The following is a 72,089-nucleotide window of genomic DNA, read 5'->3' on the forward strand; positions in this document are numbered from 1 at the left end:
TTCTATGTTCTAAGGAGATCAATGAGGGGGAAGGTGGGTCTGCTGCCACTTTGCCTGAGATCAATGAAGTGAAGAGAGGTCCATTGCCACTCTGCCTGAGATCAATGAGGGGGAAGGTGGGTCTGCTGCCACTTTGCCTGAGATCAATGAAGTGAAGAGAGGTCCATTGCCACTCTGCCTGAGATCAATGAGAGGGAAGGTGGGTCCGCTGCCATTCTGCCTGAGATCATTGGGGGGAAGAGAGGTCCATTGCCACTCTGCCTGAAATCAGTGAGGGGGAAGGGGGGTTCTGCTGCCACTCTGCCTGGAATTGGTGGGGGGAAGGGAGGTGGGGCCTGTGATTGATCTGGGAGGTGGGGGGATAGGGGATAAGGGGATCAGTAATATTATGGGGGTGGGGCAATGTCTGTGGAGGCCAGGGAGAGGCATTATCTGGCCTGGGAATGATGTGGCAGAGCCGCTGCAATCTATCTTTTTTTCCTGTGCATGGAGGCACCGATCAGAGCTGCAGGGTTTCAGACACGTTAAGCCCTGCCCACAGGCTTCTGCAGCCCAATTCAGAATTGCTGATATTTTTTCAGGCAGAGTGTGTATGGGGGCTCCTGAGAATGGGTCAAAAATTGGTCCTAAAATACTCTGAGTTTCAACTCTGCCCAGCACTTAGAATCAAAATGGTAAAATAGGGCCCTAAGTGTTAATTTAACATGGCCAATCAACCTAACCGGCACATCTTTGGACTGTGGAGGAAACCAGAACATCCAGAAGAAACGCACAGAGACACAGGGCGAATATGCAAACTCCACACAATAGTGTAGAGTTGTGAGGGAGGCAATCTTTTTGCAAACCACAAATCACTTTTCCTGTCCATTCCAAAGATGTCAGTCAGAATTCTCCGATCTTGTTCACCCTGCCACCGCTGTCAGTGAGGACAGAGAATCTTGCGCTCGATAAAACCCCATCCATTGTAGCAGGACTGGAGAATCCCAGCCACAGGCGAGGATGGAAAATTCCAGCCATAGCTGTCATGGAACATGGAACACATTGAGCATGGACTCAACGAGTTGAGTGAACTTCCACACTATAATAATGACTCTACGGCTTGAAGGCTGTAACCTATTTACAATAACCTGTAGATAGAAAGCAAGGTTATCATTTGGAATTTTAATGTGTCCCACGTGGAGATAATTCAGGCCACACGTGTTAACTGGTAGCAATCTTATATTTCAGTCACAGCTTCTTCACACCGGTAAATATTTCTAATGAATGGTGTTAAACATGTTTTTTTTTCTTATTAATGCTCATTATACAGTAATTAAAATGGAACATGCAGAATTTAATTCCTTCCTGCTGTGTTAATTTATTTCACTGAATGCTGGTGTTAATTCACCAAAAGAGCTGATAGAGTTCACAGTGAGCAGGGAAGATTTTGGGCGAAGGAGGAGCGCATGAGGGAATGCTAAAGCTTGGAAGCTCCGTCAAGCCAAATGGTGCTGCAGGAAGGCACACAACGGCAGCACATTGACAGTTCAGGAGGCTTGGAATGCAAGGAGGATGACTTACAGCACTCACCACTACTGCAGTGGGAGCAGGAAAGTAAAATCATTTCATTTGATTTGATTTATTATTGTCACATGTACTGGGATAAAGTGAAAAGTATTATTTCTTGTGCACTATACAGACAAAGCATACCGTTCATAGAGTAAACACCGCTAGAAGTGGTTAGAATAAAAGGGGCCATGAAGGCCCCTCCCAGGAAGTTGGAGGTAAGGGTGGGGTATCCCCTGCACATTGCCAGCCTGGCAGTGCCAGCCTTGTCTCCTGACACTGCCCAAGGGGCACCTTGGCAATGCCCATTGGCATCAGTAGAGGGGATAAGTCTTGGTATAGCTCAGTAGTATCGTGCTGTTCTAAAGAGTGTACAGGGAGAAAGGGACTTGGGAGTTTCTGTGCAGGTGGCAGGACATACTCAGAGGATAATTAACAAAGCATCTGGTCTTCATAAGTACAGGTATTGAGTACAAAAGGAAAGCTGCAGTGAGTCTTAATAAAGCCCTGGTTAGGCCACAATAAAGTGTTGTGTCCAGTTCTGGTCACAGGAAATGTATGAAAATCCTTGAGAGGATTTACCAGAATGATGTGGTATTGGCTGATGCTGTCCTTCTTGGAGCCAAGGACATTTAGGGGAGGATTTGTACAACATAATGATAGTTTTGGATAATGTAAACAAAGAAAATTCATTCTCATTAGCGATGAACTTGATGACAAGGTTTGTAACAAGAGATAAGGGTAGGGGCGAGGCAAGGGGAAGTGAGGAGCAACTTTTTTTTATGCGCAGAGTCTTAATCACTTGAAACACATGACTATGAGAGTGGTGGAAGCAGGGATCGTAGAATCCCTACAGTGCCGAAGGAGACCATTCAGCCTATCGAGTCTGCGCCGATAACAATCCCCCCTGGGCCCTATGCCCATAACCCCACATATTTACCCCACTAATCCCTTTAACCTACACATCCCGGGACACTAAGGGATTTAGCGTGGCCAATGCATCTAATCTGCAAGTCTTTGGGACAGTGGGAGGAAACCAGAGCACCCGGAAGAAACTCACAAAGCCATGGGGAGAACATGCAAATTTCACACAGAGAGTGACCCAAGGTGGGAATCGAACTCAAGTCCCTGGAGTTGTGAGGCAGCAGTGCTAATCATGATGCCACTGATCAATGATTTCAAAAGGGAATTTTCTGGGTGCTCGAGGGAAGTAAATTAATAGCGCTTTAGGGGTAGAATAGGCTCTCAAGGTGGTGTGGGAGTATGGGCGAGTTGTTCCCAGCATACCCTTGAATTCTATCTTTGATTCTCATTCAATGCTTTTAAAACTCTACACTAACTACATTCTGTGGTCTTTTCTTTCCTTTTCGATGAATGGTATGCTTTGCAATAAGAACATAAGAACATAAGAAATAGGAGCAGGAGTAGGCCATCTAGCCCCTCGAGCCTGCCCCGCCATTCAATAAGATCATGGCTGATCTGAAGTGGCTCAGTTCCACTTTCCCGCTTTCTCCCCATAACCCTTAATCCCCTTGCCTACCAAAAACCTATCTACCCGCGTGTTAAATATATTTAGCGAGGTAGCCTCCACCACTTCAATGGGCAGAGAATTCCAGAGATTCACCACCCTTTGAGTGAAGAAGTTCCTCCTCAACTCTGTTCTAAACTGCTCCCCCCCCCCTTATCTTGAGACTGTGCCCTCTCGTCCTGCTGTCCTTTCTGAGCGGGAAGAACTTCTCCACCTCTACCCTATCCATCCCCTTCATCATCTTATATGTCTCAATAAGATCCCCCCTCATCCTTCTAAACTCCAACGAGTACAAGCCTGGTCTATTCAGCCTCTCTTCATAGCTCAACCCCCTCAACTCCGGTATCAGCTTAGTGAACCTCCTCTGCACTCCCTCCAAGGTCAAAATATTCTCGCGCAAGTGTGGCGACCAAAACTGCACACAGTACTCCGGCTGCAGCCTCACCAGTGCCTGTACAGTTGCAGCAAGACCTCCCTACTTTTATATTCAATCCCCCTCTCTATGAAGGCCAGCATCCCATTTGCCTTCCTGACCACCTGCTGCACCTGTAGGCTGGGTTTTTGTGACTCATGCAGAAGGACCCCGAGGTCCCTCTGCACCGTAGCATACTGCAGCTTTTCGCCCTTTAAATAGTAATCCCTCCTACTACTATTCCTGCCAAAGTGGATAACCTCACACTTGCCAACATTGTATTCCATCTGCCAGGTCCTCGCCCACTCGCTCAGCCTATCTAGATCCCTCTGCAGACTTTCTACACCCTCCGCACAATTTGCTTTTCCACTTATCTTTGTGTCATCAGCAAATTTCGACACTCTACACTCAGCTCCCTTCTTTTGCAAGAAGTAATACTTTTCATTTTATACCAATACGTGTGACAATAATAAATCAAATCAATTCAAATCAAGTGGTTTAGTGTTACTGAAAGATATCTCATCATGTAAATGATATTCAAACTTAGGCTAATGCAAATATCCAGTTAATACAGCTGAAAAATTAACACTTCATCCCCCAGAAAGTGTCCGTACACAATGAAATCAAAGACTTACCAAGTGGCAATGCAAAATATCCACCAAGGTCATGTTTCCTGCTTTTTTTAAGAAGTTTTAATGGGCTTTATTGTAGCTATCCAGAGCTGCCATGTTATTCACTACAAAGTCATTTTTCATTTGCCCTTTTCACTGCAGAATTAAAAATGCACAGCTGCCAAAAGGATTGTCATTTTACGTCTGGGAGGTTTAATTTTACATTTTGACTCGGGATTAGTAAGTGTATTGCGCAGAAGGAGCTGTCACCTTATTTGTGGAGCAGCATTCATACAAAAGCTAGTACATGACAGAGTCAAGTCAGTGTTGTTGATGCATCTATGGGTGGAGAAGGGCAGCAGATAGAATAAGACAGAAGCTCCAGAGTAAATTCTAATGAGAATGGGGGTAAGGTCCAGTAAATTTTGTTAGTGGACAACATGATTGTACGGCATGGATTCCCATGGACCATGGAAACATCATGCACTGCACGTTGGCACAGTGGTTAGCACTGTTGCATCACAGCACCAGGGGCCTCGGTTCAGTTCCCAGCTCGGGTCACTGTCTGTGTGGAGTTTGCACATTCTCCCTGTGTTTCTCCAGGTGCTCATGATGTGGAGATGCCAGTGTTGGACTGGAGTAAACACAGTAAGAAATGGGTGTTGTGAGACTTCTTACTGTGTTTCTCCAGGTGCTCCAGTTTCCTCCCACAATTTCAAAAGACGTGCTGGTTAGGTGCATTGGCCATGCTGAATTGTCCCTCAATGCACTCAAACAGGTGCCGGGGAATGGTGACTAGGGGATTTTTACAATAACTTCATTGCAGCGTTAATGTAAGTCTACTTGTGCCACGAATAAATAAATTTGAAAATTTTAACATCTCTATTCCCTTCGATTTTCATTAATTTCAGTTTATTGAAGAATAAATTTCTTCAAGGTTCTTATTTCAGACCTATCCGTCAGTGAGAAGAGAGTGCAAACACCAGGGGCAAGATTTTACTGCCTCGCTCGACCTGAGACCAGAACATCCTACCTGAGGTCAACAGACATTTCCATTGTCTGTCCCTCACCTGCTCCAATTCTGTGGCGGGCAGGGCAGTAGACATCCTGCAAAGATCTTTCCAAACTGCTAGCTTCATGAAATAAACTAAAGTGAGACAGCCTGTGAATAAGGAATACAAAGTCATGTATGACAAAGTTGCCTGGAGTTTGAAGGCTAAATTCCTATGTTGGGACCCACAAGTTCCCCATGGGCTGCTACTTGAGCACTCAGAATAACCATTAATGTTCAATTATCAGAGTGTTTAACCTTTAAATCACTGCTGCACAGGGTTTTACCATCTTACCCAAGTTTCCTCTTTTAATTAAACAGAAGTCATGAAAGTCAGACTAATACGTATTGGTATTCAGAGACGTGTGGAAGTCCTTGTAAATGAAAGCCGCAAATTAAATAAAGTTAACCATCCTGTACATGTATATATCAAAACATATAGAGCCTTAAATTCCAAGTTCCCCAGAGGAGGATTGTGGCGATATCCTAAAGAATCCCCTTCGGAGATTCCCAGGCAATTATCCGGGAACACAAACTTCTCTGGGCAATTGCCCTGTGCCAGGAACAATCCAAAAATGTGGTCTGAATCACAAACTTTGGATGGTACCAACTGGTTACATCATTAGTTACCCAGAAGATGCTAGAAGGATTAAAACCACTTCTAACCTCTGGGTAACCATGCACGGATCCAGACCAACCCCCACATGAGACTCTGCTTCCACCCCATGACCCCCAGAAGTCTCCCATTACCTCTTTCAATGGAATCCCAGCCCCCACACAGGATTTCTTCCCCTTACCCTCCCATCCATGCCAATGCATCCCCCACCCTTGTTGTTAACCTAGGCTTGGCCAAATCCAACAGGAAGCCCAACATTCTTCCTTGACCTCCTCACAGCCCAACCCAACCTGATCCAATGCCCTTAAATGCCCCCAACCCAAAGGCCTGACATAAACCACCCTGCCTCGGGACTCAACACCGCACCACCCCTCTTAGAGCTCCGATCCCCTCATCCCCACAGGAATGACCCGAGGCCCGATTCTCCTGACCTCCTACCCCCGCCCCCTCCACACCTCTGTACCCCCCCCCAAACCTACAACCTACCCTGACATCAGACCCTCTCCTGATAATTGACCCACTATCCCCCTGAGGCCCCAATGCCCCTCCATCCCAAGGCCTATCTTGATCTGAGGTTTGACTCCCCCTCGCCGACCTCCAAGCCGTCTGAGCCCTGATCTCTATCCAACATCCAATTCCCACTTCTTTCAATCCTATATTCTTAACTTAGACACTTACCTACTCCTTGGCCTTGTCAAGGACCTTTACATTTTACAGGGCCTTTAAACATACCTGTTTGACAGCAGTTAGTGCCATAAAAGGCAGGTGTGGCCTCCTTCACTTTGACTCTTCTGCAGACTGGACCCTGGGATCACACTGTATTTTCTGGATCTCGCATGGTCTGAGGCAGAAGGCTGGGTGGGAGAGGATCAAAGAAAATTTGATCTAAGCGATTGGGCACGGAATGGCAATCCAATTTTGATTGACACTGCACAGAACTTCAGGTATTGAATTTGTAATGTTCAAAAATAACACACTAGGGCTTTCTATTAGTCTCCATTTGCAGTTCCCTGATGATCATATCCATTTTACACTATTTTCTTGCCGGGTTCCGCCTTTCATCCCTCCTTCACCCAGTGCCGCTAAGCAGCCTCCTCCACCAACACCAACACAGCTCCAAGTTTGGACACTGGTTCACTGCAGACCTCATTCCACTACTGTCAATGACAAAATAACTTTGTGTTCAGTGAAATGGGTTTTGGAAAAGATATCAATCACATAACATTCCTATGAATGGTGGAGAATTTTTGAAATTCTTCTTAAAGGCGCCTGCTCTCCCTACCATTCTCAGGGTTCCTTTTCCAACCACACTTTCGCATTCAATGAATCGCTTTCATAAGTAGGTAATGAAGTATTTTTTGAGAAGATGAGAGACTAGTAAGTGCTGACATTTGGGGAGATTCATATATGAATCACAGGAGGTTAGCAGGCAGGTCTGACGAGCAATTAGGGAAAGCAAATGGCATGTTTCATTGCAAGGAGATTGGAATAAAAGTAAGTAAGTCCTACTGCAATTATGTTGGGCTCTAGTGAGACCACCCAAGAAATCCTGCATACAGTTTTCATCTCCTTAATTAAGGGAGGGAGATAAGGGCTTCCACTCGACTGCAAGAAAATGTACACGACAGTAATGACAACGAAAGAAGATATTCCACTGCACAACGTCACAGTCAATTGAAGCAAGTAAGAACACTTCATTTAATTGAACCACTGACACAGCACAGTAACATCTAATGTCAAAACAACAGTGAAGTCCGAGAAAGCATTGGACAAGCCAAAAGTACTTTTACAAAACTGAGCCACATTCTAAGATTGGGGATTTTCACAGTAACTTCATTGCAGTGTTAACGTATGCCTACACTAAAGATAAATAAACTGAAATTTAGAATCTGTGTACTAAAATGTTATGTCCGGCCAATAATATTTTAAGGTGAGAGAGAAATCGTTTTAAAAGGGACTTGAAGGGGCAAACTTCTTCACGCAGAAGTTGGTGTTTATATGGTGCCAGAGAACAAAGAACAGTTCAGCACTGGAACAGGCTCTTCAGTCCTCCAAGCTGATCGTTGTCCTAAATAGACCAGTCGCTTTATCCCTTTATTCCGCATTTGTTCATATGCATATCAAAATAAGTCTTATATCTAACTAATGTAACTGCCGCAATCACCTCAACTGGCAGTGCATTCCAGTCCCCACCATTCTCTGTGTAAAGAACTTTCCCCACACATCTCCACTGAGCCTCCCTCACCCCTACCCCCCGCCTTATCTTGAACTTGTGCTCCCTTGTAATTGTCATTTCTGCCCTTAGAGAAAGCTTCTAAGAGTTCATCCTATCTATTCCTCTCATAATTTTATAAATTTCTATCAGGTCACCCCTCAGCCTCCGTCTTTCCAGGGAAAGCCATCCCAGTTTACTTAGTCTTTCATAGAAGATCATAGAACCCTACAGTGCAGAAAGAGGCCCTTCAGCCCACCCAGTCTGCACCGAACACGATCCCACCCAGGCCCTACCCCCATATCTTTACATATTGTACCCACTAATCCCTCTAACCTACACATCCCTGGACACTAAAGGGCAATTTTTTTTTAGCATAGCCAATCAACCTAACCTGCACATCTTTGGACTGTGGAAGGAAACCGGAGTACCCGGAGGAAACCCACGCAGACACAAGGAGAATGTGCAAACTCCACGCAGACAGTGACCCGAGCCAGGAATCGAACCCAGGACCCTAGAGCTGTGAAGCAGCAGTGTTAACCACTGTGCTACCGTGCCGCCCTCATAGTTAATTTCCTCATAGCTAATTTCCTCATAGCTAATACCCTCCTTACCAGGCAACATCCTGGTAAATCTTTTCTGTACTCTCTCCAAAGCCTCCTTGCCCTTCTGGTGGTGTGGTGACCAGAATTGGACACAGTATTCCAAATGTGGCCTAACCAACGTTTTATTCAACTGTAACATAATTTGCCAACTTTTATACTCAATGCCCAGTCTGATGAAGGCAAGCATGCCAGCACCTTTTCCATCTGTGCTGCCACTTTTAAGGATCTGTGGACCTGCACTTCCAGATCTCTGTGTGCGTCTATGCTCCTGATGGTTCTGTCATTTATTTTAGAAGTGGTTGAGGCAGGTCCAATAGCAACATTTAAAAAGCATTTGGATAAATACAGGATTAGAGCGATATGGGTTAAACATGGGCAATTGGGACTAGCTGAGAGAGCACCAAGGTCGGCATAGAGTGGTTGGGCTGAAATGCTTGTTTTTGTTCTGTATTGCTGTATGACTCTATGGGATTTTGCAGTTGCGCTGGTCCCAAGGACAGAAAACTCCACCCGAGATCAACGGACCTTTGCATGGTCTGTGTCGGCCTTGTGACTGTAAGAATGAATTAGGATGTGAAGCTTGGAGCATTGGCAAAGATGAAGAAAAGAAAATCAACGGCTTCAAAATGTGGTGCTTAAAAGGATTCCTAAAGGTAGGCTGGGTGGAGAAAAGAACAAATGAGGAAGAGGCAAAAGGAGAAGAGAACTCTTTAAATAATATCAAAAGAAAAATTGAGTTTTTCAGAAATGCTAAGGGTTGTATTATGTCTGAAGAAGAACAAACTACTTTCACCCAAATCTTCTCCCTATGAGTCAACCAGGAGATGAATAGTTGTACGTTCTGTAATCAATACCCACAATACTAGGAGTTCCTACTGACTCCTGGAGTGCTGGTCGGATATTCGGAGAGAAACAGAACTTCTGACATATTGGATTCCTTCCAGCTGTGCTGCAAAGGATAAGAGAAAGGTACATCTTTCTAATGCCCCTCTGTACATGTACTCAAAACCTGTGGTGATCAGAATTTGGTACTCCCTGTATGCCTAACTCTGTGGATATGAAAGGTGATGTCACCCCTCGTGGGCAGGGTCCCCGTGAACTGTTTCAAAATGACTTTTTTGACTATTACAAGATCCCTATAAATTCCAGACGATTGATTAGCCACTCACAGGTGTATCTTCACACAGCTTCAAGGCCTCTCACTCCCTTGACCACAATGATGACTGCATGAAATCGGAAGAAGCTTCAAGATTTCTTTAATGAGGCCCATTTCGTTAATGTCTTGCCAATCATTAGCATTGAAATGCCTGCGATATAAAATGACCTTATAATTAGATGTTCTTGGTAATTTGATGGCCTATATACTACTTTAAGAAGGCATTTCTGTTTAAGTGCTGGCCTACACTGGTGAACTGACTATTTTTCATTCATGTAACCATTGTGTTCCCACAAAGGTCAAGCCAGCAAATTCAAAAGTGGCCAATTTTATTTAGTCCCATTATGTCTTATGTACACGCTCACAGCAGAAACAGACATTAGCAGCTGAAAGTTAATCAGTTGCATTCACATGCATATCACAGAAGCATTTAAAAATCTTGGAAAATTTGACGAGGTAGATATTGAAATGTTATTTCCTTTGGCTGCAGAGAGTCATAGAGTCATAAAAGTTTACAGCTTGGAAATAGGCCCTTTGGCCCAACATGTCTATGCTGCCCCTTTTTTAACCCCTAAGCCAGTCCCAATTGCCCGCATTTGGCCCATATCCCTCGATACCCATCTTACCCATGTAACAGTCTAAATGCTTTTTAAAAGACAAAATTGTACTTGCCTCTACTACAACTTGTGGCAGCTTGTTCCAGACACTCACCACCCTCTGTATGAAAAAATTGCCCCTCTGGACTCTTTTGTATCTCTCCCCTCTCACATTAAACCTATGCCCTTTAGTTTATACTCTCCTACCTTTGGGAAAAGATATTTACTATCTAGCTGATCTATGCCCCTCATTATTTTATAGGCCTTTATAAGATCACCCCTAAGCCTCCTACAACTCAAATCATGAAATCCCAATAGCTGAGAAGCTGGATAGACTGGGACTTTTTTTCTTTGCAGCGTAGAAGACTGAGGGATGACCTTATAGAGATCTATGAAATAATGAGAGGCACAGATCAACTAGATAGTCAATTTATTTTCTCAAACATAGGAGAGTCTAAAACAAGAGGGCATAGATTTAAGGTGAGAGGGGAGAGATACAAAAGTGTCCAGAGGGGCAATTTTTTCACACAGAGGGTGGTGAGTGTCTGTAACAAGCTGCCAGAGGTAGTAGTAGATACAATTTTGTCTTTTAAATAGCATTTAGGTAGTTACATGAGTACGATTGTATAGAGGGATATGGGCCAAATGCAAGCAATTGGGATTAGCTTAGGAGTTTTAAAAAAATAAGGGCGACATGAACAAGTTGGGCCAAATGACCTGTTTCCATGCTGTAAACCTGTATGACTCTATGAGTGCATTATAAACTAAAGTCCCCCAGTCCTGGTTATCATGCCAACAAAACTCTAATTGCTTCCTTACACTTGACACTCTCCCTAAATTTGGATAGCTCCATATTGCGTGCAGTGTTTAAATTGTGGTCCAGCCAGTAAATTATATAGGCTGAGTAAAACCTTTTTCCTGTGGCAGGAAATTATATTAATTAGATCATGGCTGAGCAAGTATCAGATTCATTAAGAAAAATGAAGTACTCCAAACCAAAGAAATGATTCATGATTAAGTACATTATTTCAGTCTTATGAAAATCTTTCCCTCATTTAGATATAGATGTTTACACAGTATAAAGTGCCCATGATGTGAGCAATAAAATAGAAAATCTATAGCCCATTATATCACTCAGTTTTCTCTTACAAAATAACATTTGTATTCATTACAGCTCCAATTTACTGATGGACTTACATTTCACCATTGTCCTTTTACAGTCAATTATAATTAAAAGGCTATTGCATTTTCTCTATTTGTTCCTTTTCGTTCGGTGCTAATGACATTGAAGATCTGATCTTTACTTGAACATTTCAAGTGTTCCAATTTATCCTCATAAATGCCTCATAAATCCAACGTGAATTCCAAAAGGAGATCTTGCATAGTGCATCTAAAGGTCAGTTACGCTGAAGCATGGCCCAATAATGCGTAATTCCGTTCACTTTAATGGACGCATCCGTCTGAATGCAGTGGCTGTCATCAGATGGGGTTTTCCAGCCCTGTCTATCACCGGGATCATCCAGTCTCACCGAAAGCCGATGGACTTTTGGCTGGGCCACCAGATCTCTCACGTTGGGTCCTGCCGCAATGGGGCTGGAAAATCCCAACCATCATGCTGGATTAGACCAAAGGCAAAAGAAATTAGAAATCGAAAATAAAAACAGAAAATGCTGCAAAGACTCAGCAGGTCACAAGCCAACTAAGGAAAGAAAAACAGGGTTGAATTTCCAGGTTTGTGACCTTTCAGCGGAACCATCATTTCTACGCATGCACTGGCAGCAATGTACACTTTGGGTACCATATTGAACTAGGTACCGTTATGGGGCACCCTAGTCTTGCTGAAGGCAATTACAATTCCAACTCTCTTCCTACATCCGGTGGTGCACTAAGACAGATTTTCATCTGTTTCCATTGCTAGTGACTCCCAAAATTGGTCACCCTTCAATCACCAGGGGTTTGTGGCTTGAGGAACACCACTTCACATCAAGTTTGGCTGACCATGCTTACCACCAGCCATTGGCATGTCTGTAAGGAATTGATACACTCAGCCTGTTTGTAAATGCATTTTCTTTGACCATCGAGTCCTGAGAGTCATAGAATCACAGCATCCTACAGTGCAGAAGGAGGCCATTTGGCTCATTGAGTCTGCACCAACCACAATCCCAACCAGGCTTTATACCCATAACCACATGCGTTTACCCTAGTCGCCTGATACTAAGGGACATTTAGCATGGCCAATCCACCTAACCTGCATATCTTTGAACTGTGGGAGGAAACCAGAACACTGGAAGAAACCTATCCAGACATAGAGAGAACGTGAAAACTCCACACAGGCAGTGATCCAAACCTGGGTCCTTGGTTCTGTGAGACAGCAGTGCTAACCACTGTGCCACCCCTGAAGTGGGACTCAAAACCAGACTTAGAGGCAGGGACACTACACGAGTGTCACAAGACCACAAGTGCCACAGGGCTGCTTTAACCGTGTGTGGACAATTTGACCCAGAACACCGCAGCTACATTCACAAAAGTACAAGGAGACAAGATCATGGGAGTAGACAATCCTGATAAGACCAAATAACTCAAACCAGTGATGCTGTGCAAATGTAGCTGACGTGCCAAACCATTCTCATTGAAAAAGATTCAGAAATCACTGGGGTGTAAAGGAGATGATTGACACAAAAATTGCATTGCACCCTTACTGATCTTTGGACTCAGATCTGATCCACACTGAGAGAAAATTCTTCTGCTAACTAGAAAGGCTTAAATAAAATTAAGTTTGGCATTCTCAAAGATTCCTAGTGGATACGAAGCTTTAGCCAAAAATGCTCAGGAATTGATAATAATTTGCAGTAATTTGCAATAATTATCAAGAGAAGCAGCATGAATGGATGCTATTATTGACTATACAAGGGCCTTTATGCCAAAATTAAGCCCACTCCATGTCTGACCTTGCCACATCAATCCTGTAATAATTAGAAAAAACTGTGAGTGAGTCACATTCTCCAGCAATTAAATCTTTCAATCTTAATGAGTCTGGAATTCATCTAGAAAAATTGAATGATCAAATCAAATAAATTGCCAAATCACAGATGCCAGATCTCTTTTCCAAAACAATGGTATGTCATCAAGTTATGCACTTATCTGCAATATTTTAACATACCAGGTACATTTCCTCAGGCTAAACCTGTGCATTTGCTGGTTCTCCAGTTCTGTATACAATATAATAGGGATGGCACAGTGTTTGGCACTGCTGCTTCACAGCACCAGGGACTCAGCTTCCACTCCTGGCTTGAGTCACTGTCTGTGTGGAGTTTGTATGTTCTGCCCGTGTCTGTGTGGGTTTCTTCCAGGTGCCCCGGTTTCCACAAAAGATGTGCGATTTAAGTGGATTGGTCAAGCTAAGTTGTTCCTTAGTGTCAGGGGGACTAGCTAGGGTAAATGCATGGGGTATGGGGATAGGGCCTGGGTGGGATTGTGGACTCAATGGGCCAAATGGCCTCCTTCTGCACTGTAGGGTTCGATGATAATTCTCTCACACATACAACTTCATATTTGCAATCACGGTTTAAAGCTGGCCCCACTCAATCATTGAACAGTTGTTAAAATCAAGAATCTTCATGAATTATTCCTGAGACAAAGAAGGTTTTAAATATATTTCATTTGAGATATCAAAGCAGGAATTAGAGGAAATATAATTTGAATTGACAGCTTTCTCTTTCTGTGTCACACCACACCTCAACCGACTCATTAACAACTGAAGAACAAGAATCAACACACAAACGGAAGACAGGTCACCCACCTTAATTTTATTCGATGCTCGCTAATAAAACGAATTATATCGCATCATAAACCTGGGCAACTTTCAGAAAATGCAAGTGATTATTTCTGGAAATGAGAAGGAGATCTGGGCAACTTTCGGAAAATGCAAGTGATTATTTCTGGAAATGAGAAGGAGATTCAAAGTCACAGCAGAGGTCGATGCACCCGCTGCTCTGCGGACAACTTGATACAAGTTGCTAATTGAGACACAGCACAAAGAGGTGAACTAAAAACTGACCCAGCTCTTCAGACGGATAGCTTTCCTCTCCTCTTCAGAGTAAAGAATGCAGAATACATTGGTATTGCTGGAATATGGCCTATACCTACTCTTCAAGACACAAGAAGAAAGTGAAGGCTTCGGAGAGGATGCAAAAGAGGTTTACCAGGTTGCTACCTGGATTACAGGGTATAGAATCATAGAATCCCACAGTGTAGAAGGAGACCAATCGGCCCATCAATTCTGCACCGACCACAATCCCTCCCAGGCCCTATTCCCACAACCCCATGCATTTACCCTAGTCAGTTCCCCTGATACTAAGGGGCAATTTAGCATGGCCAATCCACCTAACCTGCACATTTTTGGACTGTGGAAGTAAACCAGAGCACCCGGAGGAAACCCTCACAGACACGGGGAGAATGTGCAAACTCCACACAGGCAGGGACCCAGGCCAGGAATTGAACCCGGGCCGCTGGAGCTGTGAGACAGCAGTGCTATCCACTGCCATCCCATGTACTATAGAAGTTTATAAAATTATGAGAGACATGGATAGGGTTGACAGTCAGAACCTTTTCCCCAGAGTTGAAATGTCTAATACTCAGTCTGAAATGTCTAATGCACTTAATGTACAAGAGAGGAAAGTTCAAAGGAGATGTGAGGAGCAAGTTTCTTACATAGAGAGTGGTAAGTGCCTGGAACAAGCTGCCAGAAGTAATAGTAGAGGCGGGTACGATTTTGTATTTTAAAAAGCATTTAGACAGTTACATGGGTAAAATGGGTATAGCGGGATATGGGCAATTGGGATTAGTTTAGGGGTTTAAAAAAAAGCGGCATGACAAGTTGGGCTGAAGGGCCTGTTTCCATGCTGTAAACCTCTATGACTTTATGACTGTATAAAGTATCTGGAACTTGCTGTGCTGCAGGCAATTATGTCAAGGGTGTTTAAGGGGTTTTTAGATAAGCTCAGGAATATGCAAGGAATAGAGGCATATGGACCAAGGGCAGGCAGAAGGGATTAGTTTAATTTGGCATCATGTTTAGTGCAACATTGCAGGCTGAAGGGCCTATTCTGCGCTGCACTGTTCTATGTTCTGGATGTGAAAACATCATTGTTTCACTTTCCGGTATGGCAATGCTCTTTTGGGGCCTAAGGTTCACTTTTAATGTGTGTTTGGTTTGTTGGGTCACGACGGAGCCTTGGCTCTTACTCAGCAGCCTTTCAAGAGCATGATATAAGCAACGTCACAGTTACACTGATTCAACCTAATGACTACTGCTGAAAGAAATAAAAATGAGGTTTAGCTGTGGTGAACTTGTACACGGTGTGGCACACAGTGAATCTCCTTCAGTTCTACTTTGCATCACTTGCAGTCTCGATATGGGTGGGTGTTTGAAGACCATTTTATGGAGATACAGCCACACCAAGGATGCGCTTAATGATGCACATCAACCTGTTTTAGTGTTATAGGATAGTGAAGATACATAAGGACTGGAAAAAGACAGCTACTGCCAAAAAATAGTTCTAAGTGTTTACTGCATTTAATTAACACATCGGCCCAGGTGTACTCCATGATGGAGAGGCTCTCCATTGCGGCAAAGAGGGTGGGGCAGGTCTGAAAATCCTTAAGTGCCTTTCCTGAAGACAGAACTTCCCATTTTCGTGGGAGTGGGACTGGCATTGTGCCTTGATTCACACATGCATAGCTTATGGGGGCAGCTGGCACAATGGCACAGTGGTTAGTGCTGTTGCTTCACAGCGCTAGGAACCCAGATTCGATTCCTGGCTTGCGTCACCGTCTGTGCGGAGTCTGCATGTTCTCCCCAGTTCTGCGTGGGTTTCTTCTGGATGCTTCCGTTTCCTCCCACAGTCTGAAAGATGTGCTGTTTAAGTGCATTGGCCATGCTAGATTCTCCTTTGGTGTACCCGAACAGGTGCTAGAGAGTGGTGATTAAGTGATGTTCACAATAACTTCACTGCACTGTTAATGTAAGCTTGCTTGTGACACTGATAAATGAACTTTGACTTAAAATCATCAGTGCCTCCTCTAACGTGGATATTTAGTCAGCCAGAAGTGTCAATCCCAATGTGTGAAGATTGGACACAATAACCGAAGATCTGAACATGGTGGATTCTTTTAGAAATTAGAGCACACTTTTAAAGCACTAAGGTACCTCTTTGGATGTGATCCCATGACACCTATAGGAGGGGTAAGGTACCATTTTGGAGAGATAAACACCCTTTGGGCTCGTTAAAAGTAAGCAAAACAGTGCACAAAAAGTGTATGTTTTTATTTGTTTGGGGATGTCGGCACCACTGGTTGGGTCAGCATTTGTTACCCATACCTAATTGCCCTTGAACTGAATGATGTGCTAGGCCATTTCAGAGGGCATGTAAGAGTCAACCACATTGCTATGGGTCTGGAGTCGCTTGTAGGTCAGACTGGATAAGGGGGCAGATTTCTTTCTCTAAAGGAATTGGTGAACCAAATAGATTTTCTGACAATTGACAATGGGTTCGTAGTCATCATCAGACATCTAATTCCATTTTTTTTTAATTCAAAGTTCACCATCTGCCAAGGTGGGATTTGAACAAGTATCCCCAGAGTCTCTGGACCCTGGGTCTATGGATTACTAGTCCAAAGACAGTATCACTACACCACCTGCCCTCTTTAAAAAAAAAGTCAAGACATCAAATACCTGTCAAAGAAATGCCAAGCTATCAAAGAGCTGTCAAAACTCTCAAAGAACTACCAATGCATTATCAGAGTTGTCAAAGAACTATCAAGCTGCTAAAACATTGCCAGGCTGTCAAAGAATTGTCAGGTTGTCAAAGAACCATCAAAGGTATCAAATAACTGGCAAAGAAGTGTCAGGCTATCAAAGAACTGCCCAGCTATCAGATTAGCATGCAGTGGATAAGGGTAAAGCATAATGGGTAGGCAATATGGCTTGGGATGAGTTGGCACTAAGTAGATATAGAGGTAATAAAGTGCCTTGAGTGTGGGGGAAATGGGGCAATGAGGTGCCATGGGCTATGGGTAGATGAGAAGTAGTTGGCATTAGGGTTATGAGGGGCCATGGGTGTGGGTACAGGGGCATGTGTTGACATAGTGAGTATGAGGAGTCATGGAGTTGGGTAGAAAGGCATGATTTGGCATGAAGGTATGAGGAGGCATGGGAGTGGGAGCCATGAAGTAGCAGATGGTGACATAGATGGGCAATGTGTGTCTGTGTGTGTGTGTATGAGGAGTGATGTCTGCAATTTTTTTTTTGAGATTAGATTTAATGAATTATCAGAACACACAGACAGGCCTTCTGCTGAGGCCAACCTCTGCACCCAGCAGCCTCGCACTCATTCCGGGGGTGGTGGGTTTGACATTTAGCACAGCTCACCAAATCCAATCTGCAATATTCCATCTTAATCACAGAATTGCAAGTTGTTCTGTTTCTGCATATCTGACCCAGAGGTCAAAATCCGAACCATTAAATCAAGATATATTTTTCCGAGAAACAGTGGTCCCTTCCAGTTGATGAAATCCAAAGCCCTGTTCACTTTTGTTAGAAGCAGCACCAGAAGATTTCAAGACTGGCTGATGATTAAATGAAGAAACATATCACGTGCAGTGTCTGACCCATAATGAACATGGACTATTCTATTAAGATGCATATTTTGACCATTGAGAATTAAACCTGATCATAATTAATCCAGGAATACTTGGTGATCATCGAATCATAGAGCTCCTACAGTGCAGAAGGAGGCCATTCAGCCCATCGAGCCTGCACCGACAACAATTCCACCCAGTCCCTATCGCTGTCACCCCACATATTTATTTGTACTATGGGACAATTTAACACGGCCAATCAACCTAACCTTTGGGCTGGGAAGAAACCAGAGTACCCAGAGGAAGCCCATGCAGACATAGGGAGAATGTGCAAACTCCACACAGACAGTCACCCATAGCAGGAATTGAACCCAGGTCCTTGGTGCCGTGAGGCAGCAGTGCTAACCATTGTGCCACTCCATTATACCATTATGTGCCACTACAACTGGTTTCATGCAAACAAGCACTGGAGGAAGTGAATAGAAAATAAAACTGAGAGGTATAATAATCAAACCATCTTCACCAGGAGAGGAGCCCCAGCATTTCAAGCTCCTATGGCAATATTGCAATCAGACTCAAACAACACCAGGGTTAATGGTTAATGAAGAGAATGCAGGTAAAATTTGTCAAGTGAGTGGGATGGTATAGTATAGCCTCAGGAAGACTTTTGTCAGGAATCATGGGATGCCTCAAACAATGCACTGTGCTACCTAAATGGAGACTCACTTTGCTGAACTCCAGGGAATTTGTCACATATACTGCCATGTGTATCTTCCATTAGAATCATAGAATCCCTATAGTGCAGAAGGAGGTCATTCAGTCCATCAAGCCTGCACCAACCACAATCCCATCCAAGTCCTCTCCCCATAATCCCACCTATTTACCCTAAAACCCTCTGATACTAATAGGCAATTTAGCAGGGCCAGTCAACTTAAGCCGCACATCTTTGGAGTGAGGGAGGAAACCAGAGCACCCAGAGGAAACCCACACAGACACAGGGTAAATGTGCAAACTCCACACAGACACAAGGTGAATGTGGTGGAACAGCAAATTGTGCGGAGGGTGTGGAGAGTCTGCAGAAGGATCTAGATAGGCTGGGCGAATGGGCCAGGAACTGGCAAATGGAATTTAATGTTGGCAAATGTGAGGTTGTCCACTTTGGTTGGAATAATGGTAGGAAGGACTATTACTTACGTGGCGAAAAACTGCAGCATGCGACGGTGCAGAGGGACCTCGGGGTCCTTGTGCATGAGTCGCAGAAACCCAGCCTGCAGGTGCAGCAGATGGTCAGGAAGGCGAATGGGATGCTGGCCTTCGTAGCGAGGGGGATTGAATATAAAAGTAGGGAGGTCTTGCTACAGCTGTATAGGGCACTGGTGAGGCCGCAGCTGGAGTACTGTGTGCAGTTTTGGTCACCGCAGTTACACAAGGATATTTTGGCCTTGGAGGGAGTGCAGAGGAGGTTTACTAGGCTGATACCGGAGTTGAGGGGGTTGAGCTATGAGGAGAGGCTGAATAAACTAGGCTTGTACTCGTTAGAGTTTAGAAGAATGAGGGGAGATCTCATTGAGATGTATAAGATGTTGAATGGGATGGATAGGATAGAGGTGGAGAGGCTCTTCCCACAGGGTTATGGGGAGAGGGCGGGAATGTGGAACTGAGCCACGACAGATCAGCCATGATCTTATTGAATGGCGGGGCAGGCTCGAGGGGCTAGATGGCCTACTCCTGCTCCTATTTCTTATGTTCTTATGTTCAAACTCCACACAGACAGTGGCCTAAGCCAGGAATCAAATTTGGGTACCTGGCGCTGTGAGGCATAGTGCGAATCACAGTGCTACCATTCCAAGAAGCTAAAAAATAAAATAACGTTACATGTGATGTTCAAATCAAAATTAGATAGCTCATCTGATACTGGTTAAATAAAATGAAAAGCTGTTTGAAGTGCTGTGAGTTGAAGAGTATTTTGTTTCTTTCTGAGGCAGGTTAAACGCTGAAGATTTTCATGTTATGTTCTTTATTTTCTGTGACAACTTTTCATATCTAATTGCACTATAAACATCAGTAAGAAAACCAGAGCATATGTAACGGCCCTTCAGTGACCTACCACTCTCCTGAATGAAATGTTCTCCATTTGTCTGCACTGCACCGTGAGATTTATTGTGAGATGTAAAACTGCTGTTTCATGAATTCAAAGCCTCTCACTTCTTGTCCCATAAATTACCAAGTTTGAGACTGAAACAATTCCCTCGGCACAGCATTCTACATCGTGAGCTTTGGTAAGTGAATCTTACATTATAATTGAGCAAAATGATGGAAAATTTTGTAAAGCCGAACAATATTTATGAGTGGCACTGAATCCTAAATGGCAGGCCATAAATTCGCAAATTCCTGATTGCATTAAGTTATTTTTATTCAACCAGCCTATTCATTCAAGCACACCACTTGAAACGTTGCTTTCTAAGCTGCTGTCCCCTTGAGTTATTGCTATCTTATCATACATTGTCCAGAATTTTCCAGCCATCCCGCTGCAGTGAACAGAGATTTGGCCAAGCGCCAAATTCTCCACCCTCACTTGCAGTGGCAGCGGATCGTGAACGGCAGGACAATTCCAACCTCGATGTCCATGTGTATTTCATAAAATCTCTACAGTGTAGAAGGAGGCCATTCAGCCCATTGAGTCTGCACGGGCCGCAATCCCACCCAGCCCCTATCCCCATAACTCCATGCATTTACCCTAGCTAGCCCCCCTGACACTGAGGAGCAACTTAGCACGGCCAATCCAACTAACCCGCACATCTTTGGACTGTGGGGGGAAACCGGAGCATCCGGAGGAAACCCACGCAGTCACAGAGAGTATGTGCAAATTCCACACAAGCAGTGACCCAAGCCAGGAATCAAACTTGAGTCCCTGGTGCTGTGAGGCAGCAGTGCTAACCATTCTGCCACCATGCCACCCAGCTGCATATTGGTAAAAGAAAAAGATATACAATCTCTCTGGACAGCTTAAAAGAAACTTGAATGGTTCAGCATCCTCCTCAACCTAACATTAAGGAGACTATGCTGCAGATATTACAGAGTAAGGATATAGGAGTATAGTATCGTAGAAACACTACAGAGGCTGAGATCATTCACTTTAGAATAGAGAAAGTTACAGAAGTTACAGGGGTGTGCAAAATTATGAGGGGTTTTGATAGAGTAAATGGGGAGAAGGTGTTTCCACTGGTTGAAGGATTTGTAACTCCAGTGCAAGGTTTAACACAATTGACTAACGAACCAAAGAAAAGTTGATGTGAAAAGATCATGCAGTTAAGAGCCGGAATGCAGTGTTTAAATGTAGAACTGCAGCTGCACTGGAAGAGGGAAATATTGCAAGACTATGGGGAGACAGCAGGGGACTAGCACAAACGGGGCAGTTCTTTCAAAGTGTCAGCATATAAATGATGGGCAGAACAGCCTCCATTGATGTTGTTTGATTCTATGTCAAGGGCACAGGATTGTCTTACACTGAGCTGTCAATGCATAATCCAGAGCATCTCTGTTCACCATTGCTTGTATAACCAAATCTAGTTCGCAAGGCAATTATAAACACTGCTTTTGCGCTTCTGCATAAAGCCTATGGGTTTAAAGTTGACAACATTATTTGGCAGTTTCGTAGGTAGCTTGCAGATGTTTATTCTTTGACTGACACAATGTTGAATTGCAGCTGCAAACGTCTCTTTTGTCTTCATGGTACATGGTTATGCATCATCAATATTTGCAATGTTGCTCCAGGAACAGTGTTGTAAATGATTGACAGACCACCACTTCTTTACAACATTTCAGAAAACTGGCTCTGGCATGGAATAGATGAATCACGTTTAGCTCAGCCTTCATTTAATCTTGTATCTTACAAAATGAAGGAGAAAGAAAGATCTCTCCTGCTGTGTCTTATTATTAAATGAAGGGAGAAAGTTTCAGACACCAACTAGATTTTATTGAAATTTTCTAATGTCAGTAAAACAAAGGAGATAGTTCAGGAAATATTGTGGATTGAATGCCCCTGTCTATATCAACAGTGATGAAATGGAAATGGACAAGATCTTTAAGTTTCTAGTCACAACCTGTCCTGGTCCCTCCATGCCAACTATAGTTAAGAAAGCCCATCAACATCTTTACTTTCTCAGGAGGCTAGGGAAATTTGGCATGGCCGTTGCAACTCTCACCAATTTTTCCAGGTGCACCATAGAAAGCATTCTTTCCAGGTGTATCACAGCTTGACATGGTTCCTGCTCTGACCAAGACCACAAGAAACTACAAAGGGTTGTGAATGTAGCCCAGTCCATCATGCAAATTAGCCTCCCACCCATTGAGCCAATTAAAATTCCCATTGCCTCAGAAAAGCAGCCAGCATAATCAAGGACCCCAGGCACCGTAGACATACTCTCTTTCACTTTCTCCCATTGCAAAACAGGTACAAAGGTCTGAGATCATGTACCATCCGATTTGAGAACAGCTTCTTCCCTGCTGCCATCCAACTTTTGAGCTGATATTTGAGCTTATATTAAGCTGATCTTTCTCTACACCATAGCTATGATTTTAACACTATGTTCTGCTCCCTACCCTTTCTTTCTCCCCTATATACTCTACAAACAATATGTTTTGTCTGTATAGCATGCAAGAAACAATATTTTTCACTGTATCCCAATACATGTGACAATAATAAATCAAATCCCTTTGACTATTTTAATAGGTTACTTTGGAAGTTATCATGGGCAATCAGCAGGAATAGTAAAAATAGATTTTTTACACATACATCCTCAGAGGGAAAGACTAACAGGGAAACCCAATCACAGTTGAGATCAAGTCACCACCACTAAATCAAAGTTATCAGCTAGAGTAAGTGAACAGATGGATTACCTTTGAAAGTAATTGAGCTCACTTAAAGCAGTTTAGTAACAACAGAATTTTCAGGGTAATTAATCTAAGACATACAAAGACAAATATTCTGTACATGTTCCCTTCAGGTGCTCGAACAATATAGAACAAGATACTCTCTCACGTAAACCCCGCTCTCCACAAAACAGAGTTTTGTTGATTTTGGCATCCTTTCATTCAAACCTCCTTCAAAACTGATATGACTTATCAAGGCAAATAATTCAAAAAAAAATTCTGCTGAATTTCCAAGTTCTCAAGGCAGACAAAGAAGACCAGTGAAAATCTATCCTCAAAACCTGTGTTGTTCAGTTCTAGTCATATGAAGATCATTGATGATACATCTATGTTCACAGCAGCCACAGAATAATTGCGTTCCACTTAGTCTTCCAGCATCCGCATGAGGGATGATCTGATCAAGGTTTAAAAGCTGAGAAAGAAAAATAGATTGTATTGTTAGCAGTTTGTTGCAATCACAGAGATTAAGAAGGGCCAGGGGTCATCATCTTAAGTTTTAAAAGACCTGGGTGTCAGGAGATAGTTCTTTTCTGCAGAGAATAGCAGACCCTGGCCACAGGTAAATGCCAATGCAATGAATCCCTACACATGAGGGCTGGACCTGTTTCAGGCTGGGGCTCCTATCACCTCTTACAAAGCCAGGTAGGTGGTGCAAGGAATTCAGGACCTGAGTGATATCCTGGACTTCACCATGGGGGTTAGTTTCAGAGATTTTCCCATCTGAATTGGCTTGGATCTTTATCTCTGCCCCGAACATCCATTGTTACTGTTATCACGATTGCTCAGTTGTCTTCATGACCTTCAACCTTAAACAGATTGGGCAAAATATTGTACCTGTCGTGTGGGAAGGCGAGGGCTCGGAAACTGGCCGCAGCCATCCCGATTAAGCCAATGAGTTCATCAAGAGATTTAAATAGTGTATGGGTGGGAGGGCGTGGGGGAGGTGAGGTTGGGGAAGAGGGGCGGGGGAAGGGTTCCTTATTGAAAGGCAGAAAGGCACTCAGAACTGCTACTGTTTTGAATCGAGGGACCAGGCAGGGGGGCGGGGGGTGGGGGGAACCAGTTGAGAGCTGCTGCCTTCTCAGCCTTGCTGCTCAAACCCCTCCTTCCTACTCCTCCTCATTCACCTTTGAGTTCCATCCTGTTTGGCACTTTCTCAGAGTTCTGAAACAACAGCCTTGATACATTAACTCTGTCTCTCTCCCTACAGGTGCTGATGTGGAAATGCCGGTGTTGGACTGAGGTAAAACAGGAAGAAATCTCACAACACCAGCTTAAAGTCCAACTGGACTTTAAGCTGGTGTTGTGAGATTTCTTTCTGTCCTACCGGTGTTGCCAGGCCTGCTGAACATTTCCAACATTCTCAGTCGAGTGAATCGCTCTCTGCATTGCCTCTCAATATCCCATCCATAGCGAACGCCCCAAAATGCACACAATATTTAGAATATCACCGTAAAAATGAGTCACACAGATTTCTTCAACACCCCCTTCCTATTTGAATAAGGCTTAATCAACAGTCTAAAGGAGCCAAAATACTGTCAAAAGCAGCAGATGAGTATGTTTCCATTTTCTTCCTGTCAAACTTTAATTGCTTAATGCCACAACAAGCGATTACAATTCTTTAGGAGTTTATTTATGAGTGTCATGGTTTGGCTTGCATCAACACTGCAAAGAAGTTACTGTGAAAACCCCCTAGTCGCCACACTCTGGCGCCCGTTCAGGTACACTGAGGGAGAATTTAGCATGGTCAATGCACCTAACCAGCATGGCTTTCAGACTGTGGGAGGAAACCCATGCAGACTCAGGGAGAATTTGCAGAGGCTGCCCAGGCAGTGAATTGAACTCAGGTCTCTCACACTATAAGGCAGCTGTGCTAACCACCGTGCCACAGTGCCTGCCCACTAATGGAAAGTAACAATTAGTTAAGTAGGGCAGGTAAGTCTGATGGAGTATTTACCAACTTAAAACATAAGAACATAAGAACATAAGAACATAAGAAATAGGAGCAGGAGTAGGCCATCTAGCCCTTCGAGCCTGCCCCGCCATTCAATAAGATCATGGCTGATCTGTCGTGGCTCAGTTCCACTTTCCCGCCCTCTCCCCATAACCCTTAATCCCTTCTCTTATCAAAAACCCATCAACCCGCTTCTTAAAAATATTTAGCGAGGCAGCCTCCACCACTTCAACGGGCAGAGAATTCCAGAGATTCACCACCCTTTGAGTGAAGAAGTTCCTCCTCAACTCCGTTCTAAACCGCCTCCCCTTTATCTTGAGGCTGTGCCCCCTAGTCCTACTGTCTTTTTTGAGCGGGAAGAGTCTCTCCACCTCTATCCTATCCATCCCATTCATCATCTTATACGTCTCAATGAGATCTCCCCTCATTCTTCTAAACTCTAACGAGTACAAGCCTAGTTTATTCAGCCTCTCCTCATAGCTCAATCCCCTCAACTCCGGTATCAGCCTAGTAAACCTCCTCTGCACTCCCTCCAGGGCCAAAATATCCTTGCGCAGGTGCGGCGCCCAAAACTGCACACAGTACTCCAGCTGCGGCCTCACCAATGCCCTATACAGCTGCAGCAAGACCTCCCTACTTTTATATTCAATCCCCCTCGCTATGAAGGCCAGCATCCCATTCGCCTTCCTGACCACCTGCTGCACCTGCAAGCTGGGTTTTTGCGACTCATGCACAAGGACCCCGAGGTCCCTCTGCACCGTCGCCTGCTGCAGTTTTTCGCCACGTAAGTAATAGTCCTTCCTACCATTCTTCCTACCAAAGTGGACCACCTCACACTTGCCAACATTAAATTCCATTTGCCATTTCCTGGCCCATTCGCCCAGCCTATCTAGATCCTTCTGCAGACTCTCCACACCCTCCGCACAATTTGCCGTTCCCCCAATCTTGGTGTCATCAGCAAATTTCGACACCCTGCACTCGGTTCCCTCCTCCAGATCATCTATATAAATGGTAAATAGCTGAGGCCCCAGCACCGACCCCTGGGGCACTCCACTAGTCACCATCCGCCAATCCGAATAGCACCCATTGACCCCCACTCTCTGCCTCCTACTCCCCCAAGTTATACAAATTTAATATTTTAATCATGTGCAGTGAAAGTCAGAAGGATTTATTAAAGTGAGGGGATTAAAAACTTTATCTTGGTCTCACTAAAGGACCTGGGCGGCACGGTGGCACAGTGGTTAGCACTGCTGCCTCACAGCTCCAGGGCCCTGGGTTTGATTCCCAGCTTGGGTCACTGTCTGTGTGGAGTTTGCACATTCTCCCCATGTCTGCATGGGTTTTCTTCCAGGTGCTCCAGTTTCCTCCCACGGTCCAAAGATGAACAGATTAGGTTGACTGGCCATGCTAAATTGCTGCTGGTATCCCACGCGTAGGTTAGAGGAATTAGCAGGGTAAATATGTGGGATTACGGGGATAGGGCCTGGGTGGGATTGTTATCGGTGTAGGCTTAATGGGCTGAATGTCTTCCTTCTGCACTGTAGGGATTCTATGTACTATATGGCCCAACATAACCAGAACACTCCCAAATGCAAAAAACATTCATTTCGCTCAATCATTACATGGACATTGACTTTTCTTCCAATAATTGATTGAGATATTTTCAGAAAGCAGGGATTAAATGTAATGCAGATACAAAAACAGAAAATGCAAGAAGGTTTCAGCAGGTCTGACAACATCTGTGCAGAGAATAGAGCCAAGGTTTCAAGTCAAATCCTGTCTTGAAACATTGATTCCATTCTCTCTCCACAAATGCTGTCAGACCTGCTGAGATTTTCCTGCATTTTCTGATTTTTGTTTCAGATTCCAGCATCCGCAGCACTTTACCTTTATTTAAATGTATTGCGGATGTCTGATTAGAATGGTAATGCAGGTAGGCAAACAGAGTATGCAGCAGCTAATTGGCACAATTTAAGGTGACCATTTAAATTTGAATTATGCCAGGAAATTCTCCATAAATGGCATGTGGATACAGCTCAAACCTTGTATTTGAAAAGCAGTCTACGTTTTCCTTTGTTCCTGTTAGTCATTCAAGGGGAAGGAATGCACTAGCGTTTCCCATCACAAAATGTTTGCCAGTAAAACATTCATAAAATTAAGCCAATCATCATGCATTGCTTGAAGATATGTAACAAATGTCCTGGACTGTCAAAACTAAACTACTTAGTGCCTGTTATATCGAGAGTAATGGAGTACAAAGCTGTAATTTCATTAAGGGACTTAAATGGCCTCATTCGTATCCATAACGTGTAAAATCCAACATTATTAAGAGCTCTCCTTCTGGCAATCCCTCAACGTGAGGAAGGCGCTTTGCCACGGAGATAAAGAGTTACTACATCAGGGGCTCATATATTCCGGTTTCAGTTTTAATCAATGATTGCTGAGCCGCGATTATGTATTACCATCACGAAAAATTTAAAAGTTCCAAATTCGTAATGGATGGTTCAAGGTTCAGTCGGAGATAATTAAATTGGAAAGAAATATAGATTGACTCTTGAGCACAAGGTTGGGCCAATTTGACTAAATTGGTTCCACTTCCTTTTGTTCAATTTAGTTAACAAATGGGTTATTTTCAGGACCTCATTCAGGACACCTTGTCTCAGTATCGAGTACACAATAACAAGCGTCACATATCTTCAGATGGGAGATTACATACCTGTGCAGACAGAATATTGGAACTGTCTGATCGATCTTGTTTTGAAAGTGACATATCCATAGCTGAGTACTTTGGAGTGATATATGGAATATGTCTTTCCTTTTGTCTGGCAAATATGCAGCTTATATGACGGTTCTGTAACATCTGAAAGACTGAGAATTATAGCTGACACAATGTGACTGCAAATCCAACGGCAACATGGTGACACAATGGTTAGCACTGCTGCCTCACAGTGCCAAGGACCCATGTTCAATTTCTGGCTTGGGTCACTGTCCGTCTGAAGTTTGCATGTTCTCCCCGTGTCTGTGTGGTTTTCTTCCGGGCGCTCAGATTTTCTCCCACAGTCCAAAGATATGCAGGCTAGGTGGATTGGCTGTGCCAAATTGCCCCTTAGTGTCAGGGTGACTAGCTGAGGTAAATGCATGGGGTTAAAGGAATAGGCCTGAGTGGGATTGTTATTGGTGCAGACTCAATGGGCCAAATGGCCTCCTTCTGCACTGTGTGATTCTATGGTTAAAAAGCTCAAAATCTGAAGAGTTACAAAGCTATTTTAGAAAACATACAATTACCCCCTGGGTAGCCAGTATGGATTGACTGCGGGAGAATTGGATGTGATATGAATAGAAATCCTTGTTGGTAATTTTCTCTTTGTGTATTAAAGATTATTTATTCATGTCACAAGTAGGCCTACATTAACACTATGCAAAGTTATTGTGAAAATCCCCTGGTGCTTGTTTGAGTACACTGAGGGAAAATTTAGCACAGCCAACGTACCTAACCAGCACATCTTTCGGACTGTGGGAGGAAACCAGAGTAACTGGAGTAAACCCACGCAGACACGGGGAGAACATGCAGGCTCCATACTGACAGTAACCCAAGCCAGGAATTGAACCTGAATCCCTGACGCTGCGAGGCAGCAGTGCGAACCACCCAGAGTGGTGGCCTCCCTCTCACAATACCATGTTGATAAACATTCTTAACTTCCTTATAGACCTTAATTGTATCATAAACGTCCTTATGTTGATCCTTCTGGGCCCTTTGATTGGGTCAACATTGTACTGAAGTTAGTTCAAACATTGTCTGTTTTCCCATGGTCAGTTTTTCCCATGTGCATAGTCATTTAAAAAGACAATTTTGCATGTCCTTGCCTTTTGTCTCTAATAGGTGGCTGTTGTGCATCTGTCCTCAAGCTAAGCTGTATCAAAGCTCATGAAAGCACAACCAAAGCAGTTCTTTAGAAAAGGCAGTTTTGCAAACCAGAACATAATTTCATGAATTGTAACATGTCCTAATAATTATCAGATTTCCTTTACCACTTTGCAATACAGTGGTTAGCATTGCTGCCTCACAGCACCAGAGGCCAGGTTCAATTCTGGTCTCGGGTGGCTGACTGTGTGGAGTTTGCACTTTCTCCCTGTGTCTGCGCGAGTTTCCTTCAGGTGCTCCAGTTTCCTCCCACAGTCCAAAGATGTGCATGTTAGGTGGATTGGCCATGCTAAATTGCCCCATAGTATCAGGGGGATTAGGTGGGTAAATACATTGGATTGTGGGGGATATGGCTTGTGTAGGATTGTGTAGGATCATAACAACATAAGAACTAAAAGGAGGAGCAGGCCATCAGACCCCTCGAGCCAGCTCAATTATGTAAATAATTATCACCACTCATTTCTAATATCACCCTTGTAACTCTTTTTGCATCTTCTCCAGTGTCTCTGTGCCATTTTTATAATGTTGAAAGAACAACTGTGAACATTACCCTAGCTGTAATCAACATTCCAGAGGTATTTATCATAACTCGCTATATCTCGCTATAAATCCGGTTTGCCATTTCTGACCTTATTAACATGTTTCACTATTTTTAGTGATTTGTGCCTTTTCCCCAAATCCTTTTGCATCTCTATCCCATTTCAATTCTTATTATCAAAGTGATATTATCCTTGTTGTCCATCCCAGTAAAATGTTAACACCTCACATTTATCTACAGAGAATCACAAAATGGTGAAAGCACAGAAGGAAGTCATTGGGCCCCTAGTGTCTGTGGGATCTCCAAAGGAACAAAATACTCAATGGCACTTCCTGGTCTTCTCCCTATAGCCCTTCATATTCTTCCTATTAAGATAACTATCTAATTCTCTCCAAAAAGCCTCAGTTGAAGCTGCCTCTATCACACTCTCAGGCAGTGCATACCAGATCCTAGCTATTCACTGTGTGAAAAAGCTTTTTTAAATCCCTCTAGTGCTGCAGGAGGCCATTTGACCCATCGAGCCTACACCAATAACAATCCCACCCAGGCCCTACTCCCGTAACTCCACATATTTACCCTGCTAATCCCCCTGACAAAAAAGGACAATTTAGCACGGCCAATCAATCTAATGCATACATCTTCGGTGTGTGAGGGGAAGTGGGAGCATCCGGAGGAAACCCATGCAGACAAAGGGAGAACATGCAAACTCTACACAGTCGGTCACCCAACGCCGGAATTGAGCCTGGGTCCCTGAGGCTGTAAGGCAGCAGTGCTAACCATTGTACCACCCTCACATTTCCTTGCTTCTTTTGACAACTTAGTTCTATCCTTCACCTTGTTTTTGATCTTTCCACCAATGGGACAGTTTCCTCCTATCTACCCTCTCCCAACCCCTCATGATTTTAATATCTCCATCAAATTTCTCCAAGGTTCTTTTCTCCAAAGAGCAATTTCTATTGTATTGATGTAACAGAAGTTCCTCATCCCTGGGACAATTGTTCTGAATGTGTTATGCACTCTCTTAAATGTCTTCACATCTTTCCCAACGAACAAAGAACAATACAGCACAGGAACAGGCCCTTCAGCCCACCAAGTCTGTGCCGACACAATGCCTCTCTAATACTTTCTTGCCTCTACATGGTCCACATCCCTCTATTCCCTGTCTATTCATGTATCTATCCAGATGCCTCTTGAACATTGTTATAGACACTACTTCCACCACCTCCTCTAGCAACACGTTCCAGGCATTCAGAACCCTCTGTATGAAAAACTTGCCCTTTACAACTTTTTTTAAGCCTTCCCCCTCTCACTTTCAACCTCTGCCCCCAAGTAATTGACCCTTCAACCCTGGGAAAGAAAAACTCTGACTATCCACTCTATTCAAGCCTGTCATAATCTTGTAAACGCTTATCAGGTACCCCCTCATCATCCGACACTCCAGTGAAAACAATCCAAGTTTGCTCAGTCCATGTCCCCCAAAGCAAGCAGCATCCTGGTAAATCTCTTCTTTCCAATGCATCAAAATCTCACCCTTTCCAATGCATCAACATCCTTCCAGTAGTGTGGTGACTAGAATTGTACGCTATTCTCCAAATGCAGCCTAACCAAATTTTTCTATGGCCGCAAAATGATGTTCCAGTTGGAATTGGAAAATCATGTTGTGGCAGTCGAACGCCCGAACCAATGAAGGCCAGCATACCATACACCTCCTTGACCACCTTGTTCATTTGAGTTGCCGTCTTCAGGGAACTGAGGATCTGCATGCCAAGATCCCTCTGTATGCTAATATTTCTAGACGCTCTTCCATTTATTGTATACTTCCCTTCTGCAGTGGAATTGCATCACCTCACATTTGTCCATGTTAAATTCCATCTGCAATCTTTCAGGCCAGGTCTCCAGCTGATTGATATTCTGCTGTATCCTCTGACAATCCTTCTCACTACTCGCTACTCCCCCAATTTTTGTATCATATGCAAATTTACCAATCAGACCATCTATATTTTCCTCCCAATCATTTATATATATTACAAACAACAGAGGCCCCAGCACTGATCCTTGTGGGGCACTGCTTGTCACAGACCTCCAGTTAGAAAAGTACCCTTCCACTTCTACTCTCTGCTTTCCATGGCATTGAGTTTGGCACAGAGAGCTTTTTCACCCAAAATGTCATAGGAGTCTGGGGCTCAATTCCTGACAGAGTGGTAGAGGTGGGAACCCCCACAACATTTAAGAAGCATTTAGCTGAGAAATGCCATCGCATTCAGGTGTTTGCAGATAGGGTTAGAATAGATAGGTGCTTGATGGCTGAGGTAGAAATGATGGACCAAAGGGCCTTTTTCTGTACTGTAAAACTTTATAAGTCTATGAGAACTGGATATAATACTCTAGTTGTGCTAAACTAGTGTTCCATACAAGTTTGGCATAACTTCTTCCTTTTTACTCCATGCCCCAATAAATTAAGCCTAGTGTTTTTTTAAAGTTTATTTAACAGTGTCACAAGTAGGCTTACACTAACACTGCAATGAAGTTACTGTGAAAATCACCTAGTCGCCACACTCCGGCACCTTTTCGGGTACACTGAAGGAGCATTTAGCATGGCAAATGCACCTAACCAGCATGTCTTTCAGACTGTGGGAGGAAAATTGGAGCACCCAGGGGGGACACACACACACACACACACACACACACACACACACACACACACACACACACACACACACACACACACACACACACAGGAGACGGTGCAAACTCTACACAGACAGAGACCCAAGCTGGGAATAGAAGCCAGGTCCCTGGTGCTGTGAGGCAGCAGAGCTAGCCATTGTGCCACCTTGCTGCCCCAGTTTGATTTATTAACTTTCAACCAGTGCTGCCACTTTAATTGATTTATGTGCTAATATATTGAGGTCCCTCTGCTCCTATATCTCTTTTAAATTGTGCCCTCTATACTCTATCGTTGCTTGACATTACTTTTTCACATCACACAGGCAGTGTGATTCATCTATAATGTTGCTCAACTGCGTGATGGCAGAACATTCTTTTGGGGTGGCAGCTGTTGTGATTCTACACAACTTGTCACTCCGTGACACCACAACTGGTAAACAATACAGGTTCCAATTATTTGTAGATACAGTGCAGGATGATTCAACAGACAGATCTATTTTATGGATTCAGCAACTCTGACGCACAAAGCCAGTACAGCTACAGTTCCTCCACACACACTGCTAGCTGCTGGTCACATGCTGCTCTACATCCTGGTTACTGCTTATTTGTATATCCCTTAAAGTGACGTCATTCCTCTGATTATTCCAGTTAAAAATACACAGCTGAAAATAATTTACACGCAAGATGGATCTTTGCTCAGAGATTAAGATTCTATATAATGTATGGGTGGTTTGCTAATCTTCCCAGATCTCATGATGATCTGTCCCTCCTGAGAACTAGACTTGAACTGAGATGATCTTGACTTGTAAGTGCATTGGTACCCTGAGTATTATTGGAATGTTGATTGTTTTCACGGTGGTTTTACACAGTTTCATTTTCCAAGTTCGCCTTTGCATATGCTTTTGATGCAACTGGAATACTGGGCTTTATATGTCATAGAATCCTAGGATCTCTACAGCACAGAAAGAGGCCATTCAGCCCATCGAGCCAGCACTGACACAATCCCACCCAAGCTCTATCCCAATCAAGAACCTATCTATCTTTGTCTTAAATACCCTCAATGACCTGGCCTCCTCAGCCTTCTGTGGCACTGAATTCCATAGATTCACCACTCTCTGGCTAAAGGAATTCCTCCTCATCTCAGTTCTAAAGAGTAGTCTCCTTATTCTGCTGGAAAGCAGAAGTGCAACATTGTGTAGAATACGGAGTTGAAAAATTGGTCTGTAAACAAACAAGAATTTTGTTTTTACAGATAAAAGCCTAGAGTAGCATTCTTAGTGTGGGAAGCCACTGTTTTATTTTCATTTTTTTATAACATTTTTACAACATTTTCTACAGTATATTTTATTAACATTTTCACACGGGATAAACCCTACTGAAGCTTATTAAGTTACAGTGTTACATGTGCTGCTCTGCTCACTACGTACTCACAGTATATGATTTAGCTAACCTTGGCAGAAGACCACTAACTCATGCACAATGCATGATCAGAGTTCCAGATTAATCCCTGAACCTTTCCAAAGTGCTGAAAACTCATAGGAATCTCAATACTGGAATAACTGGAGGAAGAGATTATCCAGATACAGAACAACTTCAGGTCTGCATAAGAAGGAACAGAAGAATCAAGGTCACTACCATACTCCGCACAGTAGGGACAATTGCAGACAATATTTCTGCAAGACAGATGGCATGGTGACACAGTGGTTAACACTGGTGCATCAAAGCTCCAGGTACCAAAATTCAATTCTGGCCTTGGATCACTATGTAGATTTTGCACATTGTCCCCCTGTCTGTGTGGGTTTCCTCCCACAATCCAAAGATTTGTAGGTTAAATGGATTAACCATGGGAAATGTGTGGGTGTTATGGGGATAGGGTGGGGTAGACCCGTGTGAGATTCTCTGTCAGAAAGCTGGTGCAGATGTGATGGGTCAAATGGCTTCTTCTGCACTGTAGGAATTCTATGATTCTATGAACACAGGGCATCAATGAGTCTTGAAGCTCATATGAGAATGTCCTCCAAGCATTTGATTCATACTTCAGTGTAAAAAACAATTTGATGACTGAGTGAGCAAGGTTTAATAAGAGGAAGCAAAAAGCGGGTGAATTCATGATTATATTTATAAATCATCTGTAAAGACTCATGGAGAATTGTGAATATGAGGTCCTCAAAAATTAGTTAACACGTGATTGTATATTGGTTGGGCTCTGAGTTTCCACTGTATCAGATAATCTACAAACAAGGGAGATTTCACTCACAAAGGCATGACAAATAGCGAAACAGACCGGGCTTAGGAAGCTAAACAAAACAATCATTTGTGGGGAAAATGATAGCCTTTGGAAAGAAATGAATGAAGACATTCAATACGTCAGGCAAAAAATAGAAAGCAAAGTCAAGCAAACAAAGTGAAGTTGGGGAAAACTGCACCAACCTTCATCTTCAGATGTTCTCAGTGTGGTGAGAAAACTGAGCATAAATGGGAAGAACATCCAGCAGGGGGAGTGTGGGAAGATAGGACATTTCAACATAGATCCAGAGTTTCCATCGCTTGCAAGAAGGAATAATAACAAAACCAAATAAAAATCTCAAACTGGAAGAGCCACTGATAAAACAAATAAATTTCCTAGGAGAAGTTAACAGAATAGAAAGTAATTCCTTGTGCATTAAACTAGAGGTTGATGGTCACCCCACAGAATTCATGGTAGATGCAAGAGTTTCAGTATTATCCAAAGAAGTAAAACAACTTAGGAGTATCACATTACAGCCAACTTCTACCCAATTGCAAGGTCCAGAACGAACAACACTGAAAGTAATAGAACAATTCTTGGCAAGATTTAGATACAGGAATAAAGGAATTGCATACTACTGTGGATGGTACAGAATCAGGAGAAACCATTATCGTTGCTGTTTCTCTTCCTGGTCTTAATGGTGCACAAGGGAGACTTTCATTTCAGCTACCTGTCTGCTATGACTGACTAACCCAGTCCCACTCATTGTCCAGGCTCCTATGTGAAGAACAGTAACTAGGACGCATTATCCAAGGACTACTGGGAGTTCTGATATTTTTAGGAAGGGAGTGGAGGGAACTGGCAAAAAGCATCTCATGTTTGATCATTTCTGCTAAAAATGTTTCAAATAAAGATTTCTAGCCATCAGATAATATAATTTATCTTCTTATGAGGGAGTACTATTCTTGCATTGATTTTACACCTCACCCTTTAGCTCCATAATTCCAGTCTCTATGGTTCTGAGGAGGGCAATCGCAGAATGACTTTTCATCAATAGATCATTAATGAAGGAAGTATTATGACGGCCACAAAGGAGATGGGCAAATCGTTGATAGATCTCCCCATGGGTTTCGTAGAGTACAAACTCCTGTATTGAGCCATTGGAGGCTTGCCCAACAGGAAGTGAGTAGGGGGAGGTTAAACTTGTTGCTCTAAGGTGGATCACTGTTGTAGATCCCCAGAGTACAGACTTGCTTGTTGTAAATCACGGGTGTGGCTCTTCCTTTTTTGTGTCACTTGTGGGGCGTGGGCGTCGCTGGCTGGCCTGCACTTATTACCCATTCCTAGTTACCCTTGGAGGCCAGTTGAGAGTCAACCACATTGCAGTGGCTCTGGAGTCACATGTAGGCCAGACCAGGTAAGGATGGCAGATTTCCTTCCCTGAAAGGCATTAGTGAACCAGATGGGCTTTTCCGACAATCGAACAATGGTTTCATGGTCATCAGTAGATTCTTGATTCCAGATTTTTTTTTATTGACTTCAAATTCTACCATTCAGCAAATGGCGGGATTCGAACCCTTTGGTTTCTAATGAAAGATTTTTGGTGACGGGAAACTGGCCTTGGCTGAATTGCTACAGGAAGATAATAAATTCTCCTTCTCCTGCTGAAAATAATTCTTCCACCCTGTCTCATACTGCACCATCTTTGTTTCCCTGTTACTTCGGCCCTGCAAAAATTCCATTCAACATGTCCTCTGTGCAGTCGGAAGAAAAGCATTCATGTTTTAGGGTATTGCTGGAACTCTGCCAGGTTCCAGTGCGATGACCGGGAATAAGATGCAGCAGGCCTGATTTACAGACCCATAAAAGCCACAAGAGAGAATGCCTGCTGGAAGCTGAACCTCACAGCACGTGTACCCATGATGTACAGGGTAGCAGTGAGCTTAAGGCTGATTAAGGCTGAAGGGTGGATGACATTTATAAACTACATTGCTCTTGTGGTTGCTGATGATGTCATATCAGTACCACTCAGTTGAATTGCATCCCTGAACTTGCTGTCAGTGCCTCGTATCTCATGGTGGATGGTGCACTTACAAAGTACTAGATTACTCCGAGACAAAGTTCACCACATCTAAATTACAGCACGCAGACATCCCTAACTGTGTTTACTGTAAGGATGTGAGCAAGTACTCTACATTTTGACCAATAGTCTGGCTGAAAGTATCTGTGAGTCCATGAATTACAGTGGCTGTGTCAACAAACGGCTCACGTTACTGAAACCTAGATGATTGATAGTTAAAAAAAAGTCTCGTTAATTGTCTGCTGGTGTCTCCGAATGCCAGTTCAGTTACAGAGCCATTCAGTGAAGAATCATGTCCAAATTCTAAGAGCAAAGTACTGCATATGCTGGAAATCAGAAACGAAAGGTACAGAAAATACCGGAACTACTCAGCAGCTTGGACACCCACAGTGAGAAGAGAAGGGAACATAACAGGTGGGATTTTCCAGCCGCGCTCACCTCAAAATCTCGCCTGAGGTCAACAGATTTTTGCATGATCCGCCCCCTCCCCCCACCCCACCTTCGCGCGCTATGGGTGGGACTGGCAAATTCCGATGATTGTTTCAAATTAATGACCTTTCATCAGAACTGGAAAATGTTAGAGATGGGTTTTAAACAAGTATGGGGGAGCTGGGGGAGGTGTGGGATGTTAGGGGAGGGGAAGAAGAACAAAGAACAAAGAAAATTACACCACAGGAACAGGCCCTTCGGCCCCCCAAGCCTGTACCGACCATGCTGCCCAACTTAACTAAAGCCCCCTACGCTTCTGGGGACTGTATCCCTCTATTCCCATCTCATTCATGTACTTGTCGAGACGCCTTTTAAAAGTCACTACCGTATCCACTTCCCCTACCAACAAAAGGGAAGTACCATGATAGGGTGAAGGAAAGCCAAGGTTAAATAACAAAAGGGATGAGGACAATGCAAGGCCAAAGGAGATGGTAACTGAACAAATAAATGAGCTAAGGGCTAATCCAGAGGAGGCATAAATGCAAATAGCAGAATCATCACCAACAGCTGCTGTCCGGATTAACAGCAGCAGTGGTGAGGATCTGAAATTGTTGAACTCAGTGTTGAGTCCAGAGGCTGAAAGATGCCTATTCGAAAAATGAAGTGATATACCTCAAGCTCACATTGCACTTCCTTAGAAAAAGTATAGGGGGCCAAGGAACGGTAAACCAAAGTGGGAGTGGGAAAGAGAACTAAAATGGAAGTGAGGAGTCATACCTGCGGACTGTACAGAGATATACTGCAAGATGATCAACAAGTCTTCATTTGGTTTTACCAATATAGAAAACGGTAATAGTGTATTTCCAGACAAATGTGAGGTAATGCATTTTGGAAGGTCTAATACAGATACGAAATATACAGTAAATGTCAGAACCCTTAAGAGTATTGAAGGCAGAGGGATCTGGGTGTACAAATACACAGGTCACTGAAAGCAGCAATGCAGGTGCAGAAGGTAGTCAAGAAGGCTTACAGCATGCTGGAGCTTTGAGTTTAAAAATTGGCAAGTCATGCTGCAGCTTTATAGAACCTTAGTTAGGCTGCACTTGGAATATAGTGTTCAATTCTGGTCACCACACTACCAGGAGGATGCGAAAGCTTTGGAGAGGATGCAGAAAAGATTTACCAGGATTTGCCTGGCAATGGAGGGCATTAGCTTTGAGGAGGGGTTGGAGAAACTTGGTTTGTTCTCACTGAAATGATGGAGATTGAGGGAAACGGGAATGGCTCTTTCAGAATGTTGCAAGTGGAAGTAAGTGGAAAACATTTTCCAATTCTGATGGAAGGTCATTAACCCGAAACGTTCACTGGAATTTTCCCATCCCCACTTGTCACAGGAATCGAAGCAAGGAGGGATGGGTTGGGGGGTGGATCATGCAGAGATCTATTGACCTCGGGCAGGATTTTCCAGATTTGAGATGAGCGGGGTCGGAAAATCCCACCCATTAGGTGGTAACATTGCACTGGAAGTGATGGAAATGATGGCGGATGGTCTGTTGAATGTGGAGGCAGGTATAAGATGAAAAACAGATGGAAACTCTTTTGAAGTTCTGGGAAGATGGAGAATTGGCCAGAGCGTAAGAGTGGGCTAGATTGGAATGGATATTTCTTCCCATGGTGTTTGGGTATCAGTATTGCCTGGACAGAGTGCATAAGGGAATGTTGGGTAGGCTCAGTTACAGATGTGCCATAGTTCCTCACCTGAACCTCCCCTTTGTGCTCCATCCCAATGATCCAGTATATCACAATACTGGGAGAGAAAAACCCACCCTAATAATTCCAGGGAAAATAGGTGGAATCTCCCATTCTGAAATGTAAGCTTGGCGGCAGGTGAAGAGTGGGAGTGATTCCTACCAAGGGGCAGGGTGGCTGACTGCCTGTGATCAGATCAGCTCATTAACTATGTACCCATGTGGAGCATAGCCAATCCCATGGCCGGAATAGACTGTGAGAAGTCATTATTCCCACTGTTACATAATGGGCTTGATGGTGCAGGTGACACAGTTAAAGGGTACCTAGACAGCCATTCATTCAATGCATGACAGGGCCTTTGTTTAAATGTCTGTAAGTCCCCCACAGAAGAAAGTGTGTAATCCCATGGATCAGCAAGGCCTCCCTGGAAACTCTCCTCCAGGGAATGCTGTTTCCCCCAGGGTGGCCTTCCTGCTGACCACGGCAGCCCGGAAAATGGCTGCAGCAGACCCATCAGGTCCAGTGCAGAGACACTCAAGTAATGCAGGAAGAGGGCCTATATTCCTCCAGAGTAACTGTACTATCTATTCACATAAACTGAAACTCCTAAAGGCTGTCCAAGTGTCCAAGTGCACAGGGATGTCACACAGGAGTTTAGATTGCAATACTCACCAGAAGATGGGTTATGGAATCCCTACAGTGCAGAAGAAGGCCATTCGGCCCATTGTGTCTGCACCAACAACAGTCCTACTTAGACCCCATCCCTGCAACTCCACACATTTACCCTGTTAATCTCTCTAACCTACGCATCCCGTAGGGGCAACTTAGCGTGGCCAATGCACCTAACCCGCACATCTTTGGACTGTGGGAGGAAACTGGTGCACCCAGAAGAAACCCACGCAGACACAGGGAGAACGTACAAACTCCACACAAACAGTGACTCAAGCCGATAATTGAACCTGGGTCCCTGGCACTGTGAGGCAGCAGTGCTAAACACTGTGCCATCTTGCTGCCCACTTGCACTGGATGTGTGCCAGGTACTTAAAGCTCTCAATCTCATATTTGTTACAGGGCAAACAACGTTTAGTTATTGATTGGGGAAAGTTCACCAGCTGCCAACGGCACCTAGGCCTCTGAGCTGCTCATTCAACCTCTGGGATCGCAATCAATTCTTCTCCATTTCTGCAGGAAAGGATCAGCCATAACAAGAGTGAGCACTCCCAGACTGGAGCTGGAACTCTGGACAACAGAGTCCACAGCCCTTCTGAGGAGATGTCTGCAGGGATAGTTCGGGAGGAGGAGCAGGACCGCATGTGTTGCTGAAGCAGAAAGCCAGTGAGGATGCCACCTGTCTACAGTTGGCAGCTGCACCCACTGAGTGAAAGACATATTGAATTAAAGGGTCTGCTTATTCAATCACCAATCATCAATTTTCCAGACCCTCTGCGGCGGGGCTGGCGAGTCATTGAAATCTCACTTTGGCGGGATTGGAATATCCCACCAGAATGAAGGGCTGCAAAATACTGGTACAGATTGTTCTGCTCTTCATTCCAGGTAACAGCAAGAAACAACTCCCCTAACCCCCTCCTCACCACCGGCAAGCAGACCAACCACAACCCCGGCACCAACACCCATTTGAGGAGGATGCCTCACAATCCCGAGGATGTGCCACCATGCTGCTCACCTTTACCCTACACCAGCCCGGATACACGCACCCTCCTGCGTTCATGTTCGAGAATAGGCTGGGGATCACTGACATGTGCTCACAGCTGATGGCGACAGTGGCACTCAGGGGACTTCACAAAGACGAGTTCCCCTGTTGAGCCCCATTCCGGTGACGTGCCTCAGGCCCAGTCCTCAGAGACCTGTTGCAGAGATGAGGCAGGGGGAGATCAGGCAGAGAAGCTTGAGGGCATTTACAGACTGAAAGCAGGGTTGGAGGAATGAATTGAATTGATATATTATTGTCACACGTAATGGGATATAGAGAAAAGCTTTGTTTCTTGAGGGCTTTTAAGCACAAAATATAGAGTACATAGGGGAGGAGGAAAGGAGAGGGTGCAGAATATGGTGTTGCAGCTACAGATAGGGTGAAGAGAAAGATCAGTATGTATGTGAGGGAACCATTCAAAAGTCTGACAGCAGCTGGGAAGAAGCTGTTCTTGAGTCGGTTGGTTCGTGACCTCAGACTTTCCTATCTTTTTCCTGATGGAAGAAGGAGGGAGAGAGAATGTCTGAGGTGTGTATGGTCCTTGATTATGCTGGCTGTTTTTCTGAGGCAGCAGGAAGTGTAGATGGGTAGGTGATTTGTGGAATGGACTGGGCTATATTCATGTTCTATGGTGCATCTATAAATGTTGCAGTACCTTCACATGCTGTCAGTTGCTATGTCTGACATGTGAATGCTTGGCTCCCACCGTGGAAAGGATAGATGTTGCCTTGGAGTCTCAAGTACAACAGAATGCACAGTGGCTGCCGGATATGCATGGAACCTGCACTCCGTTGCTCCAGCCATGTGCGCAGTACAGAGGTGGCTAAGCAACAGGAAGATGTGACTCCAGCCACCACTCCAGCCACTTCATGTCCTGGGTCTCACCATGGGACTGCGCTGCACCATGGCAAATGAGAACTGAGTGAATTCCTTATCAATGAAGGTCCGACACCTTCTGCTTTCCCTTGTCACCCACCAAGTTCCCCCATCTTCCTTCACTAACACCACATTATCCTTCATCCACTGTATATCTTGCACCACCTCCCATTAGCCTTGACTCTATAATACTTGATGTCTTTATCTCTGCTTGCTCCTCTTCAAGCCCCTAACTATTCACATGCAGATGTCCATTCTACCCTGATCCCTCCATCCGAGAGGCCGCTGTTAACCCGACTTTCCAAAATTAGTCTCATAAACCTTACCATACCAGATTATGAATGCCATTCCTGCCTTGCTGCCTGCAATTACCACTCCCCACATACGCCTCCCCCCCCGCCCACACCCAATTAGCCATCATCATTGTACCCTTCAAAGAACAAAGAAAATTACAGCACAGGAACAGGCCCTTCGGCTCTCCGAGACCACATCTACCATGCTGCCCATCCGAATTAAAACCCCGTATCCTCCCAGGGACCATATCCCTCCATTCCCATCCTCATGTATTTTTCCAGATGCCCCTTAAAAGTCATTATCGTACCTGCATTCATTTAATTAAAAATTGCTTCACTGAAATTATTGGACAATTCAAATTCTTTTAATGCCTGAATAACTTTAAATTATCAGGAGTGAACAATGTAGAACAAAATGAACCTCATGCTTTATCTATCAGGATCGATTGTTGTTATTAATCGACCGATATTCATTTGAAATAGATTAGTACATCTGTTAACGTCTAAAAGATTGTCATGTCCACTGATATCTTCAGCAGTTTCGATTAGGTATCACTGGATCTTTTCTGGAGTCACTGGAGAAGAGTTTGCTCCTGTTAATGTTACAGCAGGGCTGATCACCACAGCAGGCAGGACAAGACAAGACACAACATTATAACTCACATCCAAGCGCCAGAAGGTGGTCCATTGCAAAGGAGAGTTGGATCTAGACATCTTTGGCCAAGTAACTGAACTGTCACTCATAAACAGAAGCTAACATTGATGAGGCTTTTTTTTAAAAACTTACAGCCATTAAGAGGACATAAAATCTTAACAAGGAAAGGGGGGAGTTCTTTGAGCACCAGCGACTTGACAGGCAGCAGTGATAGCTTTTGATCAGCAATTGGAAATGGAAAAAGAAAGATGGAAAGAGAAAGGAAGGGTGGGAGAGTAAGAGGGACTAGGAAATGAAATTGGACATGGGTAGGGACACAAAATAGACAGTATCGTATTGGCTGCCTGGCATATACTTTCTCTGATGTTCTAAGTACAATAGAACACAATATCAAATTGAACCAACTCTTCAGAGGCCAGTAACCCTTCACCAGATTCTCTTTATTTACTAACTTTACTCCACTCCTAAGAATGCTTCAGGTACAGAGTCAGAATCCAGAGTGTAAGTAGCCCTGACACTCCTCAATATGGAAACAGGTGAGATTCCCTGATTGGGCAATCATTACCTCAATCAGGGAGCTCATACTCCAAGAGGCCAACCTCGTGGGCTTTGATGAGGTCGTTATACAAGTGTTTCCTCTAATGGAGCATAAATGCCATTAAGTTTTGTTCCCTCACCTATGACCAATTTTGTTCCCTCCCTCTTGCCTCCTCACATCTTAGCCCCATTATTTATTTTATTTATAATTATTGTTACAAGTGGGCTTGTATTAACACTACAATGAAGTTATATGAAAATTCTCTGGTTGCCACACTCCGGTGTCTGTTTGGGTACACCGATGGCGAATTTAGCATGGCCAATTCACCTAATCAGCATGTCTTTCGAACTGTGGGAGGAAACCGAAGCACTCAGAGGAAAGCCACGCAGACACGGGGAGAATGCACAAACCTCACACAGACAGTGACCCAAGCCAGGAATAGAACCCAGATCCCTGGAGCTGTGAGGCAGCAGTGCTAACCACTGTGCCACTGCCTTGTCTCCTCTCTCCTTCTGACTACATTGTAGAAGTGTCATGTTAAGTCGATTATTCTGCAGCTGCAACAAGCACATATTTTCCATTTAATTGCAATTCCCTATGGTGATTTAACTGTACCTAATTGTAGCCAGTTATTGCCCTGTCCTGCTCTGCTTCTGTGGGCAGAGCAATGTTATTGTGTTGTTTTACTGAGTTCTAGAAATGTCTTCCCTCACATTCCCCTGTGTTCAGTGTTCTACAGACCAGAGAAAATGCTCTGTAGAGCACAGATGCCCAATCATATTGGAAGGGTGATTGACTAGTCTAGAAGGTGAGCAGTGGAGCTTTGTAAATCTTTCATTGCTTTCAACTTTGAAGCAGAAAATGCCACCATGATGGTTGGTTGTGCGTCTGCACTGAAGACTTAATTCACAATCTGAGGCTATGCCGTGCACAGACTGACATTTCAACAAAATAGGGATTAATTGCTATTATCACAATCTCCAGCTTGTCCGGAAAGTGCACCGTATCATTAAATGTCACCAGTATTATTTTGCAGCAGGAACTGGTGGGAATGGCATATAATGAACCTTACTCCTAAACCAATCTTTGTGAAATTGGTGATGAGTCAGCCAGTCAAATATGTGACATCTCGACGGGCTGCCTACTGCTTTTGTGTTTTGCTTTCACCTGATTCCCGGTGTGGCCATAATGTGTCCCAGCCGGCGTCTTTCTCTCCTGCTGTTTCGAAACTTTCCTAATGGGCTGATCTCAAGGCCATGCCACACATGTCAAATTGGGAGGCAGGAAGACAAGCGATTGGAGAGATAAGTTAGACGACCGATGCAAATAGCGTTACCTTCCACGCCTCACGATTCAGACTCCTGTCAAAGTAAAGTAGCCATTCCAGAAAGAAACTGCTCATCTTTCACATGTTCATTTCTTGACAGAAAAGGTTCCTATCGTGAGAGGGAAAATTAGATTAATCAAGAGTTCACGAATCTCATTCCCAAACATTTTGACATAAAAAAAAGACTGTTATTTAATCCATGGCCTGACATGTTCCTGAGCTCTGGAGTTTTAAAGTTAAAAAATGTTTTAAAATTAAAGTTTATTTATTAGTCACAAGTAAGCTTACATTAACATAGCAATGAAATTACTGTGAAAATCCTTCAGTCGCCACATTCTAGCGCCTGTGCAGGTACACTGAGGGAGAATTTACCATGGCCAGCACACCCAAACAGCACATCTTGGGACTGTGGAAGGAAAGTGGAGCACCCAGGGGAAACCCACGCAGACACGGGGAGAATGTGCAGACTCCGCCACCGACAGTGACCCAAGCTGGGAATCAAACCTAAATCCCTGGCGCTGAGGCAGCAGTGCTAAATACTGTGCCACCTGGCCACCTCTTATCTCACAATATTCAGGCAAATAGAAATATTTTGGACAGATTTGGGTTGATAGAACAGGCGTGGACAGGAGGGGGCCCTGAATAAATGTAAATTGTGTCCTCCAACCCCCTACATGTGCACCAGTTGTGATTTTTACTGCAGCAGGTAACATGTCACAGAGAGCAAGGAAGGACATTTAATTACCATATTTAAATCAGCCCTGCCCCTCCCATACCCCTACCACTGTGCAATTGACCTTGTAATTTCTTTGACTTCACCATCCAATGTATTGCACTTACTCACTAATCCAAGTTCCACCTCTCTCAACAATGCATCATCAAAACATCTGTTAGCACAACAAGGGCCATCGCGCTTATTTACACGCAACTGCTTCAGTTTATTTTGAACACGATGACTACAATGAGTCAATAATTCCTCGGGGGAAGAAAAAGCACGTTAATTTGAAGAACTAAGACCTGAGGTAGAAACACTGCCACCTAGCAGCAACGTGTACAGGCTCAGCTCACTGTTATCCTTGCACTTTCCAAAGCCTTTTAAGTTAAGAGTGTATTAAAAAAATGATTTAAAAATAATTTCCACCGAGGAGAGAATTTTGAGGACGGTCAGTAAATAATATTTGCACAGTATTAGAGTTTGATTTGTGTAATAATGTTGTTTTATCTGAGAACCAATAGACCCCAACTTACTGCACAAACTGTTCTCTGTGGCCTTCATTAGTGCCATCTATCACAGTCACAGGATTAATATATGCCAGTGGGCAGGAGGAGAGGCAATTTATCTCTGCCAGTATTGGACCAAGCTCGCACTGGATCTTCTATCTGTCTGGGATTTTCAGTGGTATTCATGCCAAGTTAAAAAAGAAAGGAGGGGGAAAAAATTAGAATTGTCGAATGCATTTATCACTGTCAGCCAGGATTCGGTCCACTTCCTGCGTTTTTGTCTCCTCGTTTTCAACGCAGCGAGAGCATCAAGTGACTCCTGTCCTCTCAGAAAAGATTCATTTGCGTTCGGCAGCCGAGCATTTGTAACGAACGCAAAGCCTCTCAGGCAGACGTATTCGCGCATGTCCTTATAAATGAGGTGCAATTTACCAACGATACATTTTGTCTGCTGACACAGATGATGATCCGTCGGAATGTGCGCCAGGAGACAAACAGCAGCTTGCCTTTCTGTCCGATGTACTGAAAGCGTGTGGTCTGACTGCCCTCTTGTGGCTCCTTCCTCTTTCGAATCGGGATGTCTGCATTAAGCAGGTCTGGACTGAACTGACTGATGTTTCACTTCCATAGAATCAAGAATCCCTACACCGCAGAAGGAGGCCTTTTGGCCCATCAAGTCTGCACTGACAACAATTCCACCCAGACCCTATCCCTGTGACCCCACACATTTATGCTGCTAATCCCCCTGACACTAAGGGGCAACTTAATATGGCCAATCAACCTAATCCACACATCTTTGGAGTGTGGGAGGAAATCGGACCAGCTGGACTACGGGGAGAATGTGCAAGCTCCACACAGACAGTCACCTGAGGCTGGGATTCAGCCCGGATCCCTGGCATTGTGAGGCAGCAGTGCTAACCATCGTGCCACCCCAAATCACAAGAGGAACAAGTTCGGTTTTCTACAAGCATTTTCTTTCTTGCTTGGAATTTCCTTTGCATTCTACCCTCTCTTTCCAGCTTCACTGCAGCCTGGGTCTAAAACCCAGGGTGACAGTGAAAGAAAAAGGGCAGCATGGACAAGTTGGGCCAAAGGGCCTGTTTCCATGCTGTAAACCTCTATGACTCTATAAGTGTACTAAATTCCGTGGTGAAGTTGGCATCAAGGTGACATTTGACTAAACGTGGCAGTAAGGAATCTGGTAAAATTGAAGTCATTGTGAATCGGGAGTGAACTATCCACTGGCTTGAGCTCTACCCAGCGTCAATGAAAATACTTGTGTATCTTGGAAGTTATTAGGTTGAAGTCCCAAGGCATTGCTACATGAACTCCTCAGGGCAGCATCTCGGACCCAGCCATCTTCAACTCCTTCATCAGTTGCCTTCCCCCTATCATGAAGTCAGAAGTGGCTATGTTCATTACACATCATTCGATTCCAATCAGAATTTTCTCAGGTGCTGCAGCAAGTAACATCCGTGACACACAAGGGTAGAGAATCTCCAACAAGGGAGATTCTGACCACTCCCCCTTGACATTCAATGACACTACCCTCGCTCAACCCACACCATCAACTTCCTGTAGTTGCCATTGACCAGAAACTTAACTGGGTCAACCATATAAATACTGTGGCTACAAGAACAGGTCAGAGGCTGGGGATCCTGCGTAGAGTAACCCACATCCTGACTCCCCAAAACCCATCCATCACTTTTTCTTTTTTATTCATTCGTAGGACGTGGTTGGCAGGTCAACATTTATTGCCCATCCCTAGTTGCCCTTGAGAATGTGATGGTGATATAACTGAGTGGCTTGTTAGCCCATTTCACAGGGCAGTTGAGAGCCAACCTCATTGTTGTAGCATTTACAGCACAGAGAAGGCCATTCAGCCCATTCAGCCCATTCTGTCCACGCCACTCAACAAAGATCTGATGACACTAATCCCACTTTCCAGCACTTGGCCCAAAGCCCCAGAAGTTGCTGCAGTTCAAGTGGATATCTAAATACTTCTTAAATGTTACAAGGGTTTCTGACTCAACTTTCTCATTGAAATCTTGCTGCCGTTCACACCAGCGAGATCTTGTGGATCTGCTCATCTCCACCGTGAGTTTTCTGGTGGCAAGGGTCGCGTTCAATGGGAAACATTGTTAACAATGGTGGGAGCATACGATCCCGCCCTGCCACCAGTGAGTAGCTCACCACCTCCACAAAACACACCACAGAGGGGGAGAAAAATCCCTCCTTCTGTCTCTGGCATTAATTTTTTGAACTCGCTCCCCCCACCGAGATTGTGGATTTTCAGCTGAATTTTGCTCCCAACATTTGACGTTAGTCACTTGTTTCTGTTTTACTTGAAATTTTATTTGCTTTTTCATCCAAGGTACATCATCTATTTCTTCCCTTTGAAAGAAAGTGCCTAGTTTGTAACTGAACACATTCTCTATTTGATTAACCTCAGCTTTTCTTCATTCTGTGAAATGCTTTAATTCATAGAATTCCTACAGTTCAGAAGAAGGCCATTCAGCCCATTGAGTGTGCACTGACCACAGTCCCACCCACATACTTATTCCCATAGCCCCACACATTTACCCAACTAATCCCCCTGACACTAGGGTCAATTTAATGTGTCCAATCAACCTAACCCACACATCTTTCGGACTATAGGAAGAAACCGGAGCACCTGGAGGAAAACCACGCAGACACAGGGAGAATGTGCAAACTCTGCACAAGCAGCGACCCAAGCCGAGAATTGAACCCGGATCCCTGGCGCTGTGAGGCAGCAGCACGAACAACTGTTTGTTTGACATGTCAGAAAATGATCCAAAGATTAGTACTTCAGTGGAAACAGACTGTAATCAGAATACAGGAATCTAGGTGGACCCACATATTTTAGCTGCCTTAGTGTATATTCCTGGTAACCAACCCTTAACAGAAAGAATTTCTGAACGTGGCACTTTATCAGAAATGAAACTGATATGTACATCACGTTACTTTCAGTTTACAGATCCCAATCAACCTGCTTTGTATTTCTGTTTCATTTCCAGACTCCTTATTCTGAAATTGTCCTTTAGTTCTGGAACTCCCCAAGGAAGGGAAACATCCTCTCAATATTCACACTGCCAAACCTCGGGGAGGCGATGACCTAGTGGTATTATCGCTTGACTATTAATCCAGAAACTAGCTAATGTTCTGGGGACACAAGTTCAAATCCCGCCATGACAGGTGATGGAATTGGAATACAATTAAAAATATATGGATTTTAGAATCTACTGTTGACCATGAAATCATTCTCGATTGTCAGAAAAACCCATCTCGTTCACTAATGTCCTTTAGGGAAGGACATCTGCTGCCCTTACCTGGTCTGGCCTACATTTGACTCATCGAATCCTCCAGTGCAGAAAGAGGCCATTCAACCGATTGAGTCTGCACACACCACAGTCCCACTTAGGCCCTATCCCCACAACCCCACGCACATAACCATAGCTAGTCCCCCTGACACTAAGCAGCAAATTAACGTGGCCGATCTACCTAACCCCACATCTTTGGAATATGGGAGGAAACCAGATCACTCAGAGGAAACCCACGCAGACATGGGGAGAATGTCCAAACTCCACATAGACAATGACTCAAGCCAGGGATCGAACCCGGGTCCCTGGCATTGTGATGCTAACCACTGTGCCACCGTGCTGCCCTCCAGAGCCACAGCAATGGGATTGACCCTCAATTGTCCTCAAAGGGCAACTAAGGATGGGCAGTAAATGCTGGCCAGCCAGCAATGCCCACGCCCCACGAATGAATAAAGCAAACCACAGAATCGTATGTCTCAACAAGAACACCTCATATTCTTCGAATCCTATAGGCCCAATCTGCTCACAAGACAACTCCTTCACCTGTCAAATTCAAGCCCACCAAGAGCACACATTATCACGAGTGGGAAGGAAAAATCCCGGGCTCAGTTTTCAGACAGCCCCTGGTACTGGGGTTGTTCTGGTTAAAGTCACCAGTGGCACCCATGTGCCAAGGTTTGTTGTCATTCCTTAATTTTTCTTCCACCTTTAACCAAGATGGGGAGGAATTTCTTCCCTCAGACGATCAATGATCTTGTGAATTCTCTACACCAGAGGGGAGTGGAGTCCAGGCCACTGAATATATTGAAGGCTGAGTTAGATGAAGTCTTAATCCACAAGGAATACAACGATTATAAGAGGCCAATTGGAAAAGTCAAGATAAGGCCGTGATCAGGTCAGCAAAATCTGATTGAGTGGTGGAGCAGTTTCAAGGGGCCGAATGGCGCACTCCTGCCTTATTTCTAACGATCTTACATTGATTCAAACAGGAGGTGATGGGAGAGTTGAACCAAAAAGCAGGATGTAAAGAATCTTGGCGACAAAGGGCATGTAAGAGATAAGATTTTCAGATGCCGAGATAAAGGAGTATTCTGTGGAAGCTCTATCAAGAATGATGATGACAGCATTTCAAGGAGGTGGGAGCAATCTCACGCTCAGAATGAGCTCTTTCACCTGCACCTTTCGCAATGAGAAATGTTGACATAGGCTGAGAGGGAGAGGAAGAATAGTCAGGGGTGGGCTAAAGGATAGGATAGAGAACACTTGAGATAGAACACCAAAGAAAATGAGGCGATGGGTGTGGGATGTAAAGGCCAGTGTAGAGAGTGAAGTTCTAATGCCTTATGGGTGTTGAAGAATGAGGGCATCCATCTTGAAGTCAGCTCCATAAACATTAAAACAAAATCATCTACAATGGACTGCATCTGGAAGACAGATAAGCATCTCCCTCATCAGGTCCTGTTTTCTCAACTCTCGTGGCCAAGGGAGGACACAGAAAACGTAACAAAGCCAGTCTGAAACCCTCCCGGAAGTGAGGCAGCATTGATATTAATGATTGGGAGGAGCTTATTACCGATTGTTCAAAATGGCGACCACTTGTCCTTCAAGCCAGATCAAGCGCCATAATGATGGGCAGGGCAGCGATAGAAAAGAGAGAAAAGGAAGAAACTCCTGCATTGCAGATCCCATTACCTCGTGGGGTGTCCTGTCCCGTGTGCCCAAAAGGTCAAGAATCGGTCTCATCAGTGACGTAAAGACCCCCCGTGGCAGAAAACCATGACCCCTAGTGGATGTCATCCTTGAGTCGAGGGACTGTTGACAACAACGACGAGGAGAGGGGGAGAGCAGGTTGGATAGAGACTGCAAGGACCACCGAAGGACCCCCGGCAGTATGATGACTGAACAGTGGATGCTAAGATAGCTGAGCAGATGGCTTTCATTTTGGAAAAAAGAATAACATAAGGTCATTACATCTGATACCAAAGGCAATGATAAATCAACTGAGGCGAATTGTAGAAAAGAGCAATTTCTGATTGTCCTTGGCTCCCAGAGTGATTTTGTCTCCGTCCTCCACTGCCACCCCCATCACGTTGATTGCATAAATCTGCTTTTCCATTGAAAGAAATGTCAGAAGAATCCCAGCCCTACAGCGTAACCCTGACAACCGTTTCCATGGGCATGATTTTCATTCAGAAAAAAAGCAGCAGCTGCAGTCTGGAGAGTTGAAAACCGAGGAGAGATCCTCTGATCCGTGCACATCTGCTGAGATCTCAGTCACAGTGGGTAACAATTCCAAAAAGATCTCAGCTTCTCACAAAACAGCGGATCAGAGAAACAATTGTCAGAGATGATAAAAATGTTCAAACGATGCCGTGCATTTACCAGTTATCAAGCTAGATATCCTGTCATTGGAGTAAACCCAACGGTAGGGCGGCACAGTAGCACAGTGGTTAGCACTACTGCCTCACACCGCCAGGATCCTGGGTTCGATTCCTGGCTTGGGTCGCTGTCTGTGTGGATTTCGCACATTGTCTTCATGTCTGCGTGGGTTTCCTTCGCGTGCTCCAGATTCTTCCCACAGTCCAAAGATGTGCAAGGTAGGTGGATTGGCCATGGTAAATTGACCCTTAGTGTCAGGCATACTAGTAGAGTAAATATGTGGGGCTATGAGGATAGGGGATGGATAGGATTGTGGTCGGTGCTGACTTGATGGGCCAAATGGCCTCCTTCCACACGATAGGAATTCTATGAACTCTATTCTATTCGATTAATGCTGAGACAATCTTTGGAAAATTGTTTAAAAATCCTGCATAAGATCCATCCATTATCAGAATTATTCACACAAACATAATGTGCACGCAGACATACAAGTACATGTTCATGCAAGACGTACAATCATACATACGTATACATGCGTACACAGACATTCACAAGCACGTATGCAAACACATGAGTATCTTGCAGGGGATGCATAGCAACATAGGGCGGGATTTTCCAGCCGCGCACATCCCAACCGGAATTCCACCCGAAGTCGATGGACCTTTGCACGGACCATGTCCCGCCTGCCACGATTTCTGTGGCAGGCAGGACAGGAACATTCCACCCATAGACTCAAAACAAATGCACAAAATCATATACGTGGGGACAAGTATGCGGCAGCACACAGTTAGACATAGCCGCAGACAAGCATGCCATTAGATAATCAGGCAGGCAAGCTTTCTGCCCAATAATCAGCACGTAGAAAATTGGAATTCAGGTTAAAAATGAGCTTTTGGCCGTTGGCCCGGTCATCTTCATTTTCTGATCTCATTCGTGTAGAAGGAGCTTTCTGCATGATGTCAAATGACTGTTAAATTAACTAGTTACTGGATCCTTGATCCTTGAGAATCCTTTTAATTTTCTGGCCTAACTCCACCCTTCCACCGTGTGTGGAATTCACATCTAATGAAGAAGTATTAAAACTCACATCGTGCTAGCAGATAAAATGAAGTGAATATGATAAATGTGAAGGCACCTAGCAGAATAATTGCTCCCTTGGAGCTTTCCTGTATCCACTTACTGACTGTGTGTCAAACATCGGAAATTAAGAACTCTAAGCCTTCCCCACTCTCGACTGCAGCATACTGGATGTGGTTGATGATTTCCAGATTACAGAGAGCCTTGGGGGAGGGCCGGGGTCAAAGGTCATTAAATCTTTGAACAATTTTACTGAGTTGGAAAAAATATGAAGAGCACGGGTACCTTGAATTGATTTGTAAAAACACAGATTAACCCAACAAATGAACGTGTACTAAAAAAACGAAATAATTTAAATGTTTGATACTAAAGATATATGTATATATGTGTGTGTATATGTAGACATTTGAATATTTTAAGGTAGAGGTGGAGAGGTTCTTGGTAATTAAAGGAGGCGATAGGTGAGGGATGGTCTTATTAAATGGTGGAGTAGGTTCAAGGGAATGAATGGCCTACTCATGCTCCTTCTTTGGTGCAGGAAGGTGGGATCAGAAATGGCACCTAAATGTCCTCGAGTTGGCTTGAACAAGATGGCTGAATGGCCTCCTTCTGTGCTGTAACTTTACTGCGCTTCTATGTGTCATGACTTCAATGAGGCCCTGATTGAATTCTTTATTTCTTGCCCAATCAGGAAGTCTCTTCTGCATACATAACTGGGATTGTCAGGTCTCCTGGCACTCTGGATTCTCACTGTGAGCTAAAGCACTATCTGAACTCTAAGTTCAAGACCACAAGAAACTACAAAGGATTATAAACGAAGTCCAGTATACCACCAGTATACCCATCCATTGACTCTATCTTTATACTTCCTGCTGACTTGGAAAAGCAGCCAGCACAATCAAGGATCTCACACACCCTGGACATACTCTCTTCCACTTTCTTGTGTTGGGAAAAATGTACCAATGGACTCAAGAACAGCTCCTTCCCTGATGCCATCAGACTTTTAAATGGATCTACCTTGCACTAAGTTGATCTTTCTCTACATCCTAGCTATGACTGTAACACTACATTCCCTTTCCTTTTCTCTTTATGAACAGTATGCTTTGTTTGTATAGCATGCAAGAAACAATACTTTTCATCGTACCAATAAATGTGACAATAATAAATCAAATCTAATCAAATCAAATGAACAGTAATGGAGATTGTAAATAAAAGGGAATCTGGTGAAGGGACAGCAGCCTCTGAAGACTTATTTCACTATGGTGTGTATATTTGCTTATGTGCTGATGGGTTAAGATCTGTAATTGGTTCAGGCAATACATGCTGACTAGATTTGAGTTCTTTTTCCACCATACACTACTCTTTGCCCAGCCAGGGAGAGTAGGGAACAACACCCAAAATCTGGTTAATTTTCAAAACACCAAATTGGTTAATGGGATGATGGACTCTTGGTCATTTTTAAAAGGACAAAGAACGTTGTGAGACCTGATTGTGTGAGACTACCCCTTTTTAAAGTGTTTTATAGTCCATTCCCGATACTAAATCCAAGCAGCCTTGCATTCAAGTTACAGACCACTTATGTCCACATAAAACAATATAATAATCTGTAACATTTTAGTACCAAAAGAAATGTATTTTAAACAATTGGTGCTGAAGGCTACTATTTCTTTTCACCTTATAATGATGAGACCCCTGGGTGGAGTTCTGCAGCCATTCATATCCACGATGTTTTCTGGGCCCACTGCAGTGAACAGAGATTGTGCTGGGCGCCAAATTCTCCATCCTTGCTGCAGCGGCAGTGGGGCGTGAACAGCCAGTAACATCACACCCAAGGGCTTTGTGGGCCTGCAACATCATTGACAATGGCGGGATTGGAAGATCTCGCTGCCGGCCAAAGGCTGACAGCCTCCCATCACCGCGATAAATCCCGCCCCTTTGTTCTTTAAAATTCTTTGACTCTAATTTCACAAAAAAGCAACTGTGCGATACATGAACCCAGGTATTTTAAACAGGACCCCCACACTGTAAAGACTATGACAGCTTTCTCTGATGTAGCATTGTAAGTAATTACATCAAAAACATGTATTTTATTATCTTTTGCATTATGGTGATCTATCCTTAGTATTGTAAGCCATTTGAGATCAGATGTATCTTATAATTAACCTAATTTATTTGCATAAATCAAAATTAGTTCTGTTGATCATAATTGACTAATATGCTAAACAGCTTAATAATGTTCTTTTCATAATGATAGGATTTACTGATGTTGAATGATAAGGAAACATTTCCAATGTAATTAACTCTTTTCATACTGAACAGTCTAGGCCAGAAGTCCCCTGTCTCACATGCCTTGCTGTCACTGCCAGTGAGAACAGAGAATTTGGTGCTCTGCCAAATCTCCATTCACTGCAGCGGGACGGGAGAGTCCTAGTCATAAGGGAGATCAGAGATTCCAGCACCTCAGATCATCAGATATAAATCCAGCCCAGGATAATCTGCAGAATGAAGATTGATTGCCTCTGCTTCTTATTATGACCTCCAAGTAAAATATGCTTGAGTTACCTCATCAAGTTCCCAATAGACACAACTCCATGGCGTAGAACTGTCCATTCTTCAGTGCTAATAGGAAGTCTCATTTAGAGATAATGAGAAAGGTGAGTACTTGATGGAAAAATTGTATAGGGAGCTTTACCCTGTGCTGTACTTGACTGGGGGCCACTTGAAGGTAATGTTCCCCCAGCACTCACATCTATTACCTTGATGAGAACAATATTCATCCCACCCAAAATCAAGGCAGTATATGCAAATTGTGTCCAATTAGCATAACTAATTAACAATCTCACCTTCCCTACAGAGTTATCCACTATAAAACAGGATTAAAGTTGTTTGATTGCAACAGAAGACCAGTTTTCAAATTAATCTGATTTGCATAACTCTAAAGGCTTATCTGTAACAATTTCACTCAGCTGTATTTGTAAAGGTAGGGGACCACTTATTAATGAAAATGTCCACTCTTTCTCCCTTCTTTCTACTTTCCTACGTTGCATTGTTCAGATTAAAACTAATAAACTTTTAAAAAGTTGTGACCAAGGTGTTGATAAGGGCATCATAAAGCAGTCAGTGCAGGGATGAAGGAGTGCAGAATTTTAGAAAATATCCCTCAGTGTCACCTCTGTGGCTGTCAGTCTACAAAAACAAGACCTACTTGATCCGATAAAAAATACACAACAGTGATCATCACACTGTACAATTCAGCGATCACTGCCCTGTGGTTAATGAAGTGTTCTCCATACTCCTTCTCCTCCATGGCAATGATGATGCATGTTCCAAACCATTTGACTTGACCTGCCTGCTCTTCCCAGTGTTTTCAGATTCCTGAATAGATTTTTGCCAACATCGTTTCTCAATTGAGTGGAAGAAATATAGCTTTTCGCTGATGGTGCACCCTTCTCAAATTTAGCCTGTTCTTGATGCCAAAATAAAGATCAAGCATTTGGGTTGACTATATGCTGGTGGCAGTTGCTAATGAATATATTAGATTCATTTTTGAACTTCTGTCAAAATCCTACTGCAGGCTAATCGGTCCCTCTGTAATGTGCACATTCCCAATGATAGATGTCACTGGCAACTTACGGTACAGTAGTCCAATTATGAATATTTGAGTCGAACTTGAGAGAAAGTCTTGTTGAGGTTTCACTGTCTTCTATGTGGCACTTGGTTTTTCTGTAGATATTGACTGGAACTTGGTTGATTCTGTTCCTGGTTTACTGGTGAATATAGTAGGTGGCACCCTTTCTGTGCCAGGATATGCCATCTACCATAGCTAATGGCAGATAAAGAGATGCCCCCTGCCTGTACCTCAAGAGAGCATCATATCTCTTATTTGCATATACAAAGGAGGATATTTTCCAGTCACAACTTCCCATGGAAATCGTTGAGTGAGATGGAAAACCTGATCAGCCAGTGAAAGATCCATTCACTTTAGATGGGAATTTCCAGTGCTGCGGAGGACAGGACCATAAAATCCTGCCAAATTCGCAAATCATGGGTTGCCTTCTTAAAATGAGCCTACCCTGAATGTGCCATAGTTCAGAAGCATTCAGAAAAAGCCTGTGCTATATGAGCTATAGACTTAGAGAGTCTGGTGGCACGATAGCACAGTGGTTAGCACTGCTGCCTCACAGCACAGGGACCTGGGTTCGATTCCTGGCTGTGCTGGTCTCTGTCTGTGCAGAGTCTGCATGTTTTCCTTGTGTCTGCGTTAGTTTCTTCTGGGTGCGCCAGATTCCTCCCTCAATCTGAAGATGTGCAGGTTAGGTGGATTAGCTATGATAAATTCCTGCTTAGTTTTTCAAGGTGTGTAGGTTATATCGATTATCCACAGTAAATATGTGGGATTATGGGGATATGTTAGGGTGGTGGGCCTGGGTAAGGTACTCTGTCAAAGAGTTGGTGCAGACTCGATGGGCTGAATAGCCTCCTTCTGCACTGTAGCAATTCTATGATTCTACAGAAGTAACTTATAGTTACTCATACCGGGCTTCAGATGATCTGCGAATTATCATTTTGCTCTTAATGGGACCTTGTTCTGAAACAATTGCTTGCACATTTTCTACATGACACCCTTGTTCTATTTGGCTGCAAGATGAGTTTCCTTCCATGAATCTACACAATCTTATTTCTGTCTTTGTAAAATCACCCAACTCTGTCCTAATCTCAATTTGTCTGTTGCTGAAACACTCATCCATGCCCTCGTTACCAACCGACTTGACTATTCCAACACATGTGTAACCAGCCTCCCTAGATGTACACTCCAATTTCTTGAGGTTGTCCAAACTCTGTTGCCATATACCATTGGTGGGACTGGAAGATTCCACCAGTGGCAACAGCTGGAAAATCCCGAGCAGTAGGATTGTGTGTGCTGTGTTCTGCTCCAGGCCAAAGTGAAACTGAGACTGGCTCAGCTGACACATGTCCCTTAAAGTGATGGCATGCTGCTATCCCTTAAAGGCATATTACAACAATCCGTAAAATCTACCTCTTTCCAAGGGCTTGCCTGCACTTTCTGGTGTTGTCTTGGAAGTTTGAAGGCAAATCTTTCTTATTCTCTGCTTTTCTTTATCACATACCTGTCATTAATTGTAGAATTCTCTCATTGCCTGCCAATGCATGGAAATTACAACAGGACTCATGTGAACTGAAGTAAAATAGATTGTATCAGAGCCATTAAGTGCCTGGAACCCTTGCCACTCACATTTTCCAGCAGCGATTCTTCAGCTGCAGTTCTCTAAGTAGTTCCTTGGACTCTACATTGAAAAATAATTCTTTTTATAATTTGCATCAGGCTCACCTTTGGGCAATTTAAATAGCTTGCTACGGTAAATCAAAATTTCAATTTATTATTGTTATGCTCACCCAATTCATATCTAAAAATTCCAATTACAAACATTTCACACCTTGCTGGCAAGTCAGTATGAGAACTGAAAGACGATTTCTTCTTTTGTCAAGGATTACTATATGAAGTTGGACTGGAGGGCGGAAGCCAATCTCTCAATATGCTCAGGCCAATTCTCCAGTTCCACAGAGCTCTGTTATGGGGCATTAATTCCAAAAACCAGTTTGTTCTAACCTTCAAAGATTCTATTGATGTTTCTCTTGCAATAATTGGCCGTCACGAGAAAATACATGGGCCTTTCACTCTCTTACTTAATCTAATTTCCATTTAGTTTGATAATGTCCAACTAACAATTTCACCTTGCGTTTAATGTGCAAGCATCCACCAGGCGCTTCATCAGACAAAAGCTGACGTCAAGTCAAAATAAGGTATTATTAATCATTGAAACAGAAAAGTGCTGGAAATACTCAACAGGTCTGACAGCATCCAAGACATCTGAGCAAACCTTGGTGGTTGGAAATAGGTTTGCAATGTCTTAGAAGGAGGAAAGAAGATGTATGGAGAGGGAATTCCAAAGCTGGATTGGAAAATCCCATTGATTCCAACAGCATTTGTGTCGTCCGCCAGTCGTACCAACGGGGAACCCACCACGGGGCTGGGGGCAGGGGTACTGGTCATAGACGGGACCAGAAAGTCCCACTGATAGCAAGGTCTGGAAAATTCAGCCCATAATCAATGTTTAGAATCTGGTTTCAAACATCTAGGTGGAACAAAAATTCCAAGTCTCATGGACACAGTCCGAGAAAATTAACCCCTTACATCCCATCAATACCAGGGCAGCTGGAACAAGCTATCCTGATTGTTCTTGGGTAGGACGAGCACAACAAGAGTGAATGGGTTACCTTGCTTGCTACACTCTTTCATATGTAGTCAGCCTGCATCCCAGTGTATCCACTTGGAGATCTAGATATGCACATCTCCAATTTCCAGGCACAAAGCCATGATTACGACGTCCAAGCTACTTACAACTGCCCTCCCAACTGCCATTATCCTCCTAACCTCAGTTTCAATTATTGGACACCCTGCTTTGAAGAAGTTTAGTCTGTTAACTAAAGCCTTGAATGGACTTTGAAACTAGGCTCCTTACAAAATGTACCTTCTTGTGACCTCAGAAAAGGTCACAAGGTGTCCAGAAACATGCCATTGTATCTGCATTAAAGAAAACAAGCACCTGGAAAGAGGTCTATGTTCTCTTGACTGTGTCTCAGGGGATATCACTCCTTCCTAACTTGTTGCAATAGAAACTTCCTGTTGCTTTGGCATTCTATCAAAGGCATCGCCAGTGTATTCTTTACACTGGCCAACTTGTGCCCTCCTAACCCAGCATGCCTCTTTCAGGCCCTTTCAATTGACATTATCATGCAGCCAAACCTAGAAACTCCAGCATGATAAGCTCCATCCTTCAGAACTATATCTCTACCTCTCGGGAATTTACTGCCGTAATATCTGGGCCCTCTGTACCTTGTTTATTTCGGGTCAAAATGGAAAAGCTCCATCCAGGTCAGCAGTTGACAGAAGGAGTACGAAAAGTGGGAGATGGAAACGGACCCTAACAGCTATTAAATGCAGCAGAAAGCAGAAGGCTAGCACAGAATAATGCCTAGAACTGACTACACTTTACAAATTCCACACATCTTCTAGAGAAGAATTACAGAACAGGTTACACTTGCAGGAATGTGATCATTCATACCTTCCTGTATTGTTGCTTTAGTCAGACTCAATGGTGGATCTGAGAACCACAATTTCAGCCACCCTGAGTGCATAAATTCTTGGCATGACTGCTATTAAGTAACGGCACTGCCAATTTCTGATCCACGCCACCAAAAAAAATTATGCAGGCTAGCAACACGCAATGTTCGCCACAAGATTTCATCAAGGGGTAAATACTATTTCCTCCACGGTGGTGATGCTCAAAAGACTCCCTGCGACAAATACTAGGCTGAATAGTCTTGGGGCGACTCGGGTCAGGTGAGAGCTGAACATCAGTCTGGAGCTCAGAATATACCAGAGAGTTTAAAAGCCATCCATGGAAATTTCAACTCAGACACCTCGATCCAGACCACCCCAGAGAAAAATCTGAGTGGAGTCCCAAACTAATAATCCCCTTAGAGTCATAGAGCAATACAGCACGAAACAGGCCCTTCGGCCTAACCGGTCCTTGCCAACCATGGTGCCCTCTCAGCTAGCCCCAATTGCCCGCGTTTGGCCCATATTTCTCTAATCCCTTTCCATCCATGTACTTATCCAAATACTTTTTAAATGTTGCTATTGAACCTGCCTCAACCACTGCTGGCATGGGCAATTAGTCCCAATTCAAGAGAATTGTGGCCTAAGTATAGCTTCCCTCAACTCACCGGACTGTTGTGATGCAATAAACTTTCAGGTGCAATTAAAACATCAGTGAAGCAAACAAGAATAAAAGTGGAACTCAAAGTTATTTTAAATGTTTTGTACAGGTAAGGATCCCCATGAGGTCCTTCTCTGCAATTATTGTATACAGAGCGAAATATTAGAGCTAAAGTAGTGTTTATTCTGGGCAACTCCCATTATAGAGCAAACATTCAGACACTTGGATGGCCTGTCAACAGATCAAGTGCTGAATCATAGGGACAGAACTATTTAATATATCAAACTTTTCCACACAGCACCAACTGTTGTGTGTCAATGAAAAATTATGTTCTTGAATCATTTCTGACTGAAATGAAGCAGAGTATTTTAAAGCATTCTGTGAAAAAGTTGCAAATGTTTCCAGGAGGTTTTCAACAGCGAAATGATTAATGAAAAAAAAATTAAAGTCAGAATTACCAACAAGGAACTCAGCCATTTTTCATTTTGATTGTGCACACTCTTCAAATTGAGGGACTGCAATAAGAAGCTTCTCAGTCACAGGACACTGCGAGGTTGTCTGAATACAGGCCACATTCCCCATATCACCAACTTTACACATGCTCTGTGCAACAAGTGGATTCCACTTTGAACCTCGGCTGAATTGGACATTTCAGGGCAGGATTTTCCAAATGTTCCACGAGTGAGGTCTTCCCAAGGGTGCAAACAACAGGAAGCCCCCTTGACAGTGGAAAGGTCTCACAGCTGGCCAATGGCAGGCCACCTCCAATGCCACAAAAGATGCCCTGTGCAGGTGGGGCAGTTTCAGGAGGGGCACAAAATCCTGAGCCATGCCAAGTAAGAATCTCTGCTACGTCACGGAATCATAGAATCCAAACAAACAAGCAAACAAGAATAGGGAGAGGCCTTTCGGCCTATCCAGTCTGCACTGACCACAATCCCACCTGCTCTGTGAAGCCCTATCACCGTAACCCCATGTATTTAACCTTATAGTCCCCCTGACACTAAGGGGTCATTAGGCTAATCCATCTAACCTGCACATCTTTGGACCATGGGAGGAAACTGGAGCATCCGGGGGAAACACACGCAGACACGGGGGAGAACATTCAAACTCCACACAGACTGTGACCCGAAGCCAGAATTGAACCCAGTTCCCTATCACGGCAAGGCAGCAATACTAACCACTGTGCCACCATGCCATCCGCCGGCCTATTCAGTTCAGTCCATTTGAGTTTAGTTTCTTTTAAAGGATGAAAAAGCAGACACAGTAAAATCCCTGTGCAAGTGCGTTAGTTTCAATTATCTTCATGTGCTTTTCCCCCCCTATCCTCAGAGGAGGTGGACAGACAATTAATCGACGCAGCTCAAAACGTACGTATCTCTTGCGACTTGTTCCCAGTCTGGTGTTAATGATGTGCATATGATTCCTGGGACTCTAATGAGATCATTTGTTCCCCAAGAGTCTGTTTCCCCCACCTGTCTAGTTGGAACAATCTTATCCCTGCTGGGTAAATGCTAAATGCATACTCCACAGATTCTATTCTGGCAGGGAAGCCAATCGATTTGGATGACTTCTTGGATGACTAATGCTCCCATCCACATCTTGTCAGCTTTCTGATTCACTTCTAGTTTAATTGGAGACCTTCTCCACATTCACGTTACCTCAAACCAGGTTTTATGTTTGATACGCAGATTCCTGAATGAGACAGTTTACACAATGAATTCCAACTGTTTGGCAAGGTTCTGGGGAATACTTCTTGTAAGATTCGTACAATATTGCAACATGGTAAAATTCCTAATCGCAATCATCACCATTAACAATCAGACTTAATCAAAGGCATCGTGAGCCATTCTATGATTGCTACGGCTGTCAGTTTTTTCCCCCTCTTTGGAGTGCTGCCTGAACTAAGCTGTAAATGAATCCCATACTTAAACTCCCAAAGAGGTATGGTTTACTGCGACTTTGGTTCCATCTGTCAATCAAATCATTAAGCTGAAAGACATTCCAATAGAAATGTTCCACTTGATGGCAATTTAACTTGCATCAATTTATCTCTTCCTGTCTCATTAGGGCTGACAGGCATCTGATACTCACGATCCTGTAACAGTTTGATCCCACTGCTACACCCAACAAAGTTACAAACTATTCTCCAACACTGCTCCGTTTAGCCAGACAACAGAGTTCCCAACCAAGGGCAAAATACTGCAGATGATGGAACCTGAAACAAAATCTCAGCCAATGTTCTGGGGACCAGGGTTCGAATCCCAGCACGGCAGATGGTGGAATTTAAATTCAATAATAAAAAATGAAAATCTGGAATTTAAAATCCACTGTTGGCCTTGATATCATTGTCAATTGTCAGAAAAACCCATCTGGTTCACTAATGCCCTTTAGGGAAGGAGATATCCCATCCATACCTGGGGGCACAGTAGCACAGTGGTTAGCACTGCTGCCTCGCAGCGCCAGGGACCCGGGTTCAATTCTGGCCTTGGGTGACTGCCTGTGTGGAATTTACATCTTCTTCCTGCATCTGTGTGGGTTTCTTCAGGGTGCTTCTGTTTGCTCCCACATTGCAAAGATATGCAGGTTAGGTGGATTGATAAATTGCTCCTTACTGTCGGGGGATTAACAGGGTAAATACATGGTGTTACGTGGATGGGACCTGGAATTGTTGTCGGTGCAAACTTGACGGGCCAAATGGCCTCCTGCTGCACTGCAGATTTTATGATTCTGACCAACATCTGACTCCAGAGCCACAGCAATGTGGTTGATTGTCAACTGCCCTTCAAGGACAACTAGGGATGGGCAATAAATATTGGCCAGCCAGCAATGCCCACGTCCCACAAATGATTAAAGGAAAACAGAAAATGCTGGAAAACCTCCCCAGGTCTGACAGCACCTGTAGAGAGAGAATGGAGCCAACCTTTTGAGTCTGGCTGACTCTTCATCAGAGCTGATGATAAAGAAAATAGGACAAGATTTATGCTGTGAGGATGAGGGGTGTTCCAAGTCACGCCAATGTACATTATGCATAGCTTGTTTATTTCTGAAGCACTGTCAGACATTATTCTACTTTAAAGGAGTGACATATATGCAAGTTGTTTTGTCTATGATGCAGTCGGGTGGAGCACGGCATTGTGCTCACATATTTCCTGACATGTTACACTGCTCATTCTGCTGTAGCATGAATGGGGCAAATTTTCCCTTTCCACCCACCACGGACATCATAACGGGCTAGGGGTGGACCATAGAAAGGTCTGTTGACCTCAGGTGGGATTTTCCTCCGGCCCAATACCTTTTATCATAGAATTGTAGAATTCCCTACAGTACAGAAAGAGGTCATTCGGCCCATCGAGTTTGCACCGACAACAGTCCCACCCAGGCCCCATCCCGACAACCACACGCATTTACCCTGCCAATCCCCCTGACATTAAGGGGCAATTTCACTTGGCAAATCAACCTAACCCGCATATCTTCATGGACTGGCTCTTTAAGGATAAGTTTAACTTATCATGTGGCTAAATTTCTTGGTTGTTTGCAAGGTGATATGTCTGGCAATGTGAGGTTGTAATCTAGTCAGTGCTGTGTGACATACTCAGTAATATCTCAATCAGGGAATTGTTAATTCATTTAGCTACCTTGGCTGTGGGTATGTCATAAGGGCCTGATTTCTTTTCCGGCAACTAATTCAACAAGAGTCAACCGCATTGCCGGGATCTGGAGTCACATGTAGGCCAGGCCCGGGAAGGGCAGCAGGTTTTCCTTCAGTAAACCTGATAGGTTTTTGAACAATGTTTTCATGGTTAGAGGTCAAATTCCAATTTTTTAAAATTTAAAGTCAAGTTTCACTATCTGCTGTGGTGGGATTCGAACCCAAGTCCAGTGGCAATGCCACTCGGCCAGCACCTGTCCAGTAATGAGTCACCACTCTTGCTACGTGTCCAAATTAACCCCTTTTTCCCAGCCCTATGCTCTTGACTGCAGCTTGGCCTTTGTTTCCAATCATAAGATCAAAACATGTCCACGAGTTTAAAGTTTACATTCCGTAATTCTCCCAGTCAGACGAGATTCCGACCCTACAGCATTCTTAAATGTTGGCTCTTGTCGATCCTAATCGCTTTGGTCTCAAGTAAAGTGCCTCAGGCAAACAACAGCTCTGCCTCAGCAAGTTCCTTACCATTAATCTTTATAAGTGTAGAGGTAATCTTCTGTGTGTTAGACATACATTTGACAGAAAAAAAATGCAACACGATACTTTGCTGTTGGTGAGGTTATGTTGAAACCATCAACATCTAATCTACAGGCTGGAATTCAGTGGAATGTTACACCACGTAGCAGAGTTAAACTTGTTCTTTGTGTGACTTTTTGTTTCACCAATGTACTTTGGTAATGGGATTGCATCCAAAATATGGAACATCTTCAAGTTATAAAAGAGCAGACAAGGAAAAAATATTAGGTGTTACCATAAGACTGTAGATTTTTTAATTCATTCATGGGATATGGGCACCACTGATGAAGCCAACGTTTATTGTGCTTGAGGGGGTGGCATGAGATAACACAATGGTTAGCACTGCTACTTCACAGCCCTAGTGACCTAGGTTCGATTCCTGGCTTGGGTCATTGTCTGTATGGAGTTTGCACATTCACCCCATCTCTGCCTGGGTTTCCTCCACGTGCTCCGGTTTCCTCCCATATTTTGAAAGACATGCTGGTTAGATGCTACTTGAGAAAGGACATTCTGGCACTGGAGGGCGTGCAGAGAAGATCTACTAGGTTGATTCTGGAGTTGAGAGGGTTGGCTTATGAGGAGAGACTGAGTAGACTCGGGCTATACTCATCGGAATTCAGAAGAACGAGGGGAGGTCTGATAGAAACGTATAAGATTGTGAGGGGAATAGATAAGACAGAAGCAGGGGAGTTGTTTCCACTGGCGGATGAAACTAGAATTAGGGGGCATGGTCTCAAAATAAGGGGGAGCAGATTTTGAATTGAGTTAAGGAGGAACTTTTTCACACAAAAGGTTGTGAATATGTGGAATTCCCTGCCCAGTGAAGCAGTTGAGTCTCCCTCATTGAATGTTTTTAAGGCAAGGATAGATACATTATTGAACAGTAAAGAAATTAAGGGTTATGGTGAGCAGACGGGTAGGTGGAGCTGAGTCCATGAAAAGATCAGCCTTGATCTTATTGAATGGCGGAGCAGGTTTGAGGGGTCAGATAGCCTATTCCTGCTCCTAGTTCTTATGTTCTTATGTTCTTATTGACCCAAATAGGGGCCGGACTGGGGGAATTTCATAGTAACTTCATTGCAGTGTTAATGTAAGCCTTACTTGTGACTAATCTATAAACTTTTTAAAAAAGAACAGCAAGAAGATTGTGGGCTTAACAGGGACTGAACAGAGATTAGTTCCTTGGCAGGAACAAGCAAGTGACAGCACACTTTCATCAAATTGAGGAGATAAGGTGGAAAAAGAACAGACTGGAAGGTGGGAATTTTGTAAAAAGATTAGTTTAATGGTTTACTGACTTCTCGCTCATAATAGAGCTGTTGACAGTTTGTTATATAATTTTACTGCACATATTCAGTCATGATGTTCCATTCTTTAAACTAAATACATGGAGAATGACAGCTGGGGGATGTACCATTTTCCAAGATGGAAGGAGTGAAGCAGTTGTGGGTGTGTATAGTAATTAATTAAGTCTGTATAAAACGGCTTTATATGCAGTTATTTGCAAATGGTAACAAGTTGTGTGGCCCTTCCTGAGTATCATAAAAATTCTGTTGTTGCATTGGAAGATTTCTCTGTTAGAAACATGTAATCTACTGGCCTACACAGGTACAGATAAATTAAATACATATGTGGGATAGGTCTGAATGTCAGCAAAGATCAGGATTCAAACTAGACATCAGCCACATTTCTCCTTCAGCCACCCCAGACCCTCTTCCTCCATTTGATTTGCAATAGCTATAAGTGAAAAGCCCCACTATTGCTATACAATCCCTATGGTGCAGAAGGAGGCCATTTGGCCCATCAAGCTTGCACCGACCATAATTCCACCCAAGCCCTATTCCCATAACCCCACGTATTTACTTTGCTAATCCCCCTGACACTGTGGGGGGTGTCATGGCCAATTTAACACGGCCAATCAACCTAACCCCACACCTTTGGGTAGTGGGAGGAAACCGGAGTACCTGCGGGAAGTCCACGCAGACACAGGGAGAACATGCAAACTCCACACAGACAGTGGCCTGAGGCCAGAATCGAACCCAGGTCTCTGGGGCTGTATTGCTAACCACTGCGCCACCATTTAAATGGCACCTATGCTTTGTCAGCAAAGTTGTTTATTATCCTTTCAGGCAGGCAGAAATTTACGACTCCTTTGATTTGAACTAGGAGAAAAGGCAGGCTGCCTGAAGGGAAAATAGTTTGTTAATTCACTAGAGGTACTGAGGGAGAACCTATCACCAAAAATGAGCCAATCAAGTGAAAACATTAGTCAAGGGCCACGTGTAACAATTACTTTCACTGTGACAGTCAGATTGTATTTTGTACACCTAATGCCATTTAGATTCTGCAATTACAAACATGGTCATTTGTTGGGGGAGAAGATACATCGTTGGGGGGGGGCAGCGGTTACTGGTCAAGTGTTGTGAATGAAGCATGAACAATATTATTTCCATTAAGTGAAAGTGTAGCATGAATATCTTTGCACTTAACATCCATTATAGAAGATAAACATTTTTAAAACAGCATTTCAGACAGATTCTGATTACAGCAGAATTGAGAGCGTGACTGGAATTGATAGCTCATTTTGTTTAATAGTCCGTTTCGAGTTACTCTTCTGCTGTGTTATGCTGCTGGAGCTGCGGCCCCACACGCCCTGAATGCAAAACACCCATTGTGAAGGAGCCATGAAAGGAAACAGTTGGCTTGGATTAATTTGGACTTTATAGATTTGGCTTTCAAGCGAATGAAAATCAGATTCTCTGCACATAAAAGCTTGAAGCTGAATCCCAAACTGTAAAGTTGCATCGGTGATCGCATCCAGACTGAGGGATTTAAATCAAGATTCCAGATCTCCAGGAATTAAACATTCCTGATTCGGTGTCATAACCAATACACTGCAGTATCAAACATTATCCTCAGAATCATTACACTAACCTCATTGCTCCTCTCGATGGCACAGTGGTTAGCACTGCTGCCTCACTGCGCCAGGGACCTGGGTTCAATTCCCGGCTTGGGTCGCTGTCTGTGTGGAGATTCTCACCGTGACTGCGTGGGTTTCCTCCAGGTGCTCTGGTTTCCTCCCACAGTCCGAACGATGTGCTGGTTAGGTGCATTGGCTGTGTTAAATTCTCCCTCAGTGCACCCAAACAGACACCAGGTGACTTGGGGATTTTCACAGTCACGGGATTGCAGTGTTAATATAAGCCTACACTGATGAATAAATAAAATGTAAAAACTATCATTGCAAGAAATCATAATTTCCATAAGGAAGGATATGAGGTAGATTGGACTTCCTGTCGTGTCCCTTGGAATAGGATTTCTGCTACAAATATTAAGCAAATGACCACCATGTTCCTGAAATCCATGAATGAAAAACAAGATCATCCCAGTGGGAATTTCCTCCCTGCCCAGATAGTTGTGCTGCTTCCTTCACTTCAGTATCTAAAGCAGATCAGCTTGGGAAAGAAAAAGATTCAAAAGAATGTATACAGAGAAAAAGGATTAAGGGACATGGGGAATAGCGTAGATCTGGGAAAAGGGAGATTTAGTGACTTTCCAGCACAAAGGCTGAAGTGAAGTTTCAAGCTCAAGTTATAGATTCCAATGAAGAGCAATGCCTTTTAGAGGGGAGTGTTCGGAACATTCATCAATCAATTTAATGGGTGGGTGTAATGACTTCAACGAGGCCCACGAGTTGGTCTCTTGGAGTATAAGCTCCCTGATTGAGATCATAATTGCCTGCCTAATCAGGAAGCCTCTTCTGTATATAAACATGGAGGTGTCAGTGTAATATGCCCTCAAAGGTAGAAGTCCCTTCACCAAAATCCCTTTATTACAAGTCTGACGACAGCATACAGAGTGTAGCCTACACTAGGAGTGCCAGAGGAACTGACAATCCTGGTTAAAGACAATGCAAGAGGCTCCCTGAATGGCCCATCAAATGGGCCCTTAATCAGGGAGCTCATATTCTAACAGGCCCCTCAATTGCCTGATTAAAGTCATTACAGTCAGGTGGACTGACACTCCGGATTCTGATTCTGGGTCTGAAGCACTGTTGGGAATGGAATAGAGTTTGTAAATAAAGGGAATCCGGTGAAGAGTAACCGACCTCTGAGGAGTTATTTCAATAGTGATTCTCCTCCCCACAAATGCATAATTTTCTTGTTAAATTAAGATCTTTTTCTCACGATATGCTCCTACCTAACTGAAGAAAAATTGTGTGAGGAAACGATTTGTACAAATTAATTGTTTGCTTTTGAGGTACGTGTTGCTTGGTGACTGGTAACCAGAAAAAATCAATGATTTGATGTGATTTTTTCCATGCTTTCTTGCTGATGTTTTCTTCATGTGGAGCTATTGACTAAATATAACAATCTTTCCTTCCTCCATGTGTGGGCAGTAGGATGCGGATTGATAATTTAACCAATAAACTCTTATTGCTGTCAATTACTTGTATAGAATTTTTAAAAATTCTTTCATGGGATGTGGGCATCACCGAACAACATTTATTGCCTATCTCTAATTGCCATTGAGAGCCACATTCTACAACCGCTGTGGTCTATGTGGTGCAGATACACCCACAGTGCTGTTAGGGAGGGAATTCTAAGATTTTGACCCAGTGACAGAGAAGGAATAATTCCAAGTCAGGATGGTGAGTGATTATGATGGTGGTATTCCCATGTGTCTGCTGCCCATATCCTTCTATGGATGTGTGATGCCTGAGATTTGACATGGACTGATGAGCAATGTTATTAGGTATGCCACCTCTGAAAGGTGTAACATGCTATCTATCTGCTATATATAAGATCCTACAATTGTTTTCATTGTTGAAGAACCAAATGAATCAAGGTTTATGGCATATTAACCCTGGAAATAATACAGAATAATATTAATATCTAATCTAATATTAGAGGCATTAAACCTGGTATCTTAACAAAGAGTTTAGAAGGTGGCTCTGAACTAAGTAATCATTTCCATATAATATTCAATAATGAATAGAACCTTGGAATCATAGAATCCTATAGTGCAGAAGGAGGCCAGTCCAGACATTAAGGTGCACTCTAAGGTACTTCCATTCACTACTGAGAGCATTACAAACATTTCATTACAGGGACTACAATTCTTTTCAAATGATATACATCAATCATGTTGCACTCTGCAGTGTTTAAACACAGTTACAATTAGCTGTTTAAATTCTTTAATTTAAAAAGTCTTTAACAGTTAGAATTAAATGCACAGTCCGAGGGGTTTTATCCGATTACCAGCCCCTTTGGCTGGTACATTGGCTGAAAGGCCTTACACTGTGGCCTTTCCCCATTGCATCTTGGTGGCAGCTGCTTCAAGCTTGAGTGCGTCCCTCAGCACATAGTCCTGGGCTTTGGAATGTGCCAGTCTGAGTCTTTTCTCAATAAAAAGTCTGACAACACCAGGTTTTAGTCCAACCTATTTATTTGATATATTGGACTAAAACCTGGTGTTGTCAGACTTTTTACTGTGTTTACGCCAGTCCAACGCCGGCATACCCACATCATGACATCTTTTCTCAATAGCAGACAGTATTGCCATAATAAGTGAGTAGGTTGAGGCATGAATTAGAATCATAGAATCCCTACAATGTGGAAGGATACTATTTGGCCCACCTAGTCTGCACCAACTCTCCTACAGAGCATCTTATCAAGACCCCACCCTATCTCCAAAACCCTTCACAATTACCCCACTAATTCACCTAATTTACTCATCTTGAGACACTAAGTGATAATTTAACACAGCTAATCTGTACATCTTTGGACTGTGGGAGGAAACCGGAGCACCCTGAGGAAAGCCACGCAGATACGGGGAGAATGTGCAAACTCCACACAGACAGTCACCCGAGGTTAGAATTGAACCCAGGTCTCTAAGCTGCACCGTGACACAGCAGTGCTCACCGCTGTGCCACCATGCTGCCCCAATTCAGCCGTTCACACTCAACAAAACTAATAAATGTGCCTTACTGAAAATTATACCAAAGTGATTCAGTTTCACTCTTTAAATAGCAGCATGACTATGTTAGTACATTGATTTTAATTGCAGGAAAATTCCTGCACTCTACAAAATTCTCTATTAAGCATCACCAAGGCTCCTGTAGATGAAACAAATAGTGATTTGATTTTGATTTCATTTCATTGATTATTATTACATGTATTAGTATACAGTGAAAAATATTGTTTCTTGTGCGCTACACAGGCAAAGTATAATATTCATAGAGAAGGAAACAAGAGACTGCAGAATATAATGTTACAGTCCTAGCCAGAGTATAGAGAAAGATCAATTTAATGTGAGGTAGGTCCATTCAAAAGTCTGATGGCAGCAGCGAAGAAGCTGTTCTTGAGTCAGTTGGTACATGACTTCAGACTTATGTATCTTTTTCCTGATGGAAGAAAATGGAAGAGAGAATGTCCAGAGTGCATGGAGTCCTTAATTAAAATTGCTTTGCCGAGGCAGCAGGAAGTGTATTCAGAGTCAATGAATGGGAGGTTGATTTGCATGATGGATTGGGCTACATTCATGACCTTTTGTAGTTCCTTGTGGTCTTGGGCAGAGCAGGAGCCATACCAAGCTGTGATACTAAACGGTGGAATCCTGCGTTAATCAGGAATTCGTTTATCTGCTGTTGGCTGTGTTATATCCTCCAGAGAATTGTTCCTTCAATCTGTTTCTCTATTATTCCATTTCTAAAAGTTTTTTTTAAACTAGATATCAGCAAACAACAGATGTTGCCTGCGGCAGATGGACTCAACCAACAAGTGGCAGAATTAACACAGAGGCAACTAAAATGGTTGAAAGATGCTTTAATTATAGAGATGCAGAAGGTGACAAGAGCAACCAGAAGCAACATCAAAGTAAATGTGAAGATTATCTAATGTTATTGCTATTCTGCGAGAAACTGATGTATCGGAGGCAGAGGCAGCCAAGGTAAATGCCAATGTGTAAGAAGCAGAACGATGGCCACCTATAGATAAGTGATGATCAGACTCATCACAGTGTGTTATAGTTCATGATTTGTGATGTAATCTGAGGTAACTTGATAAGAAAACGCCTTGCAGTGTTCAAAATCTATGTTGTCTGAGCTTCCAAAACACATCTAGAAATTTCAAAATACAATGCAATAAAAATGGGAGTTTGACTGAGTTTCCATGTGGTACAAATGAAACTTACAACAAAATACCTTAATATATTAAGACCATATAATTGTTTTCATTATTGAAGATCCCAATGGAAATGAATTAAGGTTTACCCTGAAAATAAGAGAGAATAATCTAACAATCATAGAATCCCTATAGTGCAGAGGAAGCCTTGTGACCCATTGAGCCTGCACCAACAATAATCCCACCCAGGCCCTTTCCCCATAACCCTATGTGATTACCCTGATAATCCCCCCTGACACTAAGGGGCAATTTAGCACGGCCAATGTGGATAAAACCAAAGAGCTACTGCATTGATCTGCAGAGAACGCAACTGATGTGTTTCTGAAGAGTGTTCAAAGTAATTTCCTTCAGCTGTCATTTTATTTTTCAGAAGTAGTCCCACCAAAGCCTCATCATCTTCATACCAAGGATCTATGTGATATTCACACCATGTATTCATTCATGTCAAGCAGTGACTGGCTCCAACAAGAGAAAATCTAACCGTTTCCTGCTGGCACTTATTACTGGCATTACTATCACTGAATTTCCCCCCACCCCTTCCTCTCACCCTCAATATCTTGGGGGTTACCACTGACCAGGCACTGAATTGGAGTGCCAAATACTGTGGTGACAAGAGCAGGTTAAAAGTTGGGAATTGTAGAGAATCTGACTCTCTCAGCTCCCAAAACCCATCCCCCATCTACAAGGCACAAGTTAAGAGTCTGATGGAATACTCTCCACTTATCTAGATGAGTGCAATCCCAACAACACTCAGGAAGCTTGACACCATCCCCAGGAGAAGGCATCCCATCCACCACCTTAAACGTTCACTTCCGCCACCACTGAAGCATAGTGGCAACAATACGTACCATACACAAGATGCACTGCAGAAACTTGACAAGGCTCCTTCAACAATACCTTCCTGACTCATTACCTCTACCTTCTAGCAGCAGGCTCATAGGAACACCACCACTTACAAGTTCCCCTCCAAACCTGACCTGGATTGAAGG

General features: G+C 43.6%; 1 long non-coding RNA gene across 1 annotated transcript; it reads right to left on the reverse strand.

Moving 5' to 3' along the window:
• Positions 1-22,017: 22,017 nt before the first annotated feature.
• On the reverse strand, positions 22,018-45,400 carry LOC145359836 (uncharacterized). The gene is made up of 3 exons (XR_013889641.1): positions 45,117-45,400; positions 43,878-43,977; positions 22,018-23,314 (listed from the first exon to the last, which is right to left on the reverse strand). It is a non-coding gene; the product is annotated as an uncharacterized LOC145359836 (long non-coding RNA).
• Between the last annotated feature and the right edge of the window lie 26,689 nt (positions 45,401-72,089).

The sequence above is a fragment of the Carcharhinus amblyrhynchos genome, chromosome 29 (genome assembly GCF_965287045.1).
Source record: "Carcharhinus amblyrhynchos chromosome 29, sCarAmb.v2.hapA, whole genome shotgun sequence".
NCBI lineage: Eukaryota > Metazoa > Chordata > Chondrichthyes > Carcharhiniformes > Carcharhinidae > Carcharhinus > Carcharhinus amblyrhynchos.